General features: G+C 47.0%; 1 protein-coding gene and 3 pseudogenes across 1 annotated transcript; 3 read left to right on the top strand and 1 right to left on the bottom strand.

The window, feature by feature from the left end:
• Nucleotides 1-11,932: 11,932 nt before the first annotated feature.
• Nucleotides 11,933-17,470, bottom strand: LOC119253208 (proteasome subunit beta type-9-like; annotated as a pseudogene).
• Nucleotides 17,471-17,965: 495 nt separating this feature from the next.
• LOC119252146 (antigen peptide transporter 1-like) lies at nt 17,966-26,062 on the top strand (annotated as a pseudogene).
• Nucleotides 26,063-27,245: 1,183 nt separating this feature from the next.
• Nucleotides 27,246-29,917, top strand: LOC119253209 (proteasome subunit beta type-8-like; annotated as a pseudogene).
• A 2,029-nt stretch (nt 29,918-31,946) lies between these two features.
• LOC119252147 (antigen peptide transporter 2-like) lies at nt 31,947-45,917 on the top strand. Its single transcript, XM_037519367.2, has 12 exons — nt 31,947-32,027; nt 32,458-32,959; nt 33,045-33,159; nt 35,262-35,392; nt 35,667-35,872; nt 37,645-37,842; nt 37,986-38,114; nt 40,056-40,244; nt 40,418-40,591; nt 40,709-40,868; nt 41,234-41,370; nt 41,739-45,917. The coding sequence occupies exons 2-12, from the start codon at nt 32,467-32,469 to the stop codon at nt 41,970-41,972; spliced, it is 2,166 nt and encodes a 721-aa protein (XP_037375264.1). The 5' UTR covers nt 31,947-32,027; nt 32,458-32,466; the 3' UTR covers nt 41,973-45,917.
• Nucleotides 45,918-51,453: the final 5,536 nt, after the last annotated feature.

Consider the following 51,453-nt stretch of genomic DNA (forward strand, 5'->3'; position numbering starts at 1 on the left):
TCAGTTCCTTGTCCTGTGGGCGTCCCCTTAGCTGAGTGTCCACCGTGTACAGGGAGTCACCCCAGAGAGGGACCAGGAGGAGAGCCTGGGTGGTAAGTCTCAGCCCCTGTGAGCCTGACTCTGTGACATGGCACATCCCTTCTGCTTTATTCTCCTCAAGAGGAATAGCCAGCAAGTCAGACACACTCATGAGGGGGAACTGTCTCCCCTCCTGTGTATCAGAGAGTATGTGGAAAATCAAAAACTAACACAGTCCACCTTCTGGACATTAATATTTCCAGTCTGCCCACATGAAAAACAAACTCCCTTCCCCACAAAGCCCCTAAAAGTCTCTTCCATCACAGAAGCAGTGTGACGTCCAGCATCTCATCAGGTGACTCAGGACCACGCAGAGGAGGCTCCTTGAGAGCATCTGTGCAGTGAAGTTGTCTGTGCTCAGCTCCTTGTGGGCTGGGGCCTGCGATGTGAAGGGACAGTTCCTGCCCCACAAGCCCTAATGGGGATGTGATGGAGGGACAGACACAGGTTAACTTGCAAACACATTAAAGGAGAAATGGAGCCACACAGTGTCACTGGTCATCACAATGTTCAAACACAGCTGAGCAAATTGAAATTTGTCAGTTTTTTAAATTTTTTTATTTTAACATTTATAATTTTAAAAATTTTTTAAACAAGTCCGCATAGAATTTCCTCACCCAAGCACCCATGCACCATCACCATAGTCTCCTGTCCTCCCTCCCTCTCTCTTATCCCTCTCCTTCCTCCTCCCCTGCAGTATGTCTCTGGTTTTTAATTGTCTGTTTTTGCTTTGTTGTGTTTTGTAGTGTTATTATTTTTTTTTACACCGATGTCTTATTTGGTTCCCCTATATTCCTGTTATAAGTGAAATCATCTAATATTTTTCTTTTTCCTTCCGGCTTATTTCACTGAGCATAATTTCTTCTAGCTCCATCCATGTTGCTGGGAATAGCATGAGTTTATCTTTTTTGATTGTTGAATAATATTCCATTGTGTATATACACCACATCTTCTTGATCCTGTCATCTATTTTTGGGCATTTGGGTTGTTTCCAGGTTTTACCTATTGTAAATAGTGCTGCAATAAATATAGGTGTACAGGTGCTCTTTTGAATCACTGTTTTTGCATTCTTCGGGTAGATCCTTAGTAGTAGAATTGCTGGATTGTATGGTAGCTCCATTTTTAGTAGACTGAGGAACCTCCAGACACCTTTCCACGGTGGTTGGACAAGTTTGCACTCCCACCAGCAATGTAGGAGAGTTCCTTTTTCACAGTATCCTCGCCAGCATTTGTTGTTGCTTGTTTTTTTGATACGTGCCATTCTTACTGGTGTAAGAATGGTGTGAGATGGTATCTCAGTGTGGTTTTGATTTGCATTTCCCTGATGATAAGGGATGTTGAACATTTTTTCATATGCCTCTTGGCCATTTGCATTTCCTCTTTGGAGAAATGTCTTTTGAGTTCTTCTGCCCATTTCTTGACTGGATTGTTTGTTTTGTTTTTGTTGAGCCATGTGTGTTCTTTGTATATCTTTGTGATCAGTCCCTTATCCATTGAATGGAGTGCAAAGATTTTTTCCCAATCAGCGCGGTATCTTTCTGTTTTGGTTAATGTCACTTTTGCTGTACAGAAGCTCTTCAGTTTGATGTAATTCTAGGTGTTTATTTTTTTCCTTGACAATCTTTGCTTTGGGTGATGACTCTTTAAAGATGTTTCTGAGATGTATGTCTTGCAGTGTTTTACCTATATTTTCTTCTATATATTTTATGGTTTCAGGTCTTATGTCCAGTTCTTTTATCCATTTTGAGTTTATTTTTGTGCATGGTGAGAGGTAGTGGTCTAGTTTCATTTCTTTGCATGTGGAGGTCCAGTTTTCCCAGCACCATTTATTGAACAAACTGTCCGTATTCCATATGAATTTCCTCAGTATTTGTTTTATTTCTTTGAAGAATGTCATTGGGATTTTTATTGGAATAGCATTGAATCTGTTATTGCTTTTGGGAGGATGGCCATTTCAATAATGTTGATTCCTCCAATCCATGAGCAGGGGATGTCTTTCCATTTCTTTGTGTCTTCTTCAATTTCTTTTAACAGTGTTTTATTATTTTCTTTGTATAGGTCTTTCACCTCTTTTGTTAGGTTTATTCCCAAGTATTTGATCTTTTTGGTTTCAGTTATAAAAGGGATGGTTTTCTTGATGGTTTCTTGATTGATTGTGTTTAGGAAGGCTACTGATTTTTGTGTGCTGATTTTGTATCCTGCTACTTTACTGAACTGGTTGATTATTTTGAATAGTTTTTCTGTGGACTTTTTAGGGTTCTCTATGTATATTATCATATCGTCCGTAAATAGTGATAATTTTACTTCTTTCCCTATTTGGATTCCTTGTATGTCTTTCTCTTGTCTTATTGCCCTGCTAGGACCTCCAGTATTATATTGAAGAGAGAGAGGACAACCTTGACTTATTCCTGATCTTAAAGTAAAGGCCTTCAGCTTTTTGCCATTGAGAATAATGTTGGCAGTGAGTTTGTCGTATATGGCTTTTATCATGTTAAGGTATGTTCCTTGTATCCTGAGGATTTCAAGGGCCTTCACCATAAATGGATGCTGGACTTTGTCAAATGCTTTCTCAGCATCTATTGATATGATCATATGGTTTTTATTTTTCTTTTTGTTGATGTGTTGGATTACACTTACCGATTTTCATATGTTGAGCCATCCTTGTGCCCCTGGGATGAATCTCACTTGATTGTGGTGTACTATCCCTTTGATGCATTGTTGAATTCTGTTGGCAAGGATTTTGTTGAGGATTTTTGCATCAGTGTTCATTAGGGAGATTGGCCTGTAATTTTCTTTTTTTGTGCTGTCTTTGTTTGGTATTAGTGTAATGTTGGCTTCATAGAATGTATTTGATAGTATTCCTTCTTTTTCAATTTTTAAAAAGAGTTTGTGTAGGATAGGCACCAATTCACTGATGAACATTTGGTAGAATTCATTTGTGAAGCCGTCTGGGCCTGGGATTTTTTTTGTGGGGAATGCTTTGATTACTGCCTGAATTTTGCTGCTTATAATTGGTCTGTTTTGTTGTCCTATTTCTTCTTTGTCCAGCTTTGGATGATTATATCATTCTAAGAATTTGTCCATCTCTTCTAGGTTGTTGAATTTGTTTGCATATAAGTGTTCATAGTAATCTCTGATTATTCTTTTGATTTCTACTGAGTCTGTTGTGATTTCTCTTCTTTCATGTGTTTCTCCTCTTATATGTGTTTTCTCCTGTTTTGTCTTTGTGAAGCTGGCTAGAGTTTTGTCTATTTTGTTTATTTTTTAAAGAACCAAATTTTTGTTTCATTGATCTTTTGGATTTTTTAAAAATTTCCAATTCATTTATTTCTGCTTTGATTTTTTATTATCTCCTTTCTTCTACTTGCTTTAGGGTTTTTTTTTTTGTTGTTCTTTTTCTAGCTCTTTGAGATGTGAGATTAGGTTGTTTCTTTTGAGTTCTTGTTTCTTGATGTGAGCCTGTATTGCTATATATTTTCCTCTTATTATTGCTTTTGCTGCATCCCATACATTCTGGAAAGTGGTGTGCTCCTTGTCGTTAACTCAAAGTATTTTTGAATTTCTTCTTTGATCTCCTCATTAGTTCAGTGGTCTTCCAGTAGTGTAGATTTCAATCTCCATGAAGTGGGAGGGTTCCTTGTTTTCTTTTCATGATTTATTTCTAGCTTGATGCCTTTATGATCAGAGGAAATAGTTGGAATGATTTTGATCTTCATGTATCTGTTGATGTTTGTATTGTGGCCCAGTATGTGATAGATTCTGGAGAATGATCCATGTGCACTTGAGAAAAATGTGTACTTGGATATTTTTGGGTGCAGTGTCCTATAGATGTCTGTTAATTCCATGAGTTCTATGTCTTTATTTAGGACTCTAGTCTTTGTTTATTTTTTGTCTTGTTGATCTGTCCATTGGTGAGAGTGGGGTGTTGAAGTCTCCCACTATATATGTATCTTCTTTAATGTCTGTTTTCAGAGCCAATAATAATTGTCTAATATATCTTGGTGCTCCTTCATTTGGTGAGTATATGTTGATGAGTGTTATATCTTCCTGATGTATTGTCTCCCTGATCATACTATAGTGTCTGTCTATGTCTTGTCTTACCTTTTTTAATTTGAAATCTATTTCATCTGATATAAGTATGGCTGTTCCTGCCTTCTCTTTTGGTCCATTTGCTTGTAGGATTGTTTTCCAACCTTTTACTTTCAGTCTATGTTTATCTTTTGTAGTTAAATGTGTTTCCTGGAGACAGCAGAAGGTTGGATTTTGTTTTTTAATCCAGCCTGCTACTCTGTGTCTTTTTATTGATGAGTTTAATCCATTTACATTTAGAGTTAATATTGATATGTTGGCATCTGTGTTTGCCATTTGTTTGTCTTTTTTTGTGATTTTATTCCTTGCTTTATTCTGTTCTTCTTGTTCATTCCTCTGTTGGTTTTGGCGTTAGGACTTCTTGTAGAATTTTTTTTGGAGTGGGGATATAGTTGAAATGAATTTCTTGAGTTTCTGTTTGTCTGAGAAGGTCCATAGTTTTTCTTCGTAGAGGAAGGAGAGCTTTGCAGGGTAAAGTATTCTTGGTTGGCAATTGCTGTCTTGAAGTTTGCTGAATATGTTTCTCTATTCTCTTCTTGTCCGTAATGTTTCTTTGGGGAAGTCTGAAGTTAACCTGATTGGTTTTCCCTTATAAGTTATCTGTTTCTTCTCCCTTGCCAATTTCATTATTTTTTCCTTGTCTTGGACTCTTGCCAAGTTTTACTATTCTGTGTCTTGCTGTAGTTTACTTTTCATTGTGGTAATTGGGTGTTCTTCTCACTTCGTGTATGTCTATATTCATCTTTTTCATGCTTGGGAAGTTTTCTTCAATTATCTCCTTGAATAATTTCTCCGTTTCTTTGTCTCTCTCCTCACCTTCTAGAATGCCTATAACTCTTACATTTCCTTTCTTGATGGAGTCTGATAATTGTCTAAGAGTCTCCTCATGCTGCTTTGTTTGCACTTCTCTCTCCTTTTCTCTTTTGGCTCTTTTTATTTCTGTATCTTCGATAGCACTGATCCGTTCTTCCATTTCATCAATTCTGTTTTCATTGCTTTTCTCAGAGTTCTTTATCTCCTCTAATAATCTTTTAATCTCCTGCATTTCTTTCTTTCTTTTTTTTTAAGATTTATTTATTTATTTATACAAGCACTGGGTGCAGTTAGAAGCATCGGAGGGTAAGAGAATTCACCAGAGCCAGAGGGGAGAGCAGAGCAGCCAAACTGACGAAGTAACACTGCTGAGGGGAGCATCGGGCAGCAGGAGAGGTCTGCGCCATGTGGGACCCTCGACTGGTGGCAGGGGGCGCTGCAGGGGCTGCAGGCAGATTCGCAACCCAGCGCTCAACTGCTGCGCCACCGGGGAGGTGCTCTCCTGTGTTTCTTTCCTTTCTTAAGGTCTCAATTTCATTCTTCGGTTCAGTGATTTTTTTTGTCTCAAATCATTTCTTCCCTTTTGTTTTCTTTCTGCTTTTTAATCATGATGATCATTAATTCTCTATCTGACAGGCGGAGAAGCTCTTCCATGTCATTGTTGAGCTCTGGTGACTGTCTTTCTTTTTGTGGTATTTCCTCCTGCTGGCTTGCTTGGTTATTTATATCTTTTCTTTTCCTGTCTGGCTATTTGTAGGTCTCTTCGGAGTCCTCATTTTTCTCTAATGGCGCCTGGAGCTGTTTGCTCACCTCCGCAGCAATTCTTGCATGGTTCTCCACATTTCCAGTTCACAGGGTGCGGTGCCTTGAAATAGTTCCTTTCCACTCACAGTCCCACTTGATGTGTAGTTTGTTCTTTTTGGTTGTTTTTGTGTTTTTTTTGTGTTTTTTTTTTTCCCCTCTTTTCTGTTGGTCGGAGAGTGCCAACTTTGTGGGTGGGGGAGGGTAGAAGGGTTCTGAGCTTTCCTCTCTTCTAGTCCTCTTTTATGGCAACTTTCTTCTTTGGGCAGTTTTCCAGAGTCGCCCGTTTATCTTCCATGTGTCCCAGTTCTCGCAGGGACCTACCGCTTTTCCTCCCTATAAACTTTTATTTTTTATGGGAGGGCTTACTTGCAGCGTTTCCCTGCCACCGTGTTGATCTCTCCAATTTATCTTTTTTTTTTTTCAAGTAACTATTAGATTTATAGTATGTCTTTTTCATAATTGTGGTTCCATACACTACCTAAGTTTTTCTTAAGACAAATGTACCTTTTATATTGTTCTCTTAAAGGTAGGCTTAGCTACTTGAGGACCTTAATAATATCACATGTCTTTTAGAATAAATTTATAAAATACCTCAAAAAGGTCAAGTGAAGTTTCATTTGTTATTACTCTCAATTTTAAAGATTAATTTAGGGAGCAATTGATATTTTTATAAGATTATGATCCCCTCCAAGAACACAAAATGATTGTCCATTACCTCAAATCATATTCAGTAACTGTTTTTTAGAGTTTTACATTTTACATGAATTATTAATTAACTTAATCATTAGATACCTTATGAATTATTGGCTACTATAAATGATATCTAATTTTTATTGGATTTCTTATTGAATAGTCTAGTGTAGGGAAATGCTCTTCATCTTTCTAATAGTTCTTAAGATTGAAAACATTGATCAATTATTTTTTATTTTAAAAGTTTGCTGTTTTTTTTTCCTAAGTAGATTATCATACGATCTGCAAATAAACAATATTTTCATCCAGTCCTTTCACTTCTCTTTCTTCCTTTGTGCATTAGTCTGAACTCCAGCACTATGTTTATGTAGTAATTAGAGTAAGACTTCCTATCTTGGGTACCTAAGATTTTTCTATTATATATTCTGCTTGCTATATTTTTTAATTAACTGTACCAAGATAAGAAAATTTTATTTGATTCCTAGTTCCTTAGCTGTTTTTCAAAAATTGTAGATGAATATTTAACTACAATAAAAAAAACCTCTTATTAGTTGGTTGAGAAAAACAGATTTTTTTTAGTTGACAAATATTGTGAATTATTGTAATATATTTATTATATTGAAACATTGCTGCATTCTAAAGATTTCCCATTTGACCTTGGTGTATTAATATTAATTTTAATACTGTTGAATTCAGTTTATATGTAATTATTTGTTAGTTTCATGTATGGTCAAGGTAAAATGAGTATTTTTTTTCTTGAGTTCTCTATACCTCAAATTGGAATGAAATTAATTAGCTGAGCAGCTTTAAATTTTCTATTTTTTGAAAAAAAGTACATAAGACAAGTTCTTTGAATGTTTGCAGGAATTCACTTGTGAAACCATCTGGGCTTTTAAATTTTATTATTTTTATCAGAAGTCATTTACAAAGTTTTCCATTTTTTCAATATGTATTGGTATAGTCAAATTTTATATTTTTCCTTATGTTAATTTTGGTAAATTTTTGTAGGAATTTACCTGTCTTATCAAGGTTTTCAAGTTTATTAGCATATACTTTTCACAATACTCTTTATTATGTTTCACATCTCTGTCTAGCTATAACTCTAACCCCCTTTCATTCTGTATTTGTTAATCATTTTTTCTCCCCTTTATTTGTGGTCAATTTTGTTTTAAGTCTGAATAATAGCCAACATCTTTTTAAAGAGGCAGTTTTTGGTTTTGTAAGTCTTCACTCTGTAGTTTTTGTTCTCTTAAATTGCTTTCTGTTCTTATCTTTATACTTTCCTCCGTCTTATTTCCTTTTTTTTAAAATAAATTTTATTTTTATATTCCCCATACAATTGCAATTCCTTCTTATTTCTTAAGGTTTGCTCAACTGCTCTCTTTTTTCCAAATGTTTGAGAAGAAATTTTAGGTCATTTATTTTTGTCTTTCTTTGTTCTAATAAATTTGAGGTCATAAAATTCTTTTTTTTTTTAAGATTTATTTATTTATTTATACAAACACTGGGTACAGTCAGAAGCGCAGGAGGGTGAGAGAATTCACCAGAGCCAGAGCAGGGAACAGAACAGGCAGACTGATGAAATACACTGCTGCGGGGAGCAGCAGGCGAGACAGGAGAGGTCTGCTGTGCCATGTGGGACCTCGCTGGCAGCCGGGGATCAAACTGGCACCACAGAGGCTGTGAGCAGCTTCGCAGCCCAGCGCTCAACCGCTACGCTAGTAGGGGAGGCCCTGAGGGCATAAAATTCTTTCTATGTAATATTTTAGCTGTGTCCCATGAAATTTAACATGTAACATTTCTATCACCTGGTTCTAAATGAATTAATTTCCTTTACGACTGCCTTTTAATCCATACTATTTACCAATATCTTGTTAGTTTGCAAACCATGAGAATTTTAAATATCCTTTCATTATCAACTTCTAATTTTATCACAGCAAGGCTGCAGAATATAGTTTTATTTAAAGATACTGATACTTTGGAATTTACTGACTTTTTCTTTGTGCGATAATTCGTATTCTATTTCAGTAAATGTTCTATGTGACTTGAAAACACACATACACAGGTTTATTTTTTACAATGACTCTTTTGAAATCTTGTACATAATTTTATTTCCTTAGCTTTCACTATCCTGTAGTTCAAAGCCAATTGATTTTTACCTAACTATAATCAGCTGATAAATACGTGTCCTGTTAAACTGACTCTTTTGGAGGGAGGGGAACACAAAAGTCCTGACTGATAGCATTGCTGGTTTCTGTAATGTACATAATCCTTCATGACAATATAAAGCTACAAATGGTCAACAAATGACTTGCAAAATTCCTGAATATTTTACAATCTAGTGTTTTAGTGTTAGCATTAAGACAGTTCCAGCACACCCTTACAAATATATATTCATGTTGTATATATATATATATTTTTTTTTGTTTAGAGAAACAAAAAGTTTATTGAGGAGAAAAGGAACAGAAATAAAATCTCATGTTGTATATTGTTAGCTGTGTATTAGTTTTACCTCTTGGCTTCATTTATTTTATTATTTTATTTTTAAAAAGATTTATTTATTTATTTATTTATACGAGCACTGGGTACAGTCAGAAGTGTGGGAGGGTGAGAGAATTCACCGGAGCCAGAGCGGGGAATAGAACAGGCAGACTGACGAAGTACACTGCTGAAGGGAGCAGTGGGCGGGGCAGGAGAGAGCTGCACACCACTGCGGAGGGCCTTACTGCCCCAGCCAGATAAGACACCAGCAAGCACTAAGAAAAGAGCCTCACACTGTGGGGCTGAAGATTTCCAAAGAGCCTCACACTGTGGGGCTGAAGATTCCTTGTGCCGCACACCGTGGGGCTGAAGATTTATCTATAACCTATATACATCCCTTTGTTTTTTGTCATTGGTCATAAAAAGAGAAAAACTTCTCAGAAAGTACAATGGGCAATAAATTATACATATAGAATACTGTAAGTAAATGTCACAAAGAAATACCTGCTTAAAAACTAACATTGTAAATTTGGCCTGCCTGACAATGGGAAAGAGTTTGTTATACATGAGCATGCCTGACAAGCAACCCAGGACAACAATTATAGTAAGTCCTTCTTTTGCTTTTTTTCAGAAGCTTTTTGGGAAAGTTTTTAAATGAAGTTAATTGTGTTAAGAAGTTTCTTGGTAGAAAACCCTGCTAGCTGATAACCAAAAAGCAGCTGGTCTCCTGTTGAAGGCCATTTGAATAGAAGACTCTTTTGATGCTTAGGCTTTAGCTGATAGGGGTGTACTGGCGGCTATCAGCTGTGTTAGGTATTTGTCTAGACAGAAATAATAAGTTTTAGTGTAAGGTTTAGTTTTTTATCTATTAACCTTGAAGGTTGCCTTCTTGCTGAGAGCCTGTAGCAGCCAAAAGTCTATGGGAGAAAAAATACCCTGATTGCTTTTTTGCTTTGCTTCCATACATATGATGACGTAATCTCACTGCTTGCCTTAATGTATAAAGACTAGCCGAGACCCTCAGAGACAGACATACTAACACAAGACATTGCATATGTCTGATCATTTCCTCAATTTCGCCGACGCTGTCCCATCCTTCAGGAACCCCTGACACCCACACTGCTGAAGGGAGCGGTGGGAGGGGCAGGAGAGGTCTGCACGCCACGTGGGACCCTCGCAAGTGACCGGGGATCGAACTGGTGCTCAACTGCTGTGCCAACCAGAGAGGTCCTATTTTCTTTATTTTCTTTTTGCCCAATTTTGCCTTCTTTCTTCTTCTTCTTTTTTTTTTTTTTTTTTAAATAAAAGGGTGTATGTCCCTTTAAGACGTAATAAACCTTTTTGAAATGAGGAGCATAAGGACAAAATTCTTTGGCAAGAAAGAAAAAGACAGCTTTTGGGTTTCAAAAAGTTGAAATCCTATCTTAGCCCTCAGTCTTTGCTGTGTTTTTTTTGGCTCATTGCTCACTTGTGCAGCTCAAGCACCACCAGGACTCATGGGGGTTCACACCTAGAGTTGGGGGATTCTCTTCTCTAGCTGGGGATTCCCTTGTCTAGCTATGCTCTGGGGAGATTCCCTGCCTCCCCACATAGGGCCCCTTTCCTTAGTTCCTCTGGTCAGAAACTTGATGCTTCTCTTAGAGATTAAGCACTTGCTGCTGAGGCTGTCCAGCTCTGCACCCCAGGCCTGATGGTGGGGCTAAGCCCTGATAGGAGAGAGGGGGAAAATAGCAAACCAGGTCTGGGAGGGTTGTCTCCCCAAGTTCTGTCTCTTCACAATCCACCTGCTGGTTTCTCTTCCCGGGTTCTCAGTACTTGTTCCTTATCACCCGCCAGTCTCAGGTTGTGATCAATGGGAGTGATAGGCTCTTAAACTGTAATTTTAAATTTCGAAATAAATCAAATATCATGGCTCAAAAGAACCCAAGTATCTAGATGTTTTAGATCTCCCCCACCCCCCGCCCTGCCCCAAACCAAACATCCTCTCTAGGGCATAGGGTTATTTTTGGAGTATTCTGAATTTGTGTATTAGCCTGAGATGGAAAAAGAAAAGCAGGCAGAAGCTTCCGGGGGTGGGGGGAGCCTGCCATTATTTTATTAAAGGTGTGATCACTTATTAGCAAACTGGCACTGAATGCCAGAATTTCAAACCACCCCAGAAGCATTCAACACCACTTGATAAAGGAGGAAGTGAGACCCACAGAAGTGGGGTGATTTGTCCTGCTGATCGGGATGCACATGGCAAAGATGGCCTGGGAAGTGGCTTGTTTAATACACTGAAGACATCCAGTAACCATGCTCTAAGTGCCAACTAATGTGCCGAGCTAACTATTGCAGCTTTCAAAAAGGAGATGATGCATGAAGTTGAGGGCATAGAAAGTTTATATAACAGGAGAGAAGGAGCATATGGTAAAACTAAACCCCAGAGCTATTTTTGAATTGAAATTTGGTCTAGTGACTTACTCTTTCCTTTATAGAAGTAGTAATAGTACTGATGTAAGTACTAACAGATAAAGTTTGGGTTCTAAGAGACAAAGTTTATAAGCATTTAGTTAATGCCTGGTTCAATAAATGTAGCTTTTTTGGGATTATTGTTATTATTCTTTGAAATTCACAAGTGCTCCCAGAACATTTAAGCATTTGCCATGCTTTGATCTCCAGTGTGAACAAATGCTTGATGAACGGAATTCTTTTACAAGAGCATTTGTTGGAGTCCTCAGCTCATTCAGGTGTCTACCCCCCTATCAGTCCAGCTTTAAGGGAATGACTCCCTACTCCTCACTTGCACCCTCACCCTTGTGGTGTCAGAATAAGAACGTTATCATTTTGGATATTTCAGAATCACTCAATACCTGTCACAGTATGTATAGGATTCTTTCTAGTATGCCCACCCTCTCCTCTGAGAAGGGTGTTTTAGGTCTGGGGGCAAAGAAATAAAAGGGGCGTACTGACCTCTGGGAAGCAAGAAGCCCCTTCCCCAGGCTTCCTCGCCCTGAGCACTTGTCTCCCTTTGACCAGACCAGGTTGTGTTCTGAGATTCTTTGTTACAGAATAAGGAAGGGAAGTCTGCCGAGATTCACTCATCATAGAATTTTGGCAGCTCGTTCCCCAAGATTACTCGATGATCCACACCAGCAGCTTTCATGGTGACCAGGCAGATGACACCCCTGCTTGAGCCATCCCGGTTCATGGCCAGAACGATAGCTGCAAAGGGTTTCAGGTTGGAGGATGGGAGAGAGAGTGGCTTAGCTTCAACGATCTTTCCCTCCTGTTCTGGCCCATATACTTACTTCCATCTCAGACCCCAAAACCCATCTCCTGGAGGTAATTAGTGGTGTGTGGGAAAATCAGCTTTTAGAAAATGCCTTAATGTGTAGCATCTCCCGATGTTCATGGCCTCAGTACCCCAACCCCCAGGATCTATTTATGTTAGAAACAGCTTAACAATAGCTCACAAATTCTTGGATATTTAACAATCAACTCTTGATCTGACCCAATCCAGCCCCACCACACCACCGATTGTTAGGGTAACCATGGCCCTAATTGGTGTACTCAGAACAGTCCTGGTTTATGCCTCTTGTCTTGATGTCCCATCCAATTGTTCTGCTCCCTTTCACTCACAAAAGTGTCCCAGTCTGGATGTTAAAGGAAATGGTCACCCATGTATTCGTCTCCCTGCTCCTCACACTCTGCTTCCTTCCCATGTTAAAAACTTTCCCCAGGTACCATTCCACCTGCTTTGTTACCATTTGTGGTGAAGCGTCTGCATTCCTCAGGGGACATGCCTGGTTTATACACCGCGTCCACATAATCGTTGATGCAGGTGCTGCCAGAGCCACCAATGGCAAAGGGCTGTCACGTCAGCATTCTGTCCAGGGTTCCGTACACCTGGGGAAGCTTCACAGGTCAGACTTTAGAGCAGCTGATGATAGAAGTAAATCTTGGACTCAGGAAAAGAAAATAAGTGTTAACAGAGGGAATAGGAGAGACGGTGGAGGATTGGGGATGGAGCAGATGAGGTGTGGGCACAGGTGGTTTGGTGAGGGGAAACATCTTTCATATTAAAAGAAAAATTCTCCTTGACCTGCAGAAGGCCAAGTAGACAAAGCATATGACAAAAGCAGAAAATGATGAAGTGCTAAAAACAGAGTGACACTCAGAAGAGTTCAGAGAAACTGATTTGTATTTACATTAGACATGAGATAGACTTAGTGCTTTAAGGGCAGATAATATTTAAAAAGTGGCAGAGGAAGTGATTCATAGAAGAAAAAGAAATAATATAAATTAGGCACTGTTATTGAGTGACTATGTCACACTAAACAGAAAATAATTATATTTTGCCTAAGTCGAATAAAGGCTGCATGTTGAAAATAAGAGGATATAGGGTTAAAAAGATTGTTTATAAAAATTTGGTAGATCAAAAAAGTAAGAAAGAGTAACAGCTTTGGTTTACTATTAAAGACAGTAGAGCACCACTACTGAGTCTGGAGCAAATACAAAACTGTATATTGAAAATTCCACTTAATAGTCATAGACTATAATAATGAAGAAGAAAAAAAAATCTTTCCTTCCTACTGAGACGAGCAGATGGTCTCCATATTCTGCAGTGAAGCCCAGTACCCCATACACTATGCTTTTTAGAGGCAGTCTTTGGAACTCATTGCAAGAAAGACAATGAGTCTTTCTAGAAAGATTTGTCTTTCAAGAAAGACAAGGAGTTCCCCTCCTTCTGTAGGGGAGGGGGAACCCCAAAGCAGGGAGGGCATGTATGGGGAGAGACTCACCTGGCCCCCTTCCTGTCGGTCCCAGCCAGCTACCAAGAGATGCACAGGCAGGTCCTCCCGATACATACTTACAGGGAATGTTCTTCACCACGTTTGCAGCAGCCAAAACAAGTGGAGGTTCTTCCGTTTCTATTCTGAAGGAAATGATAGGCACAGGGTCAATACAACTGCCTCAAGTACCACCCTCCTGTGCCATTTTCACCATCCCTTCCAAGTGACGCCTGAAACTATAGCTGCAACAGTTCAAACTCCAGCTCCCCTCCCGCATGTATGGGGGAACCAAGTCTCACACCACCACTTGGCAAGAAGATTTCAATTATTCTTTTCTGTTACCCTGACCCCCTAACCCCCCTCCACCCCAATGACATGTACTCTCTCCTGCAAGGGCCCTCCCCTGTGGGTAAAAACAGATATCTTTACTTCCTCATCAATGACCTTGACTTTTCACAGCTAACCCCCAGGTATTCTGGTGGCCACATTGTCATTTTCTTCCTTGTTATTTGTGTTAAGATAGTGATTCATAGTTTTCAAATTTCCTTCACATATTTCATTCTCAAAATACCCATATGATGAGGTCTGGTAGGGACTATTATCTTCAGTTTACAAGATGCAGAAACCAGCTTCAAGAGGTTCAAGTGCTAGTTCAATGTTACACTCTGGGGGCCCTAGTGGTGTGGAGTGAGGTCCCCAGAGCTTCATACCCATGGAGTTCCAGCTGGTAGGTGGCCATGTCCACCATGGCCCGGGCATCAGCAGCTGAACCCGACAGGGTGCAGTAGATGCGCTGGTGCAGGGGGGACAGCTTGTCAAACACTCAGTTCGTCACTGCCTGGCTGGTGGGAGGAGTCAATAGTCACCAGTGTTAGAGCTGCAGGAATTTTTGAGGTTGATCATCCAGTGTTTCTCAACTTTATTGACAAGAGACTAGCCACAGAGCACATGAAAGTTAATGCTTGGAATAAAGCAGGAAGCAAAAAGTCACCTCAAATAAATGAACCACAGCAAGCAATAACCAAAAAATTATATAAGTTGAGAATGATGTTCTTTTTATTGATTTTTCTTATTAACACCTTGAGGTAGATTAATATAGATCTAATCCCGTATACTCATTTTTGCATGTGAAACACTTGGCCAGGAGAGAGAAAGAGACAAAATCAGTTAAACTTTTGATGATGGAATATTTGCTTATAGGACCATAGTTTCTATTTCTAAACATAGATGAAAGAGGGTCCCTCAGACCTCTATCCCTATCTTCTTCTGAGACCCTATTCCTCCCAGGGACAAGCTATATAAGCATTTTACTCTTCTCCATGAATTCAGAGACTAAAACATGCAACCAATATCCTGCAATGACTTTTCTGGAAGGTTAACTCCATTTTTCTCAAGCTCCAATCGATTTGTGAATGGGTAGGAAAAATGTGCATTGGGGGCCATTAAATTCTTTCCAAAAACAGCATGGTAACTTGTACTTACCCTGCAGACTCCCGGGAATCAGAACCTATCACAACACCCCCGTCAAACTCTACTGCCATGATGGTTGTCTGCAGAGACACAGAGGATGCACTGTTAGCACAGAAAGAGCCTCGATCCCTTCATGTTACAGATGAGGAAGCATTCCCAGAGAGGGAAGGTGAACTGCCCGATGCCATACAGTAATTTGAGCCAGAGCTGACTCCAATACAGGTTTCTCTCCATCTACCCATTTTCTCTACTCTCTCTTGCTGCTGCAAGGGAATGCCAGAGCCCAGGCTTGAGACAACACTGGAAAGATTACATCCCTAAGACCCGGCCTTCTTAAGTGGAACCCTTTCCACTTATAGAGGTGGGATGAGGGTCCTAGAGGCACAAGTGTTCCCTTTCAGGGGAGGGCTCAGGGAGACGAACTTCCAATCACTGGTGAAACAGCCCCACAAGTAAATTACCACCACTCCACATGCTTATTGTGTGTGCAGATATTGTATAGATGACACAGAGCAACTGTGACCTTGGGAAGAAAGCTCAGGTCTCTTTGAGGCCAGAATCTGTGGCCTCCACTTCCATTTTTTTTTTAATAGAGGCATGTTTTTATTTATTTATTTGTTTGTTTGTTTGTTTGTTTTGTTTATACATGCACTGGGTACAGTCAGAAGCGCGGGAGGGTGAGAGAATTCACCAGAGCCAGAGCAGGGAGCAGAGCAGGCAGAAGGACCGAAGTACACTGCTGAGGGGAGCAGCGGGTGGCAGGAGAGGTCTGCGCGCCATGTGGGACCCTCCTCCGGTGGCCGGGGAGCAGCCGGGGATCGAACCGGTGCAGCAGAAGCCGCGGGCAGCTTCGCAACCCAGCGCTCTACCGCTGCGACACCAGGGGGACCCTCCACTTCCATTTAATCAGAAATGAGCTCTTTTAGTTTACTGAAAAACAGAAAGCATTGAGGGGGTCACTGGTTAGTAGGGCCATGAGTCAAAGAAGGAGGAAGCAGCAAGAATACAAGACCGTTTAAAATAAAAGTTTCATTTAAGGGTTTCTGATCAAGAAGTAGGTAGGTGTCTTAGTAGCCAGGAGAAGAGATCTGTACCAGGATTTTGACTGGAAGTTTGAGTTGACTTTTTCAGGTCAAGAAAAGAAATTAAGGAAAAGAATTAAGGAAGAATAAAGTTACATATTTTTCTACTGTTGAGTTGGAAGGGGCCTTAAAGATGGATCCGTGGTTCAGGCGAAGAGTCTGAGTCATAGAGAAGGCAAGTGCTTTGTGAAATTCTCAAGGCTAGTAGCAGATCTGGAACTAAAAGTCAGGTCTCATTGCCACTGCTTGTTTTGACTTCTACTGTCTACTCTCCACTGCTCATCTGGCAGCAAGGGAAGATTTTCTAACTTATAAATGGTTTTACTGCTATCTTTTCCAGGCACCAAAAGTTACTCTGGCCCCCAGGGATAATTGCCTGAGTGTGCTTTCTGACACACGGATTTACCACGAACAGAATCCGGCCAGAGAACAAGGGCAACCCCACCTAGTGGCCACTCCCTTAAGAGAAAGCTGCCCTCCAGGCAGGAGCGGTGGCAGCAAGCTGGGTGTAGAAGCCGGTCTGCCTTGGGCTGCCACTGGCCCCAGGCGCAAGCTGGGCAAAGTCCGCAGCTGGGTCTGAGAATGGGAAGAGGAAGAAAAGGAAGCGGGGCGGCACCTGGGCCAAGCAGGAGTCCTCTTGCCCCAAGCTCGGGAAGGCCCCACCAGCTCACAGGGAACCCTCCTGTCAGTGCTGGGGCTATGAGTTCCCCGCCCCAGAGGGACAGTTTATCAAAGGTCTGTGAGATGAGCTGTCTCTCTTCAATCAGTATCCACATTCCCGTCTCCCAAATGCTGTCCTACTTCATCCAGGGCACCAGATCCTCAGTTTTCCACCTTCTCCAACTTGAACTAACAAGTCCCTCTCTCCAGTTCAGAATGAAAGCGAAAGCGCATTAAAACAGCTTCCCCTTGACGCCAGCAGCCAAACCACCCCCTTCGCCGCCGCCTCGCATGCCTGGTCCCTTCGCGGGCCCCCAGAAGATCCCCTTCAAAGTAGAGATGCCTTAAATTCATTGTGAGGTGCCAGCACTGGTGCTACAAGCCACCGCCTCACACTGTTAGACTCCAGGGTCCCCCTGTCATTCACCTTCCCTTCCCCGCTGCTAACTCTCAAACCCAGACTTATTACCCCCGTGTGGCCTTCCCGGCCTGGGGCGGGTCCCGGGTTGGTGCTCCCGCCCGCGGCATCTCTGCACCGCGCTTCTTGCTGCTCTGGACACCGGTTCGCGACCCGGGACCGCGCGCCGCGCCACGCCCTGCCGCCAGGGGGCGCCGGAGGCCTCCGAGGAAGCCGCGCCGCGCGGCGCTAACCTGTGCAGGGCAGACCTGCCCGGAGACAGGTGACGCGAGAGCCCCGCCTGAGGCTGGAGTAAGACAGTCAGTAGCGGGTGCAGCGAGGGGGCCACTTAGAGGAAACGTGGGGCTGGTGTCCGTGGTGGCGCCAAAGATGATCTGAAGTCAGGTCTGACCTCAGCGCCCTCTCCCGCAGCGGTCCCGGCGCGCGCGATCCCCAGTGGGCGGACCTCGTGGCCGGCGGCCGCTTTTGCTTTCCTTTCCCATAAACGGCTCCCTTCGGGGCGGCGCGGGCTGCGCGGGTTCCCGGGACTTCCCCAGGGCCCCGCCCCGGCCCGCGGGAACCCGGACACCGCGGCGCCCAGACCCCTGCTCCGGGGTGCGACGCCCCGGGCCCGCGCGCCGATGGCCAGCTCGGGGAGGCCGGCGCCCGGCGGGTGCCTCTGCCCGTCCCGGGCGCCCCTCGCGTGCCTGGGCCCCGCGCTGCTGCTGCTCGCCGACCTGCTGCTGCTGCGGCCGGCGCTGCCCGGGGTCCTCTCCCTGCTGGTGCCCACCGCGCCGCCGCTGTCCCGCCTCTGCCTGGTGGGCCTGAGCCGCTGGGCCGCGCTGTGGCTGGGGGCGCGAGGCGTCCTCTGCGCAGCGCCCGGCTCCAAGGGCGCAGGGGGGCCGGGATGGACGGCTGCTGGGAGCCGCTGGCGGCGGCGCTGGGGTTGGCCCTGCCTGGACTTGCCGTGTTCCGAGAGCTGAAGTCTTGGGGGGCCCCCAGGGTCTCCGACAGCGCCGAGCTCCTGCACTGGGGAAGTCGCCTCGACGCCTTCGCCGTCAGCTACGCGGCTGCACTGCCCGCCGTCGCTTTGTGGCATAAGCTCGGGGGCCTTCGGGGGCCTGGGGATCCCGGGGGTTCTGGAGACACGGTTCGTAGACTTCTGGGCTGCCTGGGCTCGGAGATCCGCCGCCTCCCACTGGTTTTGGTCCTGCTGGTCCTCTCCTGTGTCGGTAAGGGGGCTGCGGGGAAGGGGCAGGGGCTGGGGGCTGGGGGCAATCAAGATCAAGGTCAGCAGGGCAGGCTGGTGTGGGTCTGGGAACCCAGCCCGGATCTTGAGGAGACCCTCCCATGTGGAGGAGAGAGTCCTGGACGCCTGTGTGACCCTGTGAAGCTGCTTCATTGAGTCCCTCTGGCAAGCCCTTGCCTTTGTGGCCGAAGGGCTCCAGCTTAGATGGAGAGTATCTCACTCTCAGAGATGATGCCAGAGGAGCTCACTCCATGGTCTCTAGCCTTCTAATGAAACCCCTAAAGATCTGGTGCAAACACAGCGTTGTGTTTCAGGGTGGCCTGTTTGGTGCAGGGATGTGACCTCAGGGTTGTCCTTCTCAGCAGCCTCCCAGGACAATAGGGGGTGGTGGAGAAGGGGTGGCAGGGGCAGCCTGGGTGGAGCTGAGCTGCTGACACGTGGTGTTGGCGAGTGACCCATCTCTCCTCTCCCTCCCCAGGGGAGATGGCCATCCCCTTCTTCACTGGCAGACTCACTGACTGTATTCTACAGGATGGGGCAGCCACGGCCTTCACCCGGAACATAATTCTCATGTCCGCTCTCACCATAGCCAGGTCTGGGGGCTGAAGATGGAAACTGGGAATGTGGGGCCCTGAGAAGGAGGGAGTTGGAAGTTGGGGCTGCTGTCCAAAGTGCACTTCTGCAGGGATACCTGGGACGTACTCTGTCTCCTGAACATGCCCTAACCTTCCTTTGCTCCAACTCTCCTTAGTGCAGTGCTGGAATTCTTGGGTGACGCGATCTACAAGAGCACCATGGGCCGCGTGCACAGCCAGTTGCAGGGAGAGGTGTTCCAAGCTGTCCTGCGCCAGGAAACAGAGTTTTTCCAACAGAACCAAACAGGTTTCACATGAAGCTCACTCTACATGGCTATACTCTATATCCCCATACAACCACTTTTACACATAGCCTTGCTGTGTCTGTTCTCTCTCTCTCTCTCTCTCTCTCTCTCTCTCTCTCTCTCTCTCTCACACACACACACACACACACACACACACGAACACACCGCTATTTCTTATTCTTATTTCTTATTCAAGAGTCAAATGCCTTCAGAAAGACTTGATTTTTCCATCCAAGGTTTTCCCCATAAATTTATTCCTATATGTGTATTTAGATAGAAACTACAGAATTTCAAATATGTAAATTTTGAGATCACAGAGTCTAACTGCCTTATTTTATAGTGGAAGAAACTGAGGCCTGCACCTTAATGCTGAAACTTCCTGTCACATGTGACAGAAGGAAGTGGAGGGAGACCCCCAGTGTTCTGACTCCCAATTCGGTGCATGGCACAGTTTCCTAAACTGCATTCCCGACGTGCCCACCTACTCTATTAAATGAGCAGCTTATTAAGCTCTTCCCACCTATGTGTATAGCATCGGACAGGAGTGGCACAGAAATCTGTCAGAGAAATGGAAATTTACATGGGTATTGATTTCCTTATAGTAAAAATGAAGGCTTTTCTGCTCTAGCACTCATCCTTCCTGCGCTGAGATCCCCAGACCTCCCTCTATACCTCACCATTTTCCCAGCCTCCTTTCAACGCCATGTTGACACCTCTCCCTGGCATTCTTGCCACTGCTAGTCTCCCATCCGCTCTGAACCTCTCATTCACTCTGCTCTCTTCTCCCCAACTCCTGGCAGGTGCCATCACATCTCGGGTAACAGAGGACACATCCACCGTGAGTGAGTCTCTGAGCGAAAGGCTGAACCTACTGCTGTGGTACCTGGTGCGGGGGCTGTGTCTCTTGGTGCTCATGCTCTGGGGGTCACTGTCCCTCACCATGGTCACCCTGGTTGCCCTGCCTCTGCTTTTCATTCTGCCGAAGAAGCTGGGAAAATGGTACCAGGTACGTCCAGGGCATTGGCCCAGGTACACAGGCCCCCATCTCCCAGAGTCAGAGGGCTCAGTTCCCCTAAGATTTCTTCATAACTTTCTTGGCACACTCCCTGATTGTGCATCTTGCTGGGTCTCAGATTGCTCACAGCTGACCTTCACATTCTCTGTGCTTTTAACTTCAGACCACATCTGTCTTTAAGGGTACGATGATCAATCTCAAGGATGTGACCCCTGACAGCCCCTCTGAGTCATTTTCCTCTCCTTTGTATCTCTTTAGTCTTGGGGTGTGACTGTCTCCCTTTCTCTTCTTTCCTGTCCCTCTCTCCCTTTTCATCTTTAATCTCCAGCCAGGTAACTCAGACACTAGTGTCCCTTATGGTTTTCCAACCCTGTGTGACATCTCTTGTCTGTGTCTCCACAGATGCAGGCCACACAGAAGCAGGAATCTCTCGCACAGGCCAGCCAGGTGGCCATCGAGGCGCTGTCTGCTATGCCTACAGTCCGGAGTTTTGCCAATGAGGAAGGAGAGGCCCAAAAGTTTAGACAAAAACTGCAGGAATTGAAGACACTCAGCCAGAAGGAGGCCCTGGCCTATGCGGTTGACACCTGCACCACCAGTGTGAGCACCTGGAGAAGCCTGAGTCCATTCTCTTCCCCCACTCCTCCACTGGGTGGTGGTTGGTTCAGTGTCTTCATCTTATCAACCTGAGACCCAGTTAGCCCGCTCAGTGTGCCTCACCCGCTCCCTCTGTTACACACGGTGGCCTGCTTCTTTTCCCGAGAGTACACAAACCAGGGAGAGGCCACGTCTTTCAGTCTAGGGCCTTCCTTTGGCTCCCATGAGGGGCGTGGGGAGCCATGGATTCCTGGGCCTGCTTCATGTTAGGACTGTGTGGGTGTGACAGCCCCGGGAACAGCAGGAGCCAAGGATGAGGGGCATCTGTGATGTCACTGAAAGAGAACTAGACCAGCAGTTCCTGACTTGATGCCGCTGTTCACTAGCTCTGGGACCATGGGCAAGTGACTTGCCTTCTCTGGATGGTTTCCTCATTTGAAAAAATGAGAGTGATATCAATTTGTTCATAGGGCTTTTGACATCAATAGTAGATGACATTACATTCATGAAAGTCTTTGGTGCAGAGCTAAGTGCTCCCCAAGCAATGTGATGATGGTGTTGCTGACAGTGATGACTTGATCCCCACCGTGAGGAGCTGGGTAGGCCCCCACAGGCTCGCTAAGGTTTAATCTCCCTTTCTACCCACTGAGACTGTTGCTGTTACTTGGGGGGAAGGGACTTTATATCCCCTTAAAACTAATCATTCCTAATTGCCACCTCTAGAGTTGTCTACCACAATCTCGTTTCTGTGGTCTCTGCACAGATCTCAGGGATGCTGCTGAAGGTGGGAATCCTATACCTCGGTGGGAAGCTGGTGACCAGTGGGGCTGTAAGCAGTGGGGACCTTGTCGCATTTGTTCTCTACCAGATGCAGTTCGCCACAGCTGTTCAGGTGAGCTCCCTCCGCTTCACTTTCCAGTGCTTTCCTGCCCACCCCAGCACCATCATTATCACTTTCCTTCTGTTTGCCCTTTTCACACCCCATAGCCCTGGCAAGCAGATCGGTCTCTCTACTCCCTCTCATTAGTCATATCTCCTCCCCTCGCAGGTGCTGCTCTCCACTTACCCTAGTGTACAGAAGGCTGTGGGTTCCTCAGAGAAAATATTTGAATATCTGGACCGGATCCCTCGTTGCCCACCCAGTGGCGTGCTGACTACCTCAAGCTTGAAGGGCCTTGTCCAATTCCAGGATGTCTCCTTTGCTTACCCAAATCGTCCAGATGTCCCAGTGCTGCAGGTACACTCCACCAGGCCCTCCACCAGGTTCATTCTCCACTCTACCATCCTAAATTTCTTCCTGGCCTCTGCCTGCTTAAGACCATGTACAGATCCTTCCTAACCCTTCAAAGGCAAAAGTGAGCATCATCTCTTCCATAAAACTGCTCTGAACTTGAGAACCAGTTTGGATTTGCAAGGAGAAAGAGAGAAGAGGTTCTCAGGGAGAAGAAGCATCTCACATCCTAAAGAATAGCTGAAGCAAAATCTGTGCCTCCAGTCTTCCATCTTTCCTTTCCCTTTCCATTTATTTTAAAAGATTTATTTATTTATACAAGCACTGGGTACAGTCAGAAGTGCGGGAGGGTGAGAGAATTCACCAGAGCCAGAGCGGGGAACAGAACAGGCAGACTGACGAAATACACTGCTGAGGAAGCAGCGGGTGTGGCAGGAGAGGTCTGCGAGCCATGTGGGGCCCTCGCTGGTGGCTGGGGATCGAACCGGCACTGCAGAGGCTGCGGGCTGCTTCCCAGCCCAGCGCTCAACCACTGCGCCATGGGGGAGGCTGTCCCTTTCCATTTTTTTTTTTTTCATTTCTCTTATAGTATCTGATATTTAGTGTGTGGCATAATGGTGCTTAGTTTTGCTCTTTTTGTGTCTCATCATCCACCTCTACTCATTGGGGGAGTTATCATCCCCACGGATGTGCATGTGGAGGGTGGAGGTTCTATTTTTCCATTTTTCTCCTTTTTTCTCTGGAGTAAGACAACATGGTATGTAACAAGACAATCACGGTGTCAAGGTCAAGACAAGGCCTCTTATTGTATGATTCTCTGACCTCCAGGGGCTGACGTTCACCCTGCGTCCTGGTGAGGTGACGGCCCTGGTGGGGCCCAATGGGTCTGGGAAGAGCACAGTGGCCGCCCTGCTGCAGAATCTGTACCAGCCCACTGGGGGGAAGTTGCTGCTGGATGGGGAGCCCCTTCCCCTATATGAACATCGATATCTGCACACACAGGTGAGTAAAAAGGTGGCCTGGGGGAGGGTGGATGCATCAAGTAAGAAGGGCATTTTCTAGCACAGTAAGAAGGGCATTTTCTAGCACTATTTACAATAGCTAAACTATGGAAACAACCCAGATGTCTCCAAACAGATGAGTGGATCAAGAAGATGTGGTATATATACACAGTGGAGTTCTACTCAGTGATCAAAAAAGATCCATGCCATCCAACATGGACCAGCTGAAAGGGATTATGCTGAGTGAAATACGTCAGAAGGAAAAATATACAAATCAGATGGTTTCACCTATAGATGGAATACAAAGAAACCAAACAAAGGATCAGGAAATAGAGGAAACTTGCGAGCTGACTGCAGATCTGAGGCATTCAGCAGGGGAGGAGGAGGGAGAGGGATCAAAACAGGAGAAAGAAGAGCAGAAGGAACTGTGGTGATGAATTTTAGGTGCTGTGGGGGTGAGAGAACTACAGGGACTAAACCTGAGAGGAAAAATCAAATATTATGCAAAAGTGAACAATGATATAAGAAAGTAAATACATTTTATTTGAAAAAGGGGCATTCTCACTGAGTACCCTCAAAGGAGGGCTAGGGAATGACAGGTGTCCTTGGGTGGCAATCAGGGTGTGGTCAGGAGACAGGGTGTGTGATTTTGTGATAGAGCCTCCATGAAGATTTTGAGTCTTCAGTCTTTAGATCCTATGCCTCTCTGTTCTCTGTTCTCTAACTCTTCATCATATTTTGTCCTAGGTGGCTGCAGTGGGACAAGAGCCACAACTATTTGGAAGAAGTTTTCAAGAAAATATTGCTTATGGCCTGACCCAGAAGCCAACGATGGAGGAAATCACAGATGCCGCAAAGGAGTCGGGGGCCCACGGTTTCATCTCTAAACTCCCTGAGGGCTACAACACAGGTGCTCTCTCCACTCACAGGACACCCAGACACCTTTACCTTTACGAAACCCCACTAGCCGTGCTGTCATTCATCACTTCCTCAAACTGATGCCACCGGCATCAGTTTGCAGTTGTGCGATCTGGTTCCTATGACTCCTTCATCCTCACATCCTCAGAGCTCCCTCTCCTGTCCAGCTGCATCCACCAGACCTTGATGTGTGTGTGTGTGTGTGTGTGTGTGTTTGTGCGCGCGCGCATGTGTGCAGGTGAGCATGCTTACAACTCTCACCTTGGCTCTTGTCTCTGCAGAGGTGGGCGAGGCTGGGAGTCAGCTCTCAGGGGGTCAGCGGCAGGCAGTGGCCTTGGCTCGAGCGTTGATCCGGAAACCACGCGTGCTCATCCTGGATGATGCGACCAGTGCCCTGGATGCAGACAGCCAGTCACGAGTGAGAGAAGTGTCTTCTTAATGCCTACATCCCACCCATTCTTCCTCCACTCACCCTCTATCCGTGAAACTGACATTATAATTTTCCAAACCAGCCCTTGCAATTCTCCATTCCCATTAGCTTCTCCCCAAGATTCTTAGAACCAGTCAAAAGAGACTGTCTATAGATACTGAATTTCTGAAGCTAAATACAGAGAAAAGACCATCCAAATGCTATCAGTATTAATTAAGCTTTTACTATGTGCCAGAAAGGCTGCCAGGCCATTTGCATATACTGGCTCTCTGAGTTAGCCATCATGGATGCCAGGAGCTGGACATTATGATACTCCCTTGATAGATGATAAAATGGAGGCTAAGAAAGGTTGAATAACCTGCTCAGTGTCTTTCAGCTGTTGAGTAGCAGATCTTGGACCCCAATTCAAGTCTGCCTGACGTGAATGCTCATGTGCTCTTTAAAAGAAAATATTAAAATGCCCAGTCCACAGGTAGAGGGGCAAGACTATTCAATATCCACTCTTTTCTTGTGGGTGACACCATAGGACTCTGACTTTTGTTCCACCATTGCCACTTCATGTAAATGGTCCTTAACAAATCAAAGATTTGACAGAGAAGCACTCAGAGCTAAATCTTCCATCTCCTTGGAGTGGCTGGCAGAGGCAGCAGTGGTCCTGGCGAGGTCTATCCAGGCTCTGGTAACATGGATGTCTCCTGGGCTGGGAGCCGTCCCCAGCTCTGAGCGTGTCTGTGTCTCTTCTCAGGTGGAGCAGCTCCTGTACAAAAGCCCCGAGCGGTGCTCCCGATCTGTGCTTCTCATCACCCAGCGTCTCAGCTCCGTGGAGCAGGCTGACCACATCCTCTTTCTGGAAGAAGGCACCATTCGGGAGGCTGGAACCCACCAGCAGCTCATGGAGAATCAGGGACCCTACTGGACTATGGTGCAGGCTCCTGGGGCGTCAGGTGCTCTGGAATGAAAGCCTTCTCAGACCTTCTCTAGAGTGGAGAGTTTGGGAACAAAAATCTTAGCAGCCTTGCAGAGTAGGCAGCTGCTTGTTGGGGAGTAATGCCTGAAATTCGGTGGTATGTGGCCAGAGTTATGCCTGAAACTCTGAAGTGTGTGTGAAGTGTGCCTGAGTTATGGCTGAAATTCTGCTAGGAATGCTTCCCCTCCTCAAACTCCTCATAATGCAGGTTTCCTGAAAGAAAAGGGGGATTATAACTCCTTACTGTAACTGGGTGAAAAGCCACAGCTGGTGTGGCTAACACCCTTGAAATCAGAGATATTTAGACCACTAAATATTTAAACACTTAAATATTTGGAAAGTAGTGGGATCTCTACTTTCCAATATGACCAAGGAATATGCTGGCCCCTAGATACCCCGTGGGCTCTTGGGCTTTTGTTTTTTAAAATAAAAGTGGTGTTTTGTAGTGTGCTTGGTCGTGTTTCCCCCCCCCCCCCAAAAAAAAAAAAAGACAACTTCCCTGCAACCTTTCAGGAGCGAGCTTGGGTGCCTTTCAGCATCTTCGGTGTTTCAGAGCCTTCAGGGCACTGTCTTCTTCCCTAATTTTTCTATTTCCCATAGCTGTCCCCTCGCTTCCCTACTCCCCGCCAAAGATGGGTTGGAAGGGGCTGCAGGGCCCTCGGGGCACCAGCGGCTGCCGCTCTGAGCCTTGGCCTAATCTGAGGTGGGAGTTGGAGGGTGCAGGTCGCCAGGGGAAGTGCGAGCGCACTGGCAGAGGAGCTCACACTCCCCACCTCATCACCCGCGTCCTCTCCCGCAGGCTCAGCCCCTCGGCAGAGCCGCCCGCGAGAGCGTCCTGGCGGGGCGGGGCGGGGCGCTGGTTGGACCCCCATCCTGTGACGCTAACAGTTGCTGGGCAGATTATCCCAGCGCAGGTTGCGAGGACCGGCTGGGTTTAGCCGCCCCCTACGCCCGGTGAAGCCAGCGTTCCTCGGGAGGAGCTGGGCCGACTGGACGGTTCAGGCGGGCGGCTACGGGCGTGAAGGCGGGACCTGTGAGGGGCACCTCCTTACTGTACAGACGCCGCGCCCTCCCCTCGGAGTCCCTTTCCGCCCCGTGCAGCGCGCGGGTCTGTGGCCAGTTGCCCCAAGACAGGTGCTCTAGCCTCAATGACCCCACGAACTCCTATTCCTCCCCGGCTTTTATGAAACGATGCCAATCTCATGCCATCCCCCCGACACGAAACTGCTCCCCGCTTCTTGCAGACTTCCAGCTCTCTGGTTGCGGCCACGTCTTAAGTGCGGCAACCCCCACCTCGGTATCTGCTCGCGCGCAGAGGATGCCCCGGCAAGCTGGTGTCTCCCGTTGTAACCTCACAGCCAAGAGGATCTCGAAGCCCATTCTCTCTCTTTCTTCCTTTCTTCCGGCGATTTAGCCCCGCTGTTTCCCCAATCTTCATAAAGCGGAGCAGATAAGCCGGTCCCCAATGTGATATTCCCGGCCCCAGATCCCCACTGGCCTCGTTCTGGAAAGGTCAGGGGGATGTGGGAAAAAAATTCTGGTTCCCTCCCCTTAAGGCTGCAGGCTTTCGCTTTCCTTCCTCCTCGGAGACAGACAGATCTGCGGGTGCTTGGGGATCATGGCGCTCCTGGAGGTGTGCAGCCCCCCACCGAGGGCGAGGGCGGCAGGACAACTGGGCATTCCCAGACGCGGGAAGCGGGCTTCTCTTGGACCCTGGACCCTGGACACTACACTGTCTCCATGTGATCTCCAGAGCTCGCCCTCCCCTGGGAATGCAGGTCAGGGATGAAAGGGAAGGTGCGGAAGAGGGCGCTGGGGAACGGAGTGTCCACCCTGAGGGTCTCCGAAGCCCTGGGCCGCAGGAGGGACTTTGCTGTAGCAGTAGAGCGAGTGGCCTCCACCAGGGAGGCGGCCACGGAGGGATCCGGGCTGACAGCCCGACCTTAGCAAATGAGAGTAGGGCCAAAAGGTAGAAGAGAGGGGAGGGCTCCCATGGGGAGACAAAATATTTCGCTGCATTTTTTTCATCACACACATTTCACCAAGTCTTTATGAGGCCCTCATAAGACAGGGACAGTGGAGTGTTCTGGAAAACCTGTGAACGTTGGCTGTAAGCCTGGCCTCAGTCACTCACTGCTGTGTGCCCTGGGACAAGTGACTCCATGGAGGTCTCAATCTCTGTTCTGCAAAATGGGGATACTACTAAGAAACATGCTTTCTGAGGGTTAATTCCATTTTATGAATGGGAATGAATCCTTAAAATGTTAGGTAAGGCAATTATTTCCTCTCCTTTCTATTCCTTAGAAAATGGAAAAGCTTTCTGCAGTTTGCCTCTTCTTTTCTTTCTTCCATGTCACTTCCTTGTAGAGGTTGGTTATAAACTGTTCCATTGTTGATGGCTGGAGAATTCCTGTGATCTCCTCACTCCACACTCTCTAAGTCCCTGCTCCGGAGCCTCCTGCAGAAGGTTTCATTGTCCCTTCTTCTGCCTCTTCTCTCTCATTAGCCCACCGAATTCTTCCAGACCCTGGCCAGGAATGGAGAATGGGATGCACGGAATGAGATGGTTCATGGCACCACCACGCTGGCCTTCAAGTTCCAGTACGGAGTGATTGTGGCCATGGATTCCCAGGCCATGGCCGGGGCGGGGCGGGGGGGGGGAGGGCGGGTAAATTGGTGAGTGTGTATGTGTGTGTGCCCCATAGTAGAACCTGGTTGCAGCAAGGTGCACATGGACATTGATTTAGGACACCCAGGGAGGGCTGTGTGGTCATTCCTTCTCTCTCAAAACTCCATCTTCTTCCAGCTAACTTAAGGGTGAACAAGATGATTGAGATTAACCCTTACCTGCTTGGCACCATGTCTGGCTCTGTGGCAGACTGTCAGTACTGGGAGCCACTGTTGGCCAAGGAGTGCATGTAGGCCAGGACTCTCATCTCCCTTCTAAATCTACTGGTCCGTCCCATCCTCCATCCTGGATCCTTCAAATCACACACACCCCCGCCACATCCCATGCTAATGGGGCCCCTTAGTGTTTTGGTGCTGAAAAAAGTGTTCTTTCAAATCTTTCTGTGCACCTGTCAATAAGCCAGATAATTTAATTATTTAGCACTGACACCATCATTCTTGGTGGGAGAGTATCACTTACTAAGATTTCTTTATGTGGTTTAGATATTTAAATCCCAAATCTTTTCCTGATGATTAGATCCAATAAAACCATTCCTTTTGAGTGTGTATCTCGTCAATCATTTCCTGCCCATCAAGTGGGTCCATCAGAGGCCTAGTCTTTTCCTGCCACCACTGAGCTCTCTCTCCCCTAATCCTATCCTCACCAGGCTGTACTGTCTGCGGAATGGGGAGCAGATCTCAGTGTCAGCAGCCTCCAAACTGCTCTCCAACATGATGTGTCAGTACTAGGGTGTGGGCCTCTCCATGGGCAGTATGATCTGTGGCTAGGACAAGAAGGTGGGTGCTCACCATGTCCCCAACCCTGTATGAGATCTGATTCCCCATTGTACACTCTCACCTCCTCCCATACAAGATCATGGCATAGAGAATGCTGGGCTGTGGAATGTTCTGCAGATCCATAGGCTGGCTCTTGGTTCAGAGGTAGATCACTATATATGTTTCACAAGCTTGTCTCTTTTAAGAAGGCTGATTCCAAGTTTGTTTTTCCTTCTTATTCCTAAAGTTCTATAGTGCTACCACAATGTTGTCCTAGTCCAGATGTTCCTGTGGTAATTCTTATTCTTTTGTCCACTTTTCATACCTCACACTTAAGCCCGTGTGTTACTAATGATTGATGCCCTCTCTGTTCCAACCTGGAACCTTCTCTCCTCCACAGGGCCCTGGACTCTACTATGTAGATGAAAATGGGACCCGGCTCTCAGGAAGTATGTTCTTCATGGGCAGTGGCCGGTCCTTTGCCTATGGGGTCATGGAGAGTGGTTATCGGCTGGATCTCAGCCCCAAAGAGGCCTATGAATTGGGCCACAGGGCTATTATTCATGCCACCCACCAAGACAACTATTCTGGAGGCATTGTCAATAGTAAATACACTCCCTGGGGGTAGGCAACGGTTTTGTGGGTGGGAGACTCAGGGAGGCAGAGAGTGTGTGTGAGGGATGTTTCAGAATCAGAAGAGGGGCATTCAGAGTGTGAAGACAATGGTGACTCCATGTCCTTTCTCCTTTGCCTACAGGGTACCACGTGAAGGAAGATGGCTGGGTGGAGGTAGAAAGCACAGACGTCAGCAACCTTATACACCAGTACCGGGAGGCCCTTCAGTAGCGGTGGTGGCTGCCAGTAGCCGCTGCCGGGAAAACTGGTCAATTCAGGGAACTGGGCCAGCTTATGCCCCAGGGGAGGAGGGGCCTCACCTGAGCCCAGAGATGGAGGACCAGCTGCCAGAGTTGCTGGGAGGAGTTTATACTTTTGTGTGTGCTCTATTTCCAGAAAGACCTCCCTTCACCTTCTGGGGGCTCCACAAAGCTTAAGAAAGGAAAAACGGTTATAAATGTCTCTGTTGTAGCTTAGTGGACCTGGGCTGTGGTTGTTGGGGAGGGAGCAGGGAATAGAGAAGGTTTTCTTGAGAAGACTCAAAATCCTCACTAAGAAACAGGGCCTTACTGACTATTTCTCTGGGTTTCCTTTCCACACGCATCTCTCCAAGATCTCAAGAAGACTGACCGTGGTTGTTTGTTTATTATTGCAATTTAATATTAGGGTCCTTCCTGTGGGGATATAAGCTGGAGACTGCCCCATGGTTCACTGGTAATGGTTTGGGTGTTGGAAAGTAGGGCACCTAGAACAATTTCTTTTCAGTTTGTAGAGCTGGATGATAAAGCTTCCAACACATATGTGTGTGGTAATTATAAACACAGGCCCGTTTACCTTAAATAACATTCAGGACAGATTGGATATTGAGTGTAAAGATGGATATTAGAGGTTCAGTGTTACCCTGTGGCATGCTCAACGGAAGATGACAGGGTCATGACTGAAGAGACAGGTGATAAGGAAAACCCATAAGGGGGGTGAGGGCAGAAAAAGTAACCAGCTTAGAAAGTGAGACAGACATAGTGAGATTTTCTGAATGGTGTTGGGACTACAGGAAAGAGCATGGGTGATCACCTCCCAGAGGAGAGTTAAGTTCAGCTAAGGACAGGTTAAGTTTGAAAGTAGGAAGAGATCTTCAAAATCCCAGGATGGACAGGGTTGGGGAAACTTTAGGAATCCCCTATTTCAAACTCCACATCCCACCCTCAACTATATTTAAAGTTGAAATAACTTATTGGTAATCACACCAATAGCATTCAGGAATGGTTTGGAATTCAAGTGGTCCTTCCTTCCGGGATGTTTTGAGTTTGGGGGATAGTTTCAACCTGCAGAAATATTTTTGGAATAAACAAATGTTCAAGTTTCAGGGATAGGCTGTCGGTAGAACCTATAGAAACTTACTTACTGTTCTCATTAATGATAAAATCGACCAAGAAACAAAGTCCACTTCCCTCTTATGTTGAAGGCTTCCCAACATATATTGGAGCGTAACTTTTGAGGCATCTGAAGATGTGCTCTGCCTAGGGTGTGGTGTTGAGAAGGACCATAAAGATAAAGGGTCAGGGCCTTCTCAGGCGCAAAACTCTAAGTGGAAACCCGCTTAAGTGAGAGATGCTAGAGCTTTCTATTTAGGAGAGGTGCTTTGCATTTTTTGCTCAGAATGGGGATCTGTTTTTACCCCAAGGCCTTGCAAATGGGGGAAGAGGGCAGACAGTTTTCTAAAAACAGGTTCAGAGCCCGAGATAAGAAAATTCCCTGCTGGGCCTCCTTGGTGGCACAGCGCTGTGACATTGTCCGCAGCCTCTGTAGCACGAGTTCGATTCCCGGCAGCCAGGGAGATACCCACATGGTGTGGCAGACCTCTCCTGTCTCGCCCACTGCTCCCCTCAGCAGTATTTTCAGCCCGTCTGCCTGCTCTGCTCCCCACTCTGTCTCTGGTGAATCCTCTCACCCTCCCGCGCCTGTGGCCTGTACCCCAGTTATTGCATAAATAAATAAATCTTTTTTTTTTTTTTAAAGAAAGTTCACTGTTTCTTCGATTACAACGCATCCCAGCTTATGAAAGAACTTTAGCAATTTTTCTAAACCGCAGTAGTTTCCTATTACAGAGTAAGTGTTGCCAAAGGCTCGTGACTCACAGGGGGCCTGGCTCGGGCCCCAGGAGCTGGGATCGGTTTCTGCGTCTGCGGGTGTCGCGCTCCTGCTCGGGCCGCGCTTGGAATCAGGCGTTGCCGGGAAGCGAAAGCGAAAGCCTGGGCAGGGGAAGTGGAGCCGAGGCGGCGCGGGCGCTTCCAGCGCTCCGCCCTCAGCCTTTAGCCGGAGGACCCGGAGCCGCGGCCGGCAGGTGAGTGGCTGATGTCGCACCTGGGCGAGGCGGGAGGACGCAGCTGGAGCCGCCGGGCCGGGGGTCTTTGCCCATCTTCCAGCGGGCTGCGGCTCTCCCCTGCCCACGCCGTGCCCCCGCGTCGGGTCACGAGGGGCCGTGGGGGGCCAGGGAGCCGGGCAGGCGGCGCCGGGCCCCTGGGAGCTCGCCGGCAGCGGGAGCAAGGGGTTAAAAAGGACGGGGGACCCGCGGCCGGGCTCCTCTGCGCCCCAGCCGCAGCATGCCCGCCGCTGTAGGAGGGAGGTGCTGGGGCGCGCGGGCCCCCAGGGTATCTTTCTGGGCAGGATTGGATACAATGAGAACCTACGGAGGGGTGGGTGGAGTTAGGGTGGCGAAGTTGGGGACAGGGACTGGGGCTCCGCCTCGCCAATACCTCACTTTCCACCCTCAGGTAACGGCCATGCGGCTCCCAGACCTGACACCCTGGGCCTCCCTGCTGCTGGCCGATCTGGCCTTACTCTGGCTGCTCCAGGGGTCTCTGGGGTCTCTGCTGCCCCGGGGCCTTTCAGGCCTATGGCTGGAGGGGGCGCTGCGACTCGGAGGGCTGTGGTGGCTGCTGACGCTGGGAGGACTGCTGGGATGCCTGGGGGCTTTGCTGCCCCCCCTGTGTCTGGTGACCCCTCTGTTTCTCTCCCTGAGGGCACTGGTCCCCGGGGCCTTGAGTGCTCACCCGGCCAGAGTGGCCTCAGCCTCTTGGAGCTGGCTGCTGCTGGGGTACGGGGCTGCGGGGCTAGGCTGGGCCTTGTGGGCTGTGCTGAGCCTTCCTGCAGCCCAGAAGGGAGACCAGGGCCAGGAGAACAGCAAAGCCTTGATGTGGAGGTTGCTGCGGCTCTCCAGGCCAGACCTGCCTTTCCTCATCGTGGCCTTCATCTTCCTTGTTCTTGCGGTGCTGGGTGAGTCAAGAGAGGCATGGAGACTAGAAGGTGGGCAAAGTCCCCTTGCGCGATGCCTTCAACTGTATTCTCCCGCCTCTTTCAGGTGAGATATCAATCCCAGCCTACTATGGTCGCATGATTGACATCCTGGGAGGTGACTTTGACCCTCATGCTTTTGCCAGTGCCATCTTTTTCATATGTGCCTACTTCTTTGGGAGGTAGGTGACGGGCCATTGGGTCCTTTGCTAGGCCCCTTTCCAAGGACCCTCACTTTCCTACTTCCTTTTTCAGACCCTTTTGTGCACAAAACACCCAATACTTAGACTTAAATATGCATGGATTTAGTTACTCATTCTATTTTCACATCACTTCATTCATTCCTCATTTCACCATATTTATCCAACATCTGCAGAGTTTACATTCTATTACTGTAGGTGGAAGCCTGAGCGGATGTAAGAGAGGGGGCTTGGGTGTCACGTGGAATGTCTCTTTGCTGTCTCTCAACATCGCTTTCTTCTTTCCTGTCTCTTACCTCCCACCCAGCTTTGTTTCCAAAATCAGGTTGGGCCTCTTTCTTCCTCCTGACCCTTCCTCCTAACTCATCTTGTCAGTGGATGAAGATCTTACCTTGAAACTTATTTTTTTTCCCCAAGCATATTCATTCTTTTTCTCTTATTTGCCGGGACTGGGATTGGGTGCACATTGGGTGCAAAATTTAAGGAGGTGCTCGCTCCCAAGTTTATACTCATACCTCACTCTCCTTCCCGTGGTACCCCCTCCCCATAATACACCTTTATTATGGTCAGACTTCATTTAGAATGCCCCAAACCACTTCTTCCTCACACCATTCTGTACTTGCTGTTCTTGGCTGCCATCAGTCACTCAAAGGTACATTTATTGATGAGTCCATGGCTTCCAGAAAAATCAGTTCTCAGTTCTCTTTGCTTTTCTGCAGTATTTGTCATTTGAATAAACTTTTATTGATCTCTTTCTGCAGTGAGCCTTTATGTCTCTCTTCTTCTCAATCCTCTCTACCTACTCTGGACCCTTAAATAATAACTTTCCTCACAAATCAGTTCTTTAGATTTTAAGAACATCCCACCCTGTGCTAACTGAGCCCCTCGCTGTAGGTGACCCCTGTGCCAGCAGCAGTCTTGTCACCTCTTGCCCCCTCACCTGCCCATCGACAACCTCTCTCATCTCACACTCCACATGCCCAGGGCTGCAAAACCCCATGCTCCTCTCTGTCTTCTCTTCCTCTTCTTTTTTTTTTTTTTAAAAAGATTTATTTGTTTATACAAGAACTGGGATACAGGCCAGAGTTGAGGGGGTTGAGAGAATTCACCAGAGACAGAGTGGGGAGCAGAACAGGCAGAGGGACCAAAATATACTGCTGAGGGGAGCAGCGGGTGAGACCGGAGAGGTCTGCTGTGCCATGTGGATAGTTCCCTGGCTGGCAATCAAACCCGTGCTGCAGAGGCTGCAGCCAGCTTCACAGCGCTGTGCTCAACCCGTTGCGCCACTGGGGACGCCCATGTCTTCTCTTCTTGTTTGCACTCATGAACCATCGTATCCCAGGTCCCAGGCGGCAGCACCCCTGGTGCCTCTCTCATGCTCTTGCCCTGTCATATCTACTTTCAGAGTGTTTGGGCTGCAGCTCCTTTGTCTCCATCCTCACTGTGCTCACGTCCGAACCCTCATCATTTCACGTCCAGCTGTCCCAACAGCCTCCTCACCACAACGATTAAATTTGTATTAGGAATCCATATTTTGTAAAATATCTGCTTTCCCCCTTGATGTTTCCTTGTCTTATGATAAGTCTGGCTGGTGTAAGAGGAATTTTCGAACTCCAGGGAGGAGAGAGAAGGGAGGGAAGCGAAACTCTGGGGCTCCGGAGAATGTGAGAGTGGGGGTTCATGGCTGTGGTCCCTGCCACGCAGTATCTGGGACCGGGAAGAGGCACTTTGGGGACAGGGAGGAAAGAGACTGAGGCAGAGGGGGACCTAGCCGGAAAGCAGGCAGGTGAGGTCGGAAGCCACACCTTCTCTCTCTGTTTGTCTTCTCCTGGACCTCCCACAGAGTGAACCCCACCAACACCCCTGGATTTGCATGTTGTGATCTTGTCCCCACACTAGCTCACCAGGTCCTTGCTTTATTCTTGCCCCTCGTCCCCCTCCATCTTGTTTGTTCTTTCCGCCCCCTCATAGTTCTCCATCTGTGCATTTATTTCATCCCATGTCTTCTCTCCTCTGTGCTCCCCCATTCCCTCCTTCACTGCATGTTTCTCCTCCTCTCACCTGTTGTACCCCCCGCCCCGCAGCGCGCTGTGTGCTGGGTGCCGTGGAGGCTCCTTCCTCTACACCATGTCCAACATCAACCTGCGGATCCGGGAGCAGCTTTTCTCCTCCCTTCTACGCCAGGACCTCGGGTTCTTCCAGGAGATGAAGACAGGTGGGGTGGAGTCCAAGTCTGGGGTTCGCTGGACATTCCTTGCCTGTTCCCCTCACCTGCACACAACCTCTGCCCCCCGGGCTCCTGCTTGCTCGGCCTTTCTCTCTGAGGGGCAGGGCAGTGAGGCACCCTCTGGCTTTCTCCACAGGTGAGGGAGGCACCTGGAAGAGGGAGGCACCTGGAGGAGGAGGCTGTGTCAGAGGGGAAGGTCAGGGGAGAGTTTCTGGGGCTTTGGCATTACACAGGGCTTCCTCACCTGTTCTGTCCTCCCCAGGGGAGCTGAATTCCAGGATGAACTCGGACACCACCCTGATGAGCCGCTGGCTTCCCCAGAATGCCAACTCGTTCTTGCAGAGCCTGGTCAAAGTGGTGGGAATGTACAGCTTCATGCTCAGCCTGTCCCCCGGCCTCACCCTCCTGTCTCTGCTGGACGTGCCTCTTGCCATTGCAGCCGAAAAGGTGTACAGCCTCCGCCACTGGGTATGTGTGGATAGTGGGGAGTCCCTGGAAGGATCAAGCTCCCCTAAGGGTTTTCTCTTTTCAGCCCTTAGAGCCGCAGTTCTGACAGGCTGCAGAGGCCCAAGATCCCCACCCCCCAGGCCTGTGTGTGTGTGTGTGTGTGTGTGTGTGTGTGTGTGAGAGAGAGAGAGAGAGAGAGAGAGAGAGAGAGAGAGAGAGAAAGAGAAAGAGAGAGAATGCAAGCACATTTTTCTGTAAAGAGTCCATACATACCTTCTCCACAAATGATTAGGAAAGTCATCTTAGAGGATTTTAGGTAGAGACTGATCCCCTTTATCATCAACAGAAGGAGTATGAACGGTGTATAGGGGAGGTAAACTGACAGGAATCCTGAGTCGGAATGTCAGCTCCACCTTCTTTTAATTTTTTAAAATTATATTTATATAATTATATTTATATAAAGCTTACCTTTTTAACCATGTTTAAGTGCCATTCACTGGTGGTAAGAATGTTCATGGTATTGTGCTGCCACCACCACGGTTCACTCCAGAACTTTCCAAACTGAGCCCCCGGCTAGTCAAATACTGACTCTCCATTTCCCCCTCCCTCAGGCCTGTAGTCACCCTGTACTTTCTGCCTCTGTGAATTCGGCTCTTTCAGGTTCCTCTTATAGTGTCTGCCCTTTCATGACTAGCTTGTTTCACTTAGCATACTATCTTCAAGATTCATCTGTGGGTCAGATGTTTCTTTTTTAGGGCTGACTACTATTCCATTGATACATAGACCTCATTTAACCATTCACCTGTGGGTGAACACTTGACCGTTGTGACTAATGTTTCTATGAACATGAGTACACAGATAAGTTTGATTTTTTTCTTTCAGAGTTTTGGGTCTATACCCAGAGGTAGAATTCATATGGTAATTTTAAGTTTTTGAGTTCCCATATTGTTTTCCACAGTGGCGACACCATTTTACATTCCCACCAGCAATACACACTCACTTCACTTTATCCATACCCTTCTTCAAAACTGTCATTTTCCCTGATGCTGTGTGATACTGGGCTTCTTTTTGTGTGCTTATTGGCCTTTTTTCATGGTTTTTTTTTTGGGGGGGGAGAAACACATTCAAGTCCTGGCTCAATTTTAAATTGCTTTTTAATTGTTGGGTTGTAGGAGTTCTTTATGTATTCTTGATATTAATACTTCATCAGATGTATGGTTTGCAAATATTTTCTCCCATTTTGTGGGTTTTGTTTTTCACTCCATTGATGCACCTTTGATACACAAAAGTTTTTAGTTTTGGTAAATCCAGTTTCGTTTTTGGTAGCTTTTCCTTTTGGTGTCATATCTAAGAAATCATTACCAAAATGAGTGTCAGAAAGCTCAGAAATCATTACCAAATTAGTGTCAGAAACATCCCTGTGTGTTTTCTTCTAAGGGTTTGATGGTTTTAGCTTTCTTGCTTACATCTTTGATCCATGCTGAAGAATATCTCCACTTCTCTAACTAGCTGTAGCTTCTGGAAAACACTTATTTCTTCATTCAGATAGCAGGAGTGGTGTAAATCACCTCAAATGAAGGTTTAAGCAAAAGCACCGAGAGCTCTGCCATATTTTGTTCCCACCCTCCCTTACACTCGTTAGTCCTTCTGGAAAGCAATGCAAGGAAGAGGGAAAGAGGACAGTTTGGTATTGTTTAGGGAAATTGGGGGAGCACCCCAACGACTGGAATGTGACATGGGGTTCTGCTGCCTCTGACCAGTCAACCCCTTCCATCTCTGCCCTGCTTTTCCAGGCGGTGCTTCTGGAGATCCAGGATGCAGTGGCCAAGGCAGAGCAGGTGGTGCGTGAGGCTGTCGGAGGGCTGCCAACCGTGCGCAGCTTTGGGGCGGAGGAGCAGGAGGTCTGCCGCTATAAGGAGGCCCTTGAACGATGCCGACAGCTGAGGTGGCGCAGAGACCTGGAAGAGGCCATCTACCTGCTCTTTAGGAGGGTGAGGGCCTGAGTGGCTTGTGGGTAGGCTCCGGGAGGGGGCAGAAAGCCTGACGCTACTCCTGTTGCTCAGTGTCATAGGGGCAGGAAGGGGAAGAAAGGGGGAGACCCTTTTCCCATACTCACCCATCTTCTCCCTTCCAGATGCTGCGATTGGGTATGAAGGTGCTTATGCTGAACTGTGGGCGGCAGCAGATCCTGAGCAGGTCCCTCTCCCTGGGCGGGCTGCTCTCCTTTCTGTACTATCAAGAGGACGTGGGCCAGTATGTGCAGGTGAGTCAGCGGGCAATGCCTGCTCCTCTCTCCCTGACTCTCCCCCACCCCCTTCTTTCTGATCTTCTGAAACTTGGGCTTTTTTTGTTCTCCTTAAGAACACAAAACAGCAAAAAACCCAACTCATTTTGTTATGAAGAATTTCAAATACATGCCCCCCCCCCCACCGCCAAAGATAAACTATAACAAACCTGCATCACCTGCTTTGACAATTAGTCGCTCTTGGCCAACCTTGTTTCATCTGTATCTCCACCTACTTCCCTCACACATATTTTTTAGAAGCAGATTGGAGATGTAGTGTTCTATGTAAATATTTCAGTATGGATCTCTAAAATATAAACATTAAAAAAACCCATAAACGGACCTCCATGTTGGTGCAGGGGTTAAAGTCTCAGCACTATCAAGCAATCGCCAGCCACCGCAGCATCACTTCTATCCCCTGCCAGGGAGCTAACCCATATAGCGCAGCAGACCTCTCCTGTCTCTCCTGCTGCTCCCCTCAGCAGCGTATTTCAGCAGATCCATTTGTTCTGTTCCCCACTCTGTCTCTGGTGAATGCTCTCATTCCCCGCACCTCTGGCCTACACCCCAGTTCCTGTATGTATAAATGAATAAAAATAAATCTTAACCACCACCACCACCAACATAAAGCCCAGAACATAACAATAATTTCTAAAATGAATGAAATACAATCAGTGGTCAAATTTCCCCTCGCCTCATTCACACATGTAATGCAAGTATACGTGTACTGCACTTCTCTCTCCCATACCTGTGTATCTGTGTACCTGTGTCTGCCTACAGACGCGGGAGAAGCATCAGCACTGGGACTTGGTGCCTAGGCCCATTAGATCATCAAGGTGGCAAAAGGATTACCACCCCCTTTCCTTCCTTGATCAGCTGGAATGTACCTCTCAAGGGAGACTTCCCCTCTTCTGCTGTTTGGTTACCTGGTAGTACAATTTGATTAGGAAGGATAGAAGGAACATTTATTTCCTTACTTGTATTTACCAGTTATCAAAATTAAGGAGTTGGCGTCATCTTGGATTTATTTTGTGACTTTCTTAGATATATTTATATTTATTTATTTAGATTTTTCCCCCCAAGTTTCAGATATATTTATTAATCAGTGTAAACCCCCACAGAATACACCAACATGATTTCGTGCATTTAGAGGGAAGTATTTCCTGGTTAAGTGGAAAATTGTGCAGATGGCTTCTGGAAGACCTTCATTTTAAGCAGCTTTATAGTGAAGTATTTCATTTAGAAGTCAATTGAGGTAACACTGGTTTACAATGCTGTATATGATTAAGGGGAATGGACTCACACCTCCTCAGATGTATGTCACCACAGCACCCCCACCACCCAAGCACCCATGGTCTTTTACCATAGGCCGTTGGCCCTCCCCCTCACCTTTGTTCTCACCCCATCCTTCCCCTCTAGTAGCCCCATTTTGCAGTCATATTTGTAGGGTCGTTTTGGTTTAATCAGTTCCTTTGTTTTGTTTCTCCACGTGAGTGACACCCTATTTGTATTTCTCCTGATTTATTTTCTTAGATATTTTTAAAACATCTTTTATGTGTGCAGGGCTGTGCTAGGCCCTCTGGTGGCTACAAAGATGAGATATGCAAAGTGCCTGCTTTGAAGGGGCTCCCTGTCTTACAGGGGAGGCAGAACCCCGCATAAGTTCACAAAACAGTGACTGGAAGTCAGGGCAGCGCTGTGTGGGGGGAGTGTGGTTGTCTCTCCCCTTACATTGTAAACTGGAACACTGGGGTATTTGTGTTGCTTTTAAATTCCAGCCAAACTGCACATTGGAAAGCAGAGAATTTTTTTAGGAGGAGGGGAGGTGGGCGGGGTGAGGTGTGCCAGGCTGTGTGTAGAGCGTGGGGATCTGGTTCCGGTGGCTCTGATGGACGAACCTGTTCTGTTCTTGTTCTTCAGAACCTGGTATACGAATGTGGGGACATGCTGAGCAACGTGGGGGCCGCGGAGAAGGTTTTCCGGTACCTGGACCAAAAGCCCAATCTGCCTCCTCCAGGGACACTGGCCCCTTCCACTCTGCAGGGGCTGGTGGAATTCCGGGGAGTGACCTTCGCGTACCCCAATAGTCCTGACCGGCCTGTGCTCAAGGTGCCTGCGGGGGTGGGGCTGGGGGGGCCGCTGGGAGGTGAAGGTTCTTCCCTCACCCCTGCTGCTCAGGCACCATGGTCAGCGGAGCGTTTACCTCCGAGAAGCTGATCTTCCCGCTGCTAGAAAGAGAGGGGAGAAGAAGGAGCCTCCTGACTGTTTCCTGGCTTCTCTAGGGGCTGACGTTCACCCTGCGACCTGGTGAGGTGACGGCCCTGGTGGGGCCCAATGGGTCTGGGAAGAGCACCGTGACCGCCCTGCTGCAGAATCTGTACCAGCCCACAGGGGGGCAGGTGCTGCTGGATGGGGAGCCCCTGTCCCTGTATGAACACTGCTACCTGCACCGACAGGTGGGTTGGAGATGGAGAAGAAACTTCGAGAGAGAGCGGGGATGGTGGAGGTCTGGGGGAGGGAGGCGAGGAGGGCGTGAGGTGGGGGTTTCACACTGTCTCTGCGCCCCTGTGCAGGTGACCGTGGTGGGGCAGGAGCCGGTGCTGTTCTCGGGGTCTGTGCGCGACAACATCGCCTACGGGCTGAAGAGTTGCAGCGAGGAGAAGGTGCTGGCTGCCACCCGGGCAGCCCGAGCGGATGAGTTCATAGACGAAATGGAGCACGGCCTAAATACAGGTACCTCCCATCTAAAAAGAAACTGGAGCTTACCCTTGGGGTGAGGTTGAGTTCCCTTCACCGGATGCTGGCCGTTCCCTTGCCCTTCCCCAGCTGCCGCTGGCCGGCCTTCCCCACCACGTGGCCTCCTGGGCCACCTGGGCCTCCTGGGCCTCCGGTGCGCCCAGGTCTGTGTTCCTGGAGACAGGACGCAGCACAGCCCCCTCAGCACAGCCCCCCCAGCGGCGCCGCCTGGCCTCCCTACCCCAGGTCCTCAGACCTCTTCACTGGTGTGGGGGACACCAGCTCGGAGTCGGCCTGCCCTTGGGCAGGACTTTGTGGTGGCCCCTTGTTTCTGAGGAGGGCTATTTCCCTGGTTTCCTCAGATGTAGGGGAGAGAGGGAAACTGTTGGCCGCGGGGCAGAAACAACGACTGGCCATCGCCCGGGCCCTTGTGCGGGAGCCACGTGTCCTCATCCTGGACGAAGCCACCAGTGCCCTGGACGTGCAGTGTGAGCAGGCCGTGAGTACCGGATGCCAGGGCCGGGGACAGGCGCCTGAGGGGTCACATTGGAAGGACGAGCCTGTGCGGAGTTGGGCAGTGGGAGGATGAATGGCCACCAGTGGACAGATTATCAGCGCCTTCTTAGGGTGGGGGATGGGATGGAGAGTAGGTGCTTGGTGGGCTTTCCCGTGTGGCGTTCCCTCCAGGGCTGCCCTGCCCGTCATCTGGCTGCACAGCACTGAGGGCAGCGTGGAGCTTCCTCTGCTCTTCCCTGCCTTCTCATGTTTAATGGGGTCTTTACCATAAGCCATAGAGAGGGTGCCCAGTGGGCTGTGGTGTCCAGCCTGTTCCTCTCTTCCTAAACATGGTGACACCTCCCCTCCCAGGTGCAGGACTGGAAAGCCCTCGGGGACCTAACGGTGCTGGTGATCGCCCACCGGATGCAGACGATTCAGAGTGCGGACCGGATCCTGGTGCTGAGGCAGGGGCAGCTGCAGGAGCAAGCCCAGCTCATGGAGGGGCAGGACCTTTATTCCCGACTGGTGCAGCAGCAGCAGCAGCAACAGCAGCAGCAGCAGGAGCCTGAGGACTCTGGACCCATCACTGGGGCATCTTCATGAACCCGGGTAGCTCCTGCCTTGAGTTTCCCTGGGCTGTGCCTGGGAGTTGTTCCTAGAGCTGTGTTGGCTGTCTGAACCATGTGCGCTTCCTCCTGGTGGGCTTTGGTGCTATCTGTGTCCAAATACCTGGTTTCCTGGACCCACAGTGAGTAGTGTATGGTAAATATATTTTAAAATATTTTTCACGCAGTGTATAAATAGCACACATTATGTAGAAAAGTGAAAATGTGGGCTTCCCCAGTGGCGCAGCAGGTTGAGCACCACACTGTGAAGCTGTCCGCAGCCTCTGCAGTGTGGGTTTGATGCTTGGCCAGCCAGGGAGATACCCACATGGTGCAGCAGACCTCTCCTGCCTTGCCCGCTGCTCCCCTCAGCAGTGTCTTTGGTCCATCTGCCTGTTCTGCTCCCTTCTCTGTCTCTGGTGAATTCTCTCATCCTCCCGAGCCTCTGACTGTACCCCAGTTCTTGTGTAAATAAATCTTAAAAAAAAAAAAGAAACCTGAAAGTGATTTTTTTAAATCTTAATAACCATGGCTACTATTTTCCTGGGTAGCCTATTGTTTGAGATACATAATAGCTAAAATGACTTAAATATTCATGAGGTTGCCTTTTTTGTATCCTCCCCCATTTCCACTGGTGTCTGATATTTTTGGGGAAACTTGAGCAGAAGGGAAGCACGTAGTTCTCTAATTTACAGTGTTAAAACACTGATAATAATTACTACTTACAGAGCTTAATGAGTAGGAACTATGTGTTTTTCATCTATTATCTTACTTCATTCTTATCCTCAAACCTAGGAGGTTTGTATTACCTTATTTAGTCCTTATCCTGAAAAGTTAAAACCATTTTATAGAGAGGAAACCAAATTTGAAAAAGATAAAATAACTCTCTCAAGGTCACACAGTGGCAGATTTTGAATTTGAATCCAGGCCTGACCCCAGAGTTCATGACCCCAACCAATAAATTACATTGCGTCTTGTGTCCCTAATCTCTAATTCATAATGAGATCAAATAAAATTCATTTATTTCAGGATTTCTAGTGTTGAGTACCTCTGCATCCATCATGTTCTCTCTGGTAACATTGTTTTAACTTTCACTCACAGTTTTCAGTTTTCTCATCACCAGAGTTGATCACCATTTCTAGCCACCCTTCATGAAGTCTCTCCTTTTTCTAGAAGGCACAGAGGTTACTGTCACTTCTGTAAAATCCTTCCATTGCGCATCCTCCCTTTCTGCACAGGGCTCCCTGAGGGCACTCCAGGTTTTCCAACCTGACTGTCTCCCCCCTTCCTGTTGCAGTTAGCCCCACAAACTTCCTTTGCATGTGGTGGCATTCCCTGCCATTCCCTACACCACCTCCCTGATGTACCCGAAGTTCTTCAAGTCTTAACTCAGGGTTCAGGTCTTCCAGGAAGCTTTCCCTTATCTCCTCAGTCAGAGAAAGTGCCCTTTCCTCGAGCTCCTGGAAAGGTGAAGTATCTTATTAAGCTTTATGCCTTCGCCTGGCGCAGGGCTAAGTTCATAGTAGACAACAAATAAATGCCTGTTGGATAAATAAACAAACCTCCTTCCTCCACTGTCCTCATTCTCCACCCTCCTTGTGCATTCAATATTGAAAATCCAAAGCGGTGCACATCACTGCTATCTGGAGGGACTTAACTTTGAAGGTTCCTATTCTAGGAGAGTGAAACTTGCACATTCCCAGAAAGAGTAGATATTTTACAGCACTGTTAGAGGGATTCACCAGAGACAGAGTGGGGAACAGAACAGGCAGACTGACTGAAACACACTGTTGAGGGGAGCAGCAGGTGAGACAGGATTGATCTGCTGCACCATGTGGGTCACCTCCCTGGCCGGGGAGGATCAATAGCTTCATAGGTTGAGTCTTAACCCCTTGCGCCACCAGGGAGGCCCACCGGTAAAAAAAACATTTAAATGTGGATTTTGGGCACAGGGGAATGATCCCTATTCCTACATCCTCCCACGATGTCGTGGGTGGGGTGCAGACCTTATTATCAGTGAAATGCTGGAAGAGAAGGCAGGTCCACAGAGCTATCCGCATCCTGCTAGTACTCCCCACATGAAGCAGCAGCACTTTTTTTTTAAAGATTTATTTATTTATTTGTTTGTTTGTTTGTTTATACAAGCACTGGGTACAGTCAGAAGCGCGGGAGGGTGAAAGAATTCACCAGAGCCAGAGCAGGGAGCAGAGCAGGCAGACTGACGAAATACACTGCTGAGGAGAGCAGCGGGCGCGGCAGGAGAGGTCTGCGTGCCATGTGGGACCCTCCCCAGCGGCCGGGGATTGAACTGGCACTACAGAGTCTGCGGGCAGCTTCACAGCCCAGTGCTCAACTGCTGCGCCACCAAGGAGGCCCCAGCAGTGCTTTTTGTTGGAGAAATGACAGTGACCATATCAGTCACTAAAATCAGTGACAGTTCACATTTGTCACTCTGCCTTGGCACCCTGAGCATTATGGGAAGCCCACCCCTACCCCCAAGGATGCTCTACAGCCCAAAGTCGACCCCACAACTTCAAGTCTTAAGTGCTGCTGGTGTCGGGACCCATAGGGTCATATTTCAGGAAGCTGGGAGCCATGCGTTGGGGTTGGTCCCCATCACCTGGGGATTAACAGGAGGGGGCAATCCCTAAGGCAGAATCATGGGGTGGATGAAGTGCATGACTTTGGCTCCCATTCTCCCTATTCTGGGGGTGCAGAGTCCCGTCTGCCACCCCCTCCATGATGGCGTTTGTAGTTGGGTCCCTCCAGGAGTTCCTATGAGGACAGAGACACTGGCTGCCATGGTGGCCCCGGGGAGCATGGTTCGTGAACAACTGTTTCATGGTGCTACATAGCAGAAAGAGGAACACTAAGCCCCAGAAAAAGAAGCTGGCCTGGGGAGTGTGGGGATGGAAACCAGGCAACACCCTCTCCTGGCTGTGTGTCTGCAGAACCAGGTCTTCCTTTGGGGGTGGAAGGCACCCAGGATCATAGCACTGAGGCCCCTCCTGGTCCCATCTGTGAATGGGGCTTGACCTCTTTCCTCTAAAATAAACAACTGGAGGGTGGGGATCCCCTTCTATATATGCATGCTGCCTACACATCAATTAATCCTGTAAAACTATTTGGTTTAATATTTGATACTGTGTAAGAAATGAGCCAAGTGGGAAGATATGTTTTTAGTAAATGTAACAGATGATAGGAGAATCAGGTTCCTGTGCCCTGGGGACCTTATCTCACTGCTAGAATACTTCTAGCAGATCAGCAGGATGGGGGCCCCAGAGAAGGCACAAGGACAAAGCTCTCTCGCAAAAAGGACCTCACCTGGGACCCTGGGGTTCAGGAAGAATAGATTTGCCAGGCTTCCATGTTGCCAAGCTTCAGCCCAAGACCAGGAAAAAGTAGCTTCAACATCTTAGATACCGTGTTTTTTTTGTTTGTTTTGTTTTTTGGTGGTTTTTTTTTTTTTTTTTTTTTGGTAGATTCGAAATATCCAATCGCAGGGAATTTTCCTGAAGGGTGTAAAATTGGTTTGAATTTTGTTTTTCAGTCACAGAGCTGTCTGTTCTATGAAGAAAGGGGTCTCTCCTATTAGACCCTACACATGATCAAGATCTGGGCATCCCCTCTTATCTACTACAACTCAGTTAGTTGAAACATAGACCAAAAAGGTAGTCTATGGTGAGTGAACTTGAAAATTTTTTTTTAAAGATTTTGTTTATTTATTTATACAAGCACTGGGTACAGTCAGAAGCGCGGGAAGGTGAGAGAATTCACCAGAGCCAGAGCGGGGAACAGAACAGGCAGACTGACAAAATACACTGCTGAGGGGAGCAGCAGGAGCGGCAGGAGAAGTCTATTGTGCCATGTGGGACCCTCGCTGGCTGGCAGCCGGGGATCGAAACTTTGCTGCAGAGGCTGCGGGCAGCTTTGCAGCCCAGTGCTCAACCACTGCGCCACCAGGGGAGGCCCTGAACTTGAAATTTTGCAGCACTGAGCCTGAGAAAATCAGTGCTATGATTTTCTGAAATTGGCAATTATACTCAAAAGCAACTTTCCCCGCTCAGTTCCTGCACCATTTATATTTGACCTTAATGATTTTTCTGCTTGCAGATTCATTTTCTGCTTGTTTCTGTCATTTTTCACCCTGCCATCCCTCTTTGCTTCTAAAACTGTACAGGGCTCAGACCTGTCAAAGTGAGAGAGTGTGACCCCTGAATGGTGCTACACTCCGAGACAATGACTTGACTGTTCTCACTATAGACAGAAATCCAGGGAACATGTGTGGGAATGGGGACAAGATGAGTCAGGTTGAATTTATTAGTATGGCTCACTGAGCAGAGCTTCTGCCTTTAATGTGGCCATTTGGGGAGTTAGAAAGGCCACTCGGCTTTTTTTTTTTTTTTTTTTACATTTATTTATTTATACAAGAACCTGGGTACAGGCCAGATGTGCGGGAGGGTGAGAGGATTCACCAGAGACAGAGCAGGGAACAGAACAGGTAGACAGACTGAAATACACTGTTAAGGGTAGCAGCAGGTGAGACAGGAGAGGTCTGCTGCACCATGTGGGAATCTTATCTGTCGGCGAGGATTGAACTCGTGCTGCAGAGGCTGCGGACAGCTTCACAGCACCATGCTTAACTGCCGTACCACCAGGGAGGCCCCCCAGCATTAAATCAGTGAAGGCTGAAAATCAAGATTATCACAAATGATACAGAAAAGGGATATGACACAATTCAACATCCACTTCTGACAAAAACTCTCAACTGCAGGGGGCCTTGCTGTCCCAGCCAGATAAGAAGCTGGCAAGTAATTAAGAAAAGGGCCTCACACCGTGGGGCTGAAGACTTTTAAAGAGCTTCACACTGTGGGGCTGAAGAAAAGGGCCTCCTTTTCCCCTCCTACCAAAGTTGGTGATTCCTTCCTGGCTTCCTATGGCACTACACCACTAAGGCCGCCTGGTTCCCATCATTTATTACTATTGGTATCATATTGCTTGTCACCATGCTTATGCTACTTCTCTTCCCATTGTTTACCAAATTACTTTTCTGTGCTATCAAACAAACACATATTAAGTTAAAAATGATGCAAATGTTGGCCAAAGACAAAAAAGGGGGAAGTGCAGGGGGCCTTGCTGCCCCAGCCAGATAAGACGCTGGTGAGTAATCAAGAAAAGGGTCTCACACACATAACACCTCCTTGTGTTCTGGACTACTAAAAGGAAACCCACCATCATGATTTGTTGAAAGTTTCAGTGGTGTCTGAAGAAAAGAGGGAGAGCAATTAATGACTGATAGTAAGTAAAAAAAGAAGGAAAGGGAGAGTAGTTTTGTCTTAAAATTAAAATGTCTGGTTGTGTCAGAATGTGGAAAAATAGAAAAAAAACTTTAAAAATGCTTCAGGACCTCCCCGGTGGCGCAGCGGTTGAGCGCTGGGTTGCGAAGCTGCCTGCAGCCTCTGCAGCGCCGGTTCGATCCCTGGCTGCTCCCCAGCCACCGGAGGAGGGTCCCACATGGCTCGCAGACCTCTCCTGCCGCCCGCTGCTCCCCTCAGCAGTGTACTTCGGTCCTTCTGTCTGCTCTGCTCCCTGCTCTGGCTCTGATGAATTCTCTCACCCTCCCGCGCTTCTGACTGTACCCAGTGCTTGTATAAAAAAAAAAAAAAAAAATGTTAAGCATTCCTTTAAAAAATGCTTCAAACTTTTCTTATTATTTATTTAAGGAGGAGGCTAGGTTCCCCCCAGTAGAGGTTCCCCCCACTAAAGTTTTGCCATTTGTTCTTTTTAAAAAATAAATAAATAAAATATTTCTAAATAATAATATACAAAGTTCATTCATAGTTGTTAAAATAATGAAAAATAGTTAAATATAACTATATAAAACTATATGAATCATTAAAAGGCTTCTTTAAAAAACTTCCATAAAAAGAAATTTGCGGCCAGCTCTGGGTTGCTTATCAGGCATGCTCTTGTGCAATAATTATTTCCCATTGTCAAGTAGACTAAATTGTTCAGTGTGTAATTTTTAAGCAAATAATTTTCGTTGTCATATACTTACAATATTTTTATATGTATAAAAGACTATTATACAAGGACTATTAGCTGTCTTAGGTAATTGTTTAGGCTAAAATAATAAGTTTTTATTATCTATTAACTTTAAAGATCACCTCTTTTTCAAAACATGTAGGGGCCAAATGTCTATGGGAAAGAAATATACTGATTGTTTCTGTTTTGCTTCTATGCATATGATGATATAATCCCACCGCTTGCTTTAATGTATAAAGACAGACCCGCTGAGACCCTCAGCAGGAGATAAAGTGTCAGTGTCTCCTCATCCCCTTCCCCTAATCCCTCAGTTTCCCTGACGCCATCTCATCCTTTCAGGGAACCCCTGACATGACATTTTGCCAGAGCTGGTCTTCGGCACTCAACCAACTGGGAACATACCTATATGTAATAAAGGCCAGGCATGACAAGCCCACCACTAAACATAATACAGCTAAACATAATACAGAATGATGAAAAATTAAAAGTTTTTCCTCTACAATGAAAATGCCCACTCATTCCATCTTTATTCAACTTAGTCTTGAAAGTGCTAGTCAGAGAATTAGGCAAGAAAAAAAAAAGGCATCCAAATCAGAAAGGAAGAAGTAAAACTGCCACTGTTTGCAGATGGCACACTATGTATTGAAACAGTAAGAATACTTCCCCAAACTATTAGAACTAATAAATGAATTCAGTACAGTTGCGGGACACAGGATTAGAGGATCGGAACTTTCAGATTCATTCCCAACCTCTGGGAGAAGGGCTGGGGCTGAGCTCCGTCACCAATGTCCAATGAGTCAATCAAGCATACTCACATAATAAAACTGCCAATAAAACTTTTAAACCATGTAGTTGGCAGATTGTGGGGTTGGGGAGGTGGAAGGGGTTAGTGGCGGTAGAATGGACAAAGGTGGGGAGAAGGCACTCGCTTCCAGGTAAACACAGAAGTGTTCAGAGAAGTTCTGCACAGCAGAATTACTATTGTTGGGGGAGCCTGCTGCCCTAAAGGGAGCTGGGGTTTGGGGAGAGCACCTGTTTACTCTGCACATGGAGTTCCAGGACGTTAGAAGTTCTGCACACAGAAAGGAAAGGAAGATATGACTCCTTTCTCTTAGGACATGCTGGCTTCTGCGATGTTCTGCGATGTTTCCTACTAACCAGGAAAACTTGTTTTCAGCAGTAACTTATTAATCTCTATAAGCAAAAACACAATTGCACGCTATTTTCTTGTTCCTTTGTTCATGTCTTTAATAAAAGCTTGGACTGGGAGAGGGAAAGGCAGAGCTGCTCTCCATGGCACACTCCCCAGTCTTCCCCCATTGCACATTCATTTAGACTCTGAGTCTTTGTTAATGGCAGAGAACTTCATCGGCTGTCCTGACGGTGGCAGACTATAGTTACTAATAATGTATATTTGAAAGATACTAAGAAAATAAATCTGAAATATTGTCATCACAAGAAAAAAAAATGTACCTGTATGTGCTGATGGGTGTTAACTAGACCTATGGCAGTGATCATGTTGTAACACACACAGATGTCAATTCATAATTTTGTGGACTTGAATCAAATAATATGTCACATGTCAATTACATCTGATTTTAAAAAAAGGATTGTCACTCTTTGCAAAACAAACAAACCCCCAAAACCAAAAAATGACTTTTAGATCATGGGGTTCAGAGAGCTTCAGATTTGGAGGGACATGCACACTAACCATGGTGACAGAGGCTCTTGCACTCAGGATCCTTCCAGATCTCCCCTGTCCCCCTCCACCTGTTCACTCAAGCAAAGCATTTTCCTGAGTTCTGTGAATTGCTCTAGCAAACTATCAAGCTTGGGTGCCCCCTCAATTTGTAGACAAATTTAATGCTGTGCAAGTGTTGACTGAGAGGATCATCACTATGAGAAAGGGTTCATAAAGGAGCTTATTTTCAGTGTCAAAGCCAGGCTGCCTCGGGAGCAGGGCCATTAGCACACACTCTCCTGAGTAATCCCAGTGTAACTTATAAGCTACTGCGAACAGGCTGTGTACAATAAAAACATCACCTTCCTTGTTCTACAGCAAAGTATTTGTTTTATTTATTTATTTTTTAAAGATCCATTTATTTATTTATACAAGAACCAGGGCACAGGCCAGATTCGCGGGAGGGTGAGAGGATTCACCAGAGATAGAGCGGGGAACAGAACAGGCAGATTGATGAAATACACTGCTGAGGGGAGCAGCAGGCGAGACAGGAGAGGTCTGCCGCAACATGTGGGACCCTCGCTGGCCGGCCGGGATCAAACCAGTGCTGCAGAGGCAGTGGACACCTTCACAGCACTGTGCTCAACCGCCTGCACCACGAGGGGAGGCCCAGCAAAGTATTTGTTTTAGAAGCCAGTGTCTGGTAATTTTCTAACATCTCTAGGTAAGAGCTAGCTGAGTGCATTGTATACATTAGATTATCTCAGTGAGCAGATGCAATTACCTGTGAGAACTGCAAGAACTGGGTCATAAAATCGCTATTTTCAAATAGGTTCTTTGTGCAGATATCGGATGCTTTCATCCACCTGTATAAATAATATAAAATAACCAAAAGTCAAACACAGTCAAAGCATAGTAAGAATACATCTAGAACTGAGTGAAATAATACAATGGTCAGCAGAGAGAACAGGAAGGAAGAGGGAGCGGGGAGGGGAGGCAGGCGGGGTGTGGGCACAGCTGGTTTGGCGGTGGGTGAGAGGAACATGTGCACATCTGGGAGAGCAAAAATGTAACCTCAAAATTAAAACAAATAAATCCAAAAAAATAAAATAAAATGTCCTTTGTGGACATGCAGTTCTGGTCAAAGATTCCATCTTTTTTAAAAAATTTATTTATGCATACAAGAACTGGGGTGCAGGCCAGAGGTGTGGGGGGTGAGAGGATTCACCAGAGACAGAGGGGGGAACAGAACAGGCAGATCGATGAAATACACTGCTGAGGGGAGCAGCAGGCGAGACAGGAGAGGTCTGCCGTACCATGTGGGTAGCTCCCTGGCCCACCAGTTTCAAACTCATGTTGCAGAGGCTGTGGATAGCTTCACAGTGCTATGCTTAACCCCTTGCACCATTAGGGAGGCCCTCAAACATCCCATTGTTTATCCTTCCAGCAGCAGCAACATAGGGATTTGGAAATTACAGCATGCTGGGTCTTCGAGGCTGGCTATGGGTCATCGTCACAGCTGGACTGCCCTGTTTAGGCTGACTTTGGCCTCTGTAGGGTTTTTTTTTTTTTTATATTCAAGACTGGAATTCTCCTTATTTTCTCCCATGAGGTGACATGAGGACCTGATCCACAGGACATATGACTGAAGTGTGCGCAATCTTGTGGGATGCAGCCCTTGACTTATGGGACCTGATGAGAATTCCAGGGAGTTGATGTCAGAACTGAGTTGAATTCCAGGCACAAAGTGGGT

The sequence above is a fragment of the Talpa occidentalis genome, unplaced genomic scaffold, assembly GCF_014898055.3.
Source record: "Talpa occidentalis isolate TD23 unplaced genomic scaffold, MPIMG_talOcc4v2.1 talOcc4.2, whole genome shotgun sequence".
Lineage (NCBI taxonomy): Eukaryota > Metazoa > Chordata > Mammalia > Eulipotyphla > Talpidae > Talpa > Talpa occidentalis.

What these genes read in the sequence shown, in the direction of transcription:
- LOC119252147 (XM_037519367.2), top strand. Translation starts at nt 32,467, where the DNA reads ATGCGGCTCCCAGACCTGACACCCTGGGCCTCCCTGCTGCTGGCCGAT. An exon ending in CCTTGTTCTTGCGGTGCTGG is followed by an intron (nt 32,960 to 33,044) that starts GTGAGTCAAGAG and finishes CGCCTCTTTCAG; the next exon opens with GTGAGATATCAATCCCAGCC. An exon ending in TCTACCTGCTCTTTAGGAGG is followed by an intron (nt 37,843 to 37,985) that starts GTGAGGGCCTGA and finishes TCTCCCTTCCAG; the next exon opens with ATGCTGCGATTGGGTATGAA.